This window comes from Fistularia commersonii, chromosome 15, assembly GCF_037954325.1.
Source record: "Fistularia commersonii isolate RoL2024-O1a breed Wild chromosome 15, RoL_Fcom_v1.0, whole genome shotgun sequence".
Lineage (NCBI taxonomy): Eukaryota > Metazoa > Chordata > Actinopteri > Syngnathiformes > Fistulariidae > Fistularia > Fistularia commersonii.
This window is the reverse complement of record NC_141298.1, coordinates 10,740,001-10,793,808: the sequence shown is the minus strand read 5'-3', so window position 1 is coordinate 10,793,808 and position 53,808 is coordinate 10,740,001. Positions and strand designations below refer to the sequence as shown.

Sequence of the window (53,808 nt, the reverse complement as noted above, 5' to 3'; positions counted from 1 at the left end):
CTTCTAATGTGTGCAGCGAGAGATATCCGGTCTGGCTCGGGCTTCAACGAGTGCACGGAAATCCGTCTGAAAAGTGGATTTGCGAAGGGCAGCTGAGAGGTGATCATCAGTGATGGAGGATCTGGATCTGGATTTGTTGAACTTCATCACTGAGAATGACTTTAGCGCCTGCGGTTATCCCTCTGCACAAGATGAGTCGCTGGGCCGTGTCGAGAAAATCGCGGCTCTCATCTGAAGCCAGAGAAAAATATTCAAAGTCGAGCGCTTGGGTTGCAGATTTCCTTCCTCGTCACAGCGCGCCATGAGATGCTCTCCAAAGTGAGCTTTTTCTCTGGTATTTTAGCGCTGAAGACTCCAACGAATGCTCCGGAATAAACCCGCCGACCGAAAACGGTTTAGTTTTACCGGCTTTTGTGGGATAGGGCGTAACTCGACTCGACAGCTGCATTCCATGGCGGGCAAAGCTTTGTAAAAGAGAAAAAAATCCTTGTTGGGTTTTGCAGTTTAGCTAGCAAAGCGCTCTTCATCAGACAAGTTTGTGGAACTTCGCCCGTGTTTGGACACGTAGTGAGGATTCAAAATGTAATCCCTGCACAACACAAACACCCCTTACTTTAACTTCCACAAATAAATATATTGCGCTCCACTCGACATCGACTTTTCTTTTTTCGTTATGAGCTAACTGAGGCCTAACTGGCTAGAAATGCTCGTCTAGGACTGAATTCACATGTGGCAACATTCACTGTCAAAGTACATCTGTTGGGTTAGACTGGAAGGACATTTTATCTTGTTTTCTTTCCATACAGAAATAGAAAGACATGAAAACCAGCAAGAACCTGGAAAGATACTGTTTCCAAACCAACTTCCAGTCATTTAATGAGCTTCCTGTTTCCAAATCAACTTCCTGTTATGTATCAAGCTTCCTGTTTCCGAACTAACTTCCTGTCAGTTAACTAGCTTCCTGTTTCCAAATCGACTTCCCGTCATTTAACAAGCTTCCTGTTTCCAAATCAACTTCCTGTCATTTAACGAGCTTCCTGTTTCCAAATCAACTTCCTGTCATTTAACGAGCTTCCTGTTTCCAAATCAACTTCCTGTTATGTATCAAGCTTCCTGTTTCCGAACTAACTTCCTGTCATTTAACAAGCTTCCTGTTTCCAAATCAACCTACTATCATTTAACAAGCTTCCTGTTTCCAAATCGACTTCCTTTCATTTAACGAGCTTCCTGTTTCCAAATCAACTTCCTGTTATGTATCAAGCTTCCTGTTTCCGAACTAACTTCCTGTCATTTAACAAGGTTCCTATTTCCAGCCCAACTTCCTGTCATTTTACGCATTTTCTGTTTCCAAACCAACTTCCTGTTCTTTAACAAGGTTCTTGTCATTTAACCAACTTCCTGTCTTCAGACCAGCTTCCTGTCTCTGAAGCAGCCTGCTGCCATTTACAACGTTACCTGTCACTTCACGAGCTTCCTGTGGCTTCAGCAGCTTCCTGTCTCCATACCAACTTCCTGTATCTTGATCAACTTCCTGTCCCTGGACCACTGGGATCAAATACAGCAAAAAAACAGGAAGTGACTGTTAAACTACTTCCTGACTGCGGTAACATTCACTGCCATAGATGTGTTGGGTGCGATAGGAGGGAACAGGACATTTTATCTTGTTTTCCTTCCACCCAGAATTAGAAAGACATGAAAATCAGCAACAACCTGGAAGAACGCTGGGGATGGAGGAAGTCAGGCGGTGTGAGAGAAGACAAAGCAGAGGAGAGGGTTAGATGGAGGCAGATGATTGGCTGTAGGTAAGATGGAGGCAGATGATTGGCTGTGGGTTAGACGGAGGCAGATGATTGGCCGTGGGTTAGACAGAGGTATATGACTGGCTACGGGCTAGACGAAGGCAGATGATTGGCTGTGGGTGAGACAAAGGCAGATGATTGGCTGGTGGTTATATCGAGGCAGATGATTGGCTGTAGGTAAGATGGAGGCAGATGATTGGCCGTGGGTTAGACGGAGGCGGATGATTGGCCTTGGGTTAGACAGAGGCAGATGATTGGCCGTGGGTTAGACGGAGGCGGATGATTGGCCTTGGGTTAGACAGAGGCAGATGATTGGCCGCGGGCTAGGCGGCGGCAGACGATTGGCTGTGGGTTAGACGGCGGCGGATGACTGGCTGCGGGCTAGGCAAAGGCAGATGATTGGCTGAGGGTTATATCAAGGCAGATGATTGGCTGAGGGTTAGACGGTGGCAGGTGATTGGCTGCGGGCTAGGCGAAGGCAGATGATTGGCTGTGGGTGAGACAAAGGCAGATGATTGGCTGGTGGTTATATCGAGGCAGATGATTGGCTGGGGGTTAGATAAAGTCAGATTATGGACCGCTGGTTAGACAGAGGAAGATTATTGGCTGCTGGTCAGACAGAAGCAGGTGACTGGCTGTGGGTAGATGGAGAAAGATGATTGGCTGTGGGTTAATTGGATGTAGATTATTGACTGTGGGTTAAACAGGGGCAGGTGACTGGTTACAGGTTAGATAAAGGGAGATGATTGGCTGTGGGTTAAACAGTGGAAGATTATTGGCTGCAGGCAAGACAGAGGCAGATTATCTGCTGTGAGTATGATGAAGGCAGATGATTGGCTGTGGCGACCCCTAAAGGGCGCATCCAAAACTAAAATGGAGAAGAAACAAATAAAGCCAAAGTCAAATTCAAGCCTTTTTCAAGGGGAAACTGTTTCTTCGGTCTTCAGAGTTCACGTCAGGTCTTTTCTCCTTCTGCGTGAAAACAGACCCGATGAGACAAAACACAAAGTGACAGAGGCTGTAGTTCTCACCTCTATCGGCAACACAGAATTTTCAAAAGCTCAAGGACCCCCCCACCCCCCACCCCCCCTTGGATATGCAACATAACTCCCCCGCCCCCTTGGGTTATTCACAAAGCCCCCCCCACCCCCACCCCCACCCGTTTTTTACAGCTGTGGCTGCGCCTGCTAGCAGCCCCCTGGATGGCCATCACACCCGGCCGGCGGTTTTACAGCCGTCGTTCCCTTTTACTTACAATCCTTTACCCTCCCATTTATCTCATTTGCATTGGGGGTTTATGACGTTTGGCAGCGAGTTGCCTCCTCAAGCCTTCAACGCTGCTCATTAAGACCACAGTCCGGGGAGAGGCGGGAGGACGGGAGGCAAATCAACCGGGGTCAACACGTATTCCAAGATCATTTTCCCCAATTTCATGTCATTCCGAAGTCAATCATTTTTTTTACTCATTTTTTTATGGGGGAGGTATTATCTGCTAATTTGCAAATAATTTCTTTCTACTGTTTTTCTCATAAATTAGAATAATTATGGTAATTCCAGTTTATTTCCTTTTTTGGTTTACTTTTGCTTTTGTTTTGTCAAGTCATTTTTAATTCCAACAAAATTAATGGCATCTGAGTTTTCCATTTAGGCTGTTGTTTGACAAAAGGATTTAAAAAGATGATTTATGATTTAAAATGACTTTTTCCTCCCCATCTCATTTATTTCAGTGAGGATGCAAAAGGGTTAACAGCATCCCTGCTGCAAGCCGTCGCCCCCCCTCCACACTCCCTGCGTTGGCCGCTCCTCCGATTAAAACCTCCTCCTCATATGAACACAAAAACTCACATTCTGTGGATAAATAAAGAATAGAAAATAAAAATCTATATGCGGAGAAGAGACGTGCGTTTGCCTCAGTTGGAAACCAGCCACTCCGTGCGCCCTCTACTGGCCAAACAGGTGAACTGCAACTGTCAAAGTGCGTTTGTGTTTGTATTTTAAAAATATTGTCATGTCTGACGTTGCTTCACAAAGCGTTCCGATAAAATAAAACTAAAGAATAAATTGAAAAGAGAGCACCACAAATTCTACTCTATTTTAATCGATTGATAAAACAACAGGATGTGATCACTATTGTGTGATGCATTTGAACATCAAAAAATATTTTTTTTTAGAGTTGGATATAGAAGAAAAATTCTAGTTAATCCAATGAATCACTTGGTTTTAAAGCGGAAGAATTTGCTGATCTATGAGATTAAAAATCCATCTTTCTATATCTTTTTGAGCTAATTTCTTTGACTAAACGAGATAAGACAATTTAGAGGAAATAAAAAGGGGAGGGAAAAAAATTGATTTTAGCCACTGAACTGAAAGCAAAAAAAAAAATCCAAGATTGAATTCACGCCTAATTCTCAAACACTATATTTGTCAGCCGTTTCACCCAAAAAAATGAAGCGTTGGCTGGTTAGCCTTCTTATGCAAATGTCCGGGGGGGATTTAAAACGGTCCCGGCCAACAAATATCGGTTGTAATTTATGTTCATCTGTTTTTGTTAAAAGGCTTCGGAGGACACACTCCTTCGGAGAAGAATGCGGCATGGAGCGGCGATGGGGATCAATGAGGGAGGAGGCCCCGGGAAGAATCATGGCGACTGAATTGGACTTAAGAACACACCGTTTAGGAGACACATTAGTCCGGATGATGAAGATTTCCAGCTCCCATAAATCCTCCTGCAGGGCTCAGAGCCAAGGGGGCGTAAAATGCATTGTATCCAAATTTACAGGATTGAGGAAACAAATTTTCAATCACCTGCTGCTGCCACAATATCTGATGGTGTGTGTGTGTTTGTGTGTAACAAACCAGTTATCATTATATGGTTGTAACTGTGCAATAGTGAATGAGTGAGACAGGTCTTGCTGGCAAACACACACGCACACATTTTCCGAATTTCCAAATAGACAAATGCAAGTTGGCAAGTTGACTTGCTCGTCCAAGAAAGAGTGATAAATAAGAATGATTATAAATCCCTCAGAAAAAGTCCTGAAATAAAACCCATTTGGCGAAATTCTAAGCCAAAAGTCATAAAGTCATAGTCATATACTCAAAAAATTACAGAGGAATAAAGAAGAGGATAATTGGGTGAACTGACCAGGCAAAGAGGCAATAAATATAAGATCAATCATTTCATTGACAATTTCTTTTAGAAATTCTGCTAGAAATGAAAGAGAATTTGAAATGTTATTTTCTAATTAGAATTGTTTTAAATAGAACTTCTTTTAAAATTCAAGAAAAAAAATTCTGTGAAATTTCCCTGAAAACTGCAATAAGGTCAAAAATTACTTTTTAAATTAATGGAAAAAACATGTGGCTAAAATTCTGATTAAATTATTTGAAAATGAATGACATCAAAACTCAGGCAATTTAAAGAAAAAATACAGATTGACATTTTTCGACTTACTGAAAAATTACCAATAAAAAATATTTGGAACATAAACATAATATTGCAACAAATTATAACTAAATTTCCTAAAGTTTGACAAGATGACATTAATTGAGTAAAAAATAAGTGACAGAATGGATAAATAACTTAAAAAAGCTGGAAATTTTTTTCAAATGGAAAACAAACCATTAACCTGAATTTTAATGTAAAGAATGTTCAAATAAATGTGCAAAAATCTGTAAAAGATAGAATTGAATCATCCTAACAAAGAGAAAATTTTCTTTGAAATAACCTGAATTTTAAATAAACCACAAAAATCTCAAAGAACATTTAAAAACAAAAATTTAAAAATCTGAGCGTAGCACCTGAAGGCAGAAACAGACGGACGATCAATGACCCATGGATAAATAATCTGTCAATCATGGAAGACATAATTTAAATGACCTGAAAGTCATTACTTGCCTCTCACAGAGGAGAGGAGATGGAGCAAACGAGTAGAGGAGGAAGAGGAGGACCTCAAGATGGATGAAATATCAGCAAAGAAGAAACCAGGTGAGAAAAATCAGCTGATCTGAAGTTAAACCACTTCCTGTCACTTAATGAACTTCCGGTCACTCAAACAGTTTTCTTTAATTAACAAGGTTCCTGCCACATAAAGAACGTCATGTGTCTTCACAAACTTCTTGTCATTTAAAAAACTTCCTGTTTCCTAACCAACTTCCTGTCTCTTAAACAGGTTTCTGTCATTAATGAGGTTTCCTGTCACTTGACAAACTTCCTGTTGCTTTCAGCAATTTCCTGTCTCTTAATCAGGTTCCTGTTACTTAACGAGCTTCCTCTCACTTAATGGATTCCTGTAATTAAACCAGTTTTCTTTTGCTATTAAGGTTCCAGTCACTGAAATAACTTCCTGTCTTCAAACCAACTTCCTGTCATTTAATGAGCTTCCTGTATCAACACCAACTTCCTGCCATTTAATGAGCTTCCTGTTTCCAAACCAACTTCCTGTATCTTAATCAATTTCCCCTCCCTGGACCAATAGGATCAAACACAGCAATAAAACAGGAAGTGACTGTTGAACTACTTTTTTCTGCCCCTCAACTGTCAATCACATATGAGCTCAGTCTACATGCATGAATGCGCGCGCGCACGCACGCACGCACACGCATACACACACACACACACACACACACACACACACACACACACACACACACAGAGATAGACATTGAAAATGCAGATGCAGACACACAGATAGACATACAGATAACACACAAATGCAGAGGGGCAAACACATGAACTCATTGATGAACTGAGACACACACACACACACACACACACACACACACACACACACAGATATACATTAAAAATGCAGATGCAGACACACAGACATACTGACAGACAGACAGACAAACACTCACAGATAGATATACAGATAACACACAGATGCAGAGACAGACAAACACATGAACTCATTGATGGACTGAGACGCACACACACACACACACACACACACACACACACACACACAGATGAAGACAAAGAAAGCCAACAACAGATAGACAAAGACACACACACACACACACACATACAGATGCAGACAAAGAAACACAGAGATCTAGACAAAGACAGACAGACACGCTGAGAAAGAATACAAGAAAAAAAAAAAGAGTGAAAGACAGAAAAGGCTAAAAAAAATGGAAGAAAGGATGAATAAAATGAAACAGATGATAAAAAACAGGAAGAAAATAAAAAAGATGAAATAAAATGAACGTGGGAGAATAAAGTGGAACTAAATAAAGAGGACAAAAAAGATTACTTCTGTTTTCAGTTTTCCTGCAGCAGTTCATCAGGACCCCACAAACACAGAAACACATGACAGGGTGTTAGTGTGTGAGTGCAAAATAAAATACTCCAAATATCCTCGAATTTCCCTCAAATTAAAAAAAAAAATCCTTGCAATCATTGAAAAATAACTAAAATGTTTAGAATTTTCTCCTCTGCTGAGAACGCAACCCGGGAGTCAACCTGAGCAGTTCGTCAATAAAATGGAAAATACTTCATTCTTTATTTATTATTTTAATTTAAACACTTTCCCCCTTATTTCTAAAACAAAATATTTCTCACAGGGCTTTAATCTTGTTTACTCTTACAATCAATTGATTGCATACGAAATGAATATCCTTGCTTCCTAATGCTTGTTAATGTCATTGATAATCGATTCTATTTAGTCATGTTTGTTTGTTCGGATGTTTTGTCTGTTTATACATTATATGTTCAAAAAATAATAATAATTAAATAGCAGAAGAAAGTCGGATGAGTTTACAGTCACCGTCCGTCCGGAGGCTCAGCAGCGCCCCCTGGCGGCAGAGAGGGGTCCCTGCAAGTGTGCGTGCGCAATTCTGATCATCCGGTGAAAACGCTGAATACACATTTTTTTGGAAATTGAAATAGCACTTTTTTGGTTCAGTAAAAAGACTAAAGAGACGTATGTATAGTTGCATTTTGGCGCTAGAAGTTGGACAAGTGGACGAAACTAAACCTGGAACTGACATAAGTATTTATATAGAAAATGAACTTCTGAAAAGCAAGTGCTGGTGATAAAACCCAAACTGACCTGGAGCATGATGGACCCCTGAACCTTCTGAAGCAACCACTGCTGCCATGGCATTTCTGTAACTCCTTGAAGGTCATTCCAGAGCTCCAGAACCCTCCAGTGTGTTGTTCTCAGGTGTTTCGGGGCCCCAGGCTTGTCTGATGACCCTTTCTTTGTAGAGCATGGACTTTATGGCACCTGAGTGACAGGATGAACGGTTGTACGGCTCTATATGTGTCCCTGTGATTGGCCGGTCCGGGAGGAACCCCGCCTCTCACCCAATCACAGCTGAGATAGGCTCCAGCACCTGACTGCAAATCGGCAATACAGATAATGAATGAATGAATGAATGAATGAAAAATCCATGACAGGGGCAGGGGGGGGAATACCCAGTTGTTCTGTTGCAACAATAAAAAGCACCAAAAATTCGATCCTTATTTAAAAGATGCCTTTAATTCTGCACCGGATCCAAAATCTCCAGGGTGCAAAAGGAACAGTGAATGAGCCCGAGTGGGGGGGGGGGGGCAGGAAGTAAAAACCACTACAACCAAAAGAGCGTCGACCCGAACCAAAGCACATTCTGAATGAAGATAAAAAAAACAACAACAACAATAATAAAACTGTTACCTTTGAAAAGACAGGAGGCGGGCGAAACGAGACGCGGGAAATATTACAGTGAGTTACACTTCCAATATCAACAAACACACACACACACACACACACACGCACGCACACGTATGCAGGCAGACTGACAGATATCCCGTTTACCACAGTGGCAAAATCAATCACTTATAATAAATATCTGTGAGAAGAACCTTTAAAGCTAAAATGGACTCCATTGAGCGGCGGCGGTGCACGCCGGCGGCCAATCACATGACAGCAGTCACATCAGGGCTCTGCTGGGGGGAGAGGCAGCTTCCCCAACGCACACACACACACACACACACACACAGACACATTTTCAGTATTTACAAAAAGGCCGAAAGTCATGGTTTGATCCTGATGTGTTACAAAGATGGCCGCCGGGTGACCCGGATCCCGGCGTCTTTATTGATCCCCAAACTTTTCACGAAAAAAAAAAAAAAAAAAAAAAAAAAAAAAATCAATCGATCAATTAATCAATATGGTAAAGTTAAAAGTATCAAACAGTCAATAAGTGCGGACTTAGCGTCGTCTATAAATCCCCGGACTTTCAAAATGAAACACATACACAAAAGAACAAAAAAAAACCACAAACCAATTCACAAAGTGCATTAAAATACAGGAAAACATCCTAATCTGGGACCTTAGGGTAGAAATAATCTCTCTATTATCAGATTATTGATTCCTGTCTTTCCGAACACCGGCTTCATCGACGGTGTGGTGTTTGCAGATTGGCGCTCCGTTTCGCTTTTGAAGTTAAAAACAGATGAAGGCGAGGTCGGGGGTTCTAATCCCGGCCTGTGCCCCCAGGATCAGGATCAGGGATTATAATCCCACAGTCTGACTATGCTGCAGCTCCGTAGGGGAAAAATAAAAAGAGGAGCTGCGATTGAACAATCTTCGGCTCAAAAGTAGGTTTTTTTTTTTTTTTTTTGCTTTGCTCTGGAGTTCTGACCCCCTCTCTCCAAATCCCAGAACAACTGTTCCCACGGCAACACCAAAATATGAAAATAGCAACATAGACATTCCCATTGTCGTCACGGTCCGATCGCACACTTGCGTTCCTGAAGACAGCATGATGAGGCGGCACATTTACAGCGAGACGACTTCGGCCCCCGGCAAGAATTAAAACCCGCAACAAAATTGGGGGCACAGAAGGAGGCTTAGGTGATTTTCAAGAATTGAGTAGTTGATTTAGGCAATTCTCAGGTATTTATTACTTGACTTAAATATTTTCCTGTATTTACTACTTAATTTAGGTGGTTTTCAGATACTTAATAGTTGATATGGGTGATTTTCCTGTTTACTTGTTGATTTTCAGGTATTTACTTGTTGATTTAGGCTACTTTCCTGCATTTAATTGTGGATTTGGGTCATTTTATCGAATTTACTCATTGATTTAGGTAACTTTCATATATCATCTAGTATATTGAGGTGATTTTCAGGTATTTCCATGTTGATTTTGGCAACTTTAAGGCATTTACTAGATGACTGAGGCCATTTTCAGGTATTTACTTGTTGATTTGAGCAATTTTAAGGCATTTACTTGAGGATTTCCAGGTATCTGCAAGTTGATTTAAGTGATTTATCCCGTGTTAACTTGTTGATTTAGGTGCTTTTATGGTATTTATTTGTTCATTTAGATAATTTTCAGGATAATTTTCAATTTACTAGGGAGTTTAGGTACTTACCAACAATGAGGGACAGTCCCTAGACTGTCCAGAACGGCTCATGGCATTAACATGAAAAGTGGAGGCTAAAATAGCAAAAATAAAAAGTTTTGGGGGGGGGGGTTTCTGACTGACCGGACGTCTGGACTGAAAATCCGTCACATATCCCAGCATCAGCCTGGGAGACAGGGACCGAACTGTGCGTCGGCAGCTGCATCCGAGGAGGAAAGAAACCAAAAGGGAGCCATAAAAAAAAGAAAAAAATTAATAACATAGAATTAAAAAAAACAAACAAATAAACAAACAAACCAGCAGTTATTGGAAAGAAGCATTTAAATTTGTGCAAACGGGTGTTTGAATTCACTGGGTTTCCTGCGGCGTGCTGCCCCGCTGCATGACTGTTATGGCTTCTGCCTCTTATGGCTCCTTTCTTCCCTTTAGCCCTGGGTGAGTCCCGGAGCGTCTCTGCGTACTCGGAAAAAACGTGAAAAATACGCAGCTGGAGTCTCAAACCGCGCCCCGGGGGCCCGCCACCACCCGCGGGAGGGAGATATTTCAAAACAAAGAAAAGCAAAACTGTGACATCTTGGTCAAATGTAATACTGCGTTTGATTTTCATTTAAAGATGGCGGCAGGAGAGGGAGGGGGACGTTTGTATCAGTTTGTTTTTAAAAATATTCACGCTCCTTGTATGCATCGTTTGACCCCACCATCGCAGTGGGGGCGGTCTGAGACCCCTGAGTCGCCCCGCGCCTGCCGGCGGGTCACTTCCCAGCTTTCCTCTTCCCTACCGTGTCGCCCGGCTCGGCGTCGGGCGCCGCCGTCTGCTTGGGCTGCCCTCTGGACGCCGTGGCAGAGGCGGACGAGGAGGTCGAGGAGGAGGAGGACGACGAGGAGGAGCTCCACCGGGTCTCCACGCCCGTGCTGGTCATCTTCAGCTTGCGCCGCTTGGCGAGGGGAGCGTTGTCTACGCTCTTCAGGAAGAAGCCCTCCCTCTTCCCGCGGTTGAAGGCCTGCAGGAGGTTAAAAAGAATTAAATCTGCTCTGCGATTTTCTGGAAAAACGGGGCGCGCACGCGTCCTCACCTTGTATGTGGCGTTCACGTAGGTCCGGACCGTGGGCCCGCTGGACTCCAGGACATCGGGCGTGCACAGGGGGGTGGTGGACATGGAGGCTCCGCCCTGCAGCCAGCCGTTGTCCTTCAGGTCGGACAGCTTGAGGCGGCGCTCCGGGTCCACCGTCAGCAGGCCTGCAAGACCAGTCGGGCATTGGGTGAAGCCGTAAAAGGCGGCGAGACTGTCGTCATGGCGACTCGGAGATACCTTTGACTAGCTCCTTGGCGTCTTCCGACACGCCCTTCCACGCCTCGCCGTCCAACGAGAAGTCGCCCTCCTTTATCTTCTGCATGATCTCGGCGGCGTGCGATGAGGTCATCCCCAACTGGTCGCTCTGAAAGGGCACCTGGCCCGACAGCATGGTGTACTAGAGGAAACGCACCATTAGCGCGTGCGCCTCCCCGAATGTGCGCCTTTTGGAACTTTTTACGTACCAAGATGACCCCGAGGCTCCAGAGGTCGCAGGCCTTGTCGTAGCCGGCGCTTTCAAAGAGTTCGGGCGCGGCATACTGCAGCGTGAAGCACGGCGTCTGCAGCGGGGCGCTGCCGGCAGGGCACAACCGTGCAAACCCAAAGTCTATCACCTTCAGCACCGAATCCTCAGCCTCATCTGCGAACAGTACGTTCTGCGGGGAGAGCAGGAAAAACAATTTTACACCTTGAGGAAGGAGAGGAACAACATGATGCGGTCCAATACAGCAGTGGAACATCCCGAGGTAAACAAACCTTCCTGCCTGGGAGCTCCAACCTCACCATCCCTCCTCTGTTCACCTCCAAACCAACTCTGTGTGACTTTATCTCCAGAACCTCTAATATGTCCTGGACTCGTCCCTGATCCTCTCCTTCCTCCTCAATCCCAAGGAGAACCTCCACATCTCCGCCTTTGCCTTCTGCCTCCTCCTCTGTGTTTCCAAACCAGAGAACAGCTCACCTGTTTGCACACATCTCCACCTCTTCTCCACCTTCCCCATCGCTCTGGATTGTCGACCCAAAGCACTTCAAGTCATCCAATGTCTTAATTTCGTCTTCTCCATTCCCTGTTCCTCTCGGGTTCCTCTCAATCGCAAACATTTTTCTACATTGCTGCTGCAGACCTTCATTCCTCTCTTTGCTTGAGCATACCGCCACCTCTCTAGATGTTCCTACATCGCTGTAGCAAAACAAGAGGGGGCTAAGAGCAGATCCCTGATGCACTCCCAACTCTACCTTCAACTGCTCGATCAGACAGCTCTCTTGAGAATTATCTTTTGGAGAGGAAAAAACAGCTGTGACCTTTGACCCCCTCCTCCCTTTGATGTCACCTGGTCCAACCTTGTGCTTCCTGAGTGAAACCTTCAGGATGGAGAAGCGTCTCCTAATCAGACCCGACCACAGGCAGCGGAGACTCGCTTTCTCTCTCACTATAATTAATTCACACGCCGTTTTCATCAATGGGGTTTTCAAATTTAAATTTGAAATTGTTGCCAAACAAACAAGCAAAATTTATGAATTGTATTTTTTTTGTGGGGGGGGGGGGGGACAAAACCCATTCTAATGGTAATCAAGGGGGTCATTTAGAATCGCCCAACACCCTTTAAGAAAACACAACACAAAACAAAACAGTAAACTACATTTTTGGCACTATAAGGCGCACTTAAGATCCTTAAATTTTCTCAAAAATCAGCTGTGCACCTTATAATCTGGTGCACCCTGTGTATGAATTCTTGTGCTGACTGACCTCCAACCAATTTTATGCGGTACACTGCGCTCAAAAATCTGTCAAAGTGTTTTAGTGCGACTTGGGGCGCTTGATTGATTGTCGGACCGTTCCCACCTGCCACAGGGATGTTGTATTAAAGTTGGTCCTTGGTTGATTATGGGTTGCAACATCAGACAATGTTAGATGAATAATAATGTAGTGCTGGAATACAACGTTGTTCCAACCTCACACTAACTTCAAGTGTCCGCTATCGCTTGCAACCATAAACCAATCAGAGAATAGTATGTAGTACGCCTACCTCCGCCACTTTTTGTAATAGCGGTACTTACTGTGCTGAAACATAATATTACTGTACATTTGTGTGTATCAGGACGCCCAAAAATGGCGCCTGTTAAGAGATTTCAAACTCAAGGCTATCAGCCACTCAGTAGATCATGGGAATAGAGCAGTCGTGAAAGAATTCAACATCAATAAAACAATGGTACGGAAGTGGAGGAAGCAAAATACGGTAGCTGAGGATAAGGAGGTCGGCGCCCACCTCTGGCTTGAGGTCCCTGTGCACGACGCCAGCCTCGTGCATAAAGCTGACCGCCGACACCAGGCTCTGCAGCAGCTGACTGGCCTCCGCTTCGCCGAACAGCCTCTTCCTCTTGATGCGTTCCAGCAGCTCTCCACCTTGCAAAAGCTCCATCACCAGGTACGTGTGGTACTGAGAGGGACGAGGGGGGGGGGCGTCATTTCACGCACGGTTTCCCGTCAGAGACCGCCGCTGGGATTTCTCCGTACCTGATCGGTGTAGACCTCGTGGAGCTTGACGATGTTCGGGTGCGACTCGCACTGCCTCAGAGCGGCGATCTCCCTCTGTGTGTTCACCTCCATCCTGACAGGGGTTACAGAGGAGGCGATGACCGTGTGTCGAGGCACTCTGTGTGTTTTACCGTGCAGACAATCCATAACCATCACACTGTGCTTAAAGGAGAAGGTCGCCCTCCAACTGATGGCTGGTAGAATGCAGATTTGAGGGGACATTCAGTGTATCGCATACATTATTGTGCTACAACAGGCTAGTACTCGGCTAGTAGAAGCTAATATGAACGCATTCATGCTAACAGCATTCAGGTTACTGTAATTTCCAGACTAAAATTTGCTACTTTTTCCACACACTTTGAACATTGTGGCTTAAACAATGTTGCGGCTAATTTATGGCTTTTTTTTTTTGGGCCAAGAAAACATTTAGCCTTGTCACATCGGACCCATCAAATTACCGTGAAATTCTGAGGCCATTATCGACACGATGAAGACGACTATAATGTTTTTTGTGCGCGGGAGGAAGATGAAGATAGCGATCATCTGGAGTAGGACAAAGCGGGGATGGATAATGGATGGGTGGACTTTTCCTTGTGCTATTTATTATTAATCTTTTTCATCAGCCGTGTTACAGGCGCTGTTCGGAAAAAGCGTTTCCAGTACGTATTTGTGGACGTTACTGGTATATATTTTAAAAGTAAAAAAAAAAATGTTTCTGTGTAAATATCTCATGTTACAAGGTGGACACCTGCAGCTTATAGACAAGTGCGGCCTATAAATGTACACAAATATTTATTTAGTTATCTTAAGCCGGTGCGGCTTATATTCAGGTGTGCTCAACAGTCCGGAAAATACGGTAACTGCTAATGTGTTTAAATAAATGAGCTAACACTTAGCTGCTTCTTCTCCTTTACCTTGAGGCTTCTCCTTTTAAGGGGTCGCCACAGCGAATCAACCTCCTCTATCCAACCCTCTTCTCTCACACCAGCTAACATCATGTCCTCTTTCACTCCATCCATAAATTATCACTCTTGTCTTCCTCTAGACTTCCTGCTTGGCAGTTCCAGTCCCAGCATCCTTCTACCAATATATTCACCATCTCTCCTCTCTAAGTGACCGAACCATCTCATTGTGACTTAATCTCCACAAGATCTAACATGTGCTGTCCCTCTGATGGACTTATTCCTGATCCTCTCCATCCTCGTCACTCCCGAAGAGAATCTCAACATCTTCTTCTCTGTGATCTCCAGCTCTGCTTCCTAATCTCACCACTGTGTTGTACAGTCCTTTCAATGCTAATGCTAAGCTAACATGGACTAACAGCTGATGATAAACAGCATTGTGTGCATCATTAGCAAGGGTAAACAAGGCTCTCACCCGGACATGCAAAGGCTAACAGGTGCTGAAAATGATGCTAACGCACTTCTTAGCTAAGATTGAAGCTATGGTGGCAGATATCTGATTAAAATCCAGGCTAAAGGTAGAAAAGGCTTATTCCCTGGCAGGTAAACCCGCGATTTCTTCTCGGAGTCTTCACAGCGGAACTACCAAAGGGAGTGTTTTAATCCCCTGTGGCAACGCCGATTTCTTAACAGTCACTTTCACTACAAGCTTTACTTTCTTTTTAACTTTTTTTATTGGTTTATTTTTTGTAAAACGTAGCAGGAACTCCTTTGGATGAAAAAGTGATTTAATGAGGATGATCGCGTTGGACAGCCGCCCCGCGGGCTGTTTGCCGACGCCATCGGAAGTGTCGGATTCACGCTTTTGATGAATGAAAAATCAAAGATGAAACAAAAAGGAAAAAGCTCTCATCTTGACTTTTTTGCATGGTGTCATTGGCCATCAGGGCAGTCCTAAGCTGCGGGATTTATTGACGGTAAATAGTCTCCCCCCCCCAGATGTGTACTGAAACACTATTTTATTGTTGAAATGAAAAGTCTTTTTCTGTTTTTTTTTTTTTAAAAATCGAACCTCCCCTACGTCTCATTCTGGATTATCTTGGATTCAAGTACAATCCTTTAAACCTGTCCTTGAGTCGTTTCACCCTGGTCTGATTTATTTTCCTTGAAAAAAAAAAACTCTGTGTCTGTATTGCAGGGGGAGCGGAGTAATGGCGTCTGGTGGGGCGGCCCTTCGCTGCCAGGGAGAAGATCCTCGCTCGAGCGGCGTGTGAGCTCGCTCCAGTAATACCCTTGGTGCCCGTGTTTCCGGTGTTTTCGCTTTAAATAAAAAAAGCTTAGTCCAGGGATTTCTTTTTATCTGCCCCCAAAAGTATTACAAACAATAATCGCCTCTCAGAGCGGCGGAAGTTAAGAAAGGGCCATCGTGGGAGCACATTAAGTTTTATCACGACCTCTCCCCCCGCGCCCGTAAAGATAATGGTATATCCTTCGACGTCTTCTTGCACTTGAACTGTACTTTCCACTTCACTACCCTTCGGTAGCATTTGAAAGTACAATTTCTCATTCGAAATCCTTGGAGGAAAAGGAGGGGAATTAACTCGGAAAACGTAAAAATTGGTGTTAAGGAGAGACATTCCCAATAGTGATGCCGATGTCCGCTTTCCCAAATCCATTTCTGTTTGAGCCAATCTCCAGATAAGCTCTTGTCACAGTTGTTTCCAAAAAAGGAAAGCAGAAGATCTAACACATATGTGTAAAACTCAAGAACTGTGGACCAAATGTGGCCCGCCACGTCACTTTATGTGGCATGCAAGAACGTCTTAAAAGGTCTGATTGTCTTACAAAAAATGAGCCAATAAATGGTCAAACACTTGCATTGACCATAAACTACATACATGATACTGAATTGCAGTAAGTTGCTTTGGATAAAAGCGTCTACCAAATGATTGTTATGTAATGTAATGATGGTATTCTGCCATTACATTGCAGTGTATCTACATCATTGCCATTTACAACTGGAAGTGAGAAATACAAATGATCCCTAAATGTCCAGTTGATGCAGATGGAAGGCTGTCTCAAGAAAGATGGGAAGGCGAATACATATTTGTGCTTCAAGGAGAAAAAACTATTTCTTTTGTGTTATGAGGCAGTGCTGGTTGTCAAAGAGTACAATCTACATCAGCATTTGACACCAAACGCGGAGCTAAGTATGCCAAAGTTAGCCTTCCAGAAAACGACAAATTGTCCAAGAATTAACAGCCAAACCACGATGACAGCAGGATGTGTTCATGAGAGCCGCATCCAAAAACACTGCAGCAGTGAAAGCTAGCTTTGTAATAGAGCACATCTAAACGTCCAATTGTTGGTGTGATGCCTCCAGTCTGAGTGTGGTTGTAGTTTACTTTCTAGTTCGTTTCCAGCTAGCATCTCCTGCTAGCCACCGGCAGGCTCATCTATGCTAATAATAAGCATATCCGGACGTATCCCATGTAATCTTGTGTTTTTCCTGTGCTAGCTCGTGGATGCATCGCCAAGCGCAGCTTTGTTATGCACGGCATGCCCGAGTGCAACCAGCAAAAGGAACGGAGAAGACGAAATAGCGTCGGTATGACCAGGGAGAAGAATTCTCCCTCTACTGCTCTTTCTTAGAACGCATTGTTTGTTATTGTCGGAAACGGAACTCAGAGGTGTGCTCTGCACTGACCCTCCAGTGGATGCAAAGCAGGCATGGGAAGTATGCTGGTAGTCACGTTTGGAGACATTGGACAGGGATGTGGCCAACTTTTTTGCAGAAGAAGAAAGACCAACAGGCATTGGTTCTTGCATTTAACTCTCTTAGGAGGACTCTAAAATACTGTTGATTTTCGCAATGTATTGTATTATCGTTCTACAGCCGTGAGCTGGAGACGAGCTGGGCATCGTCAACGCCCGGGCCAAAGTAGTAACGTCTTTACTGATGGCGGAACTTATTGGGAGTGCTTTCTGAAAAAGGCGGATTTAAAGGGAGCGTATAAAAACAGTTACACAAGAGGCGGAAAATCAAATATGTCACATGAAAAGGAATAGAACTGAGGATCGGGGAAAGATCAAATCAGATAAAGTCGGGGGAGGCGGTGGGATAAAAGAGCGTTTTAAGCTGCTGACTCGGCTTGACCCACACACACACATACACACACACACACGCACACACACACACACCCGCGGGGCCTTCCAGAGCCTCGGAGCTTCAATTCTTGAAAAAAAAAAAAAAAAAAGCTCCCTCGGTGTAGATGGTAGATGTGAGTCTGGACCAGATAACAGGATGCTGCCCGAGGGGCTGTGGGAGCGAGCAGGTTGTCTGGGGACAGTCGTCTGACTGCAGGAGCTCCAACTCACCAGAGGTTTGCAAAACCCCATCACTCCGCAGCAGGGTTAGGCAAGTCATTCATTCATTCATTATCTATACTGCGTGACTGTGGGAGACCCCACGCGCAAACGACGACAACCTTGAGTCTCTGCTCGGAAATGCAAATCACTACTCTGTAAAGACTCATTCCGGAAGCTGCAAGAACACAGAGCTAGATATTTTTGGAATATTCCTGCATATTCTCTTATTTTCCTGCAGGAAGCAGTTGCCCAAGGCTAGAACACACCATGTTACATTGCATCAATGGAGCTGGCTGCTGCTCAAAGACAGCACAACCTCAAACAGGAAGTGGTCTTTCTCGTAAAAAAAACCTCAACTGGCCTCTTTCCACTGCACCAAACTCATGGGGTTCCAATCCCACCAGGAGTGCTTCAGACACAGACTTGCTGATCTGATCATTTTTTTCCCCCATTACACGTTATTGTGGTTATTTCTCTCATTTCCTGCAGTGCTGTGTATTTGTCCCCTCCGTGAGGGTTACTCTGACCTGGACTCTGTCATGGGTCTATGACCGAGCTACTGTTATGGGTTTTGTCTTGAAAATCAAGTGGGTGCTTGTGGTTCCCTGTGCATATCAATAGGGCCATGACGACGCGTTGACAGCTAATATAGTAGTAATTGGGTCATTAGCGACGTCATTGTGTGTGTTCCACATGCTAAACGATACCGATGCTTACTGAAATAGCCCAGAGTACTTTTCTCAAATCTTTGATTTGATAGTGACCCGGGAGCGGAAGGCTGACAAAAAAAAAAAAAAAAACAGAGCAAAGCTTAGGCATTTTTTGCACGAGAGACAACAGAAATGTTTAATTTAACCACCGGTCGCAACACTTGAGTATTTAGACCTTTTTTTGACAAACACCGCAGACATTGATACAAAAGAATGCACTTTGGTAAAGGGGATATAAAAGTATCCTATTGCTACTTGCAATAGTTGAATATTTCATCAACAAACTGTTGTGAAAAGAAAATGTATTTCATTGCTTAATAAATATAAATATTAATAAGAGTTTTTTCGGGGAGTGTTCATAATCTGACTAGTTGTCACAGTAGTCGACTGGCTTCCTTTGCCGATTTGAAGCTGAGCCTCACAAAACACAAAAACAAAAAAAACAAGGCCGTTCCAAGGATGATGCGTAAGCGAGACTCACCTGCGGCTGACAACCTTGACTGCGTAGTCCAGGCCGCTCTGCTTGTGTCTGCATTTCCTGCAGACGGAGAAGCTGCCCTCGCCCAGGGGCGGCCCCTGCAGGCATAGCTCATAGTGCAGGAAAAACTGGGATTCCTGAATGGAGGGGAGCGGAGGGGCGAGTTGTTGTACTTTGTTTCAACGCAATGAACTAAATATGGCATTGTCTGCACAAAGTATTTCATAGGAGCTTATATCTAAAGTTGTATTTCTTTAATACTGCATTGCTCTTAATGGACTGGATTGCTAAAAAAAAAAAAAACGCTTAAATAGTAGAGCCTGGATATTTCCTGGGTCGCAATTAGGTGCATTGTTTAACCCACGGGAGCAGCGAGGTGTGAAGTGTCCGTACCGCTAGCATGGCGCTGCGCTGGACGGACGCCGAGGCGGGCCGGTCGGCGCGGACTTGGGATGCCACAAAGTCTCCCATGACGGCGTTCTTGTTGAAGAGGATGGAGGGGGCCACGAAAGAGTAGCCCTGAAACGACGAGAGGAGTTGCTGGGAACCCGGAAGGAGCGAGAATGTAGAAAAAGGGGAATGGGGCGCACCTGGAAGAGGCGGTCCGTGCTGGGCGGGGTGCTCGCCGGCGAGTACACGGGGTCCATCCCAGTGAACTCCTCGGCAAAGTTCCCCACGTCCAGCTCGCTTTTCAGCTCTGGCTTAAAGGGGCTCTGCACCTTCTTCTCTGCCAGGTCTTCCCAGCTCAGGCCCTGGAGTGGAGGAGGTATCGGAGATATGAGCCCTAAACAAGGTGGCGGTTTGAGGAAAGGCTGTCAGCGTGGGAGCGCCACCTTGAAGAATGCGTGGGCCTTGATGTCCTGGGCCCCCCGCGGCCCCGAGCCCAGCCGTCGGTGGGGGTCCTTCACCAGCAGCCTCTTCAGCAGGTCCTGGGCGGTGGGGCCGATCATAGAGGGGAAGGGCGGGTCGCAACGCAGGATGCGTCTGAGGAGGAGACATCGGCCGCTTGTCAGGAAAAACACCCATCACCGTTCCACAAAACCTGGGAGATCCACCACAGAGGACTCACTTGGACACCTCGCTCTGGGAGTTCCTCTCCCCCTCCAGGGTGAAAGGAGAAGCTCCTGTCAGCAGCTCGAACATCAGGATGCCGAGGCTCCACCAGTCCACTGACTGGGAGAGACAGAGAAAGAACCATGAGGCCCTCGACTCATGGAAGTACTGGATCGTTCGTTCGCTCTTTATCTATTTAAGCCGCAGCGTGATCTGTGGAGACATCCAGCCATGCACCTTCCCTGCTTAAAATTTAGAGTCTTCAATTAACTTTTTGGGGGGCCTTTTTGAGACAGAGAACGTGGGGGAGAACCTGGAGAACCCACAGAGAAGGAACACCACACGAGAACTGGGAAGTTCCTGGTTCCACATGAGAACCAGGAAGTACGTGGTTCTCATGAGGAGAACGTCTTCAATGGACCCACTGACTGATTTTGAACTGTGGAGGATGGAGAGAGAACCCACTGCCAAAGTACCCTTGGGGCTCTGAAACCCTCCAGCTGCTCCCGGTTGTCTGGTCAGCGCCTAGCTCGATGTTGGTGGTCCTCGAAGTGATATGCGACCGTCTCCCGCAGTTTTGTGTAACATCGTTGTGGTCCTGCTGGCGACGACCTTACCTTCCCATGGCCCGTTTTCCCCCTGATGATCTCGGGCGCCATGTACTCGATGGTACCGCAGAAGGAATACGTCCTCTCCTTCTGCGATGAAGGACCCAAAGAAAAGGGGGGAGACACACAGAGAGAGAGAGAGAGAAAGAGAGAAAGAGACGACAGGTATTTAAACAACGACGACAATACGTCCCCAGGGTCTCCACCGAGTCCACATTACCTCCTCTTGCAGAAACTCCTTGCTCAGGCCAAAGTCTGTCAGCACCACGTGGCCGTCGCTGTCCAGAAGGATGTTTTCCAACTTGATGTCTCGGTACACAATCCCGAGCTGGATGATAGAGACAGACACTCACAGTGTTATCCTTATCATAACATTTGTTAATTCCTTCATCGTCAACACTTCCTATCCTGCTCGTAGGGTGGGGAGCGGTCAGCCGACGCTGGAGATAAGAGGCGGGGCTTAACCTGGACAGGTCACCTGTCAATCACAGGCCTCACACCCAGGAGCAACGCTGACCTTGTGCAGATGCTCCAGAGCCAGGATTATTTCTCCAATGTAGATCCGGACCGCCTCCTCGGGGAAGTGATCGCGCTGGTTCAGGTGGGTGAACATCTCGCCGCCGCTCACGTAATCTGCGTGAACACACCATCACACATTAATTAAGACGTGCGATGCGACAGACCAGCGCTTGGTTGAGCGGCCGCTCACCCAGGATGAGATGCAGCTTGCTCTGCGTCTGGAAGGCGTAGTGGAGCGTGACCAGGAAGGGTGACTGGCGGATGTGTTCCAGCACCTGCCTCTCCGTGCGGGTGTGCTCTGTGGTCTTGGCCTTCTGGACAATGGCGGCTTTCTTCAGCACCTAAAAGGAAAAGAAGTCCAGGCCATAACGTCACCTACGATCTCATACGGAGACTTATAGTAATACTGCAGTGTACTGCTAAGTGTGTGTGTGTGTGTGTGTGTGTGTGTGTGTGTGAGACCCTCACTCCACACAATGAGATGGAAACATGAGCCGCTTTCAGACCAAAAAGCTCTAAGATCTGTCCCGTGCAAATCTGGTTCTAGGAAGTAGCCTCTGCCACAGGAAGCTTTTTAGTTTTGCATTCCCACGGGCAGTGAGAGACCCCGGCAGGCGTCGTTGTGACGTGCACCTTCACACTCAAGAGCAAACCACTGAAGAAAATAGCATAGACAACATGGAGGTGGAAGCTGCCGCAGCATTCGTGAAGTAATAACCATTTTTATCTTCTCCCTGCGCTGCCTACCCCTGTGAAGATCCCTGTTTGCCGTTAGCTAACTCCGGACTTATTTTTAGACAAAATATTGATGTTCCTCTGCGAACCCCTCTGAGGCCCAGCAGGCCAGAAGAGCTTGGACCTCTTTGTCGCTCCATTTTCCCACTGCTTCTGTCCATGCAACATAAAACAGCCGACCAGTAACCAGGATAGTTTTTAAAAAAATGGGACTCCGCAGTCCATGCGAAGTATATGGTGATACTGTAGGTGTGGCTAATGAGCTCCAGCCATTAGCAAACACCTATGAGTTCCTATGGAACCGTAAAAAGGATTCTATACCAAAGATGAAATGTACGACCTGTAGTATCTGTGTGTGTGTGTGTGTGTGTGTGTGTGTGTGTGTGTGTGTGTGTGTGTGTGTGTGTGTGTGTGTGTGCGTTTTTGAGAACCTTCAAATAAAAGCAGCAGACTTACCTTCATCGCGTAGAGCTGGCCTGAGTCGTGGCCACTGATCTTCCTCACCAGGAACACTTTGCCATACGCTGCGCACACGCACACACACACACACACACACACACACACACACACAGAAACAAAAATTCACGTTTTCATGTCACGTTATTCTTTCCTGAATTTTTTTTTCGTGTTGGAAAAAGTCATTTCGGTTGTTTTTCTCTGTTTCGCAGGTCAAAGAAGCCCCGCATCGGCATTCAGTGAGAGAATCCCCCATTATACATTCACATAACAGATCTGCTGTGTTGATGTTCTGCAACTTTCTACATCTGGACGTGAATATAAAGCAGTGTTTTCTGCGACGCATAGGTCCTCAGGGACAGCTTCTCCCTAAAGCCGATGAATATCAATTATAAACACAGTCTGCCGTCTGCGGGTTTCTCTAAGCCAGCCGGTCGTTATTAGCCACACTGTTTAAGAATCCAGTCCAAATATCCGCCCCATGCCGTCGGTTGGCGCCCAGCCGTGTTTGGTGCCAACTCACCTCCAGTTCCCAGGACCTTGAGCAGCTCAAAGTTCTCCATGCCGACTCTCTCGGTGTGCCCTGTGAGGTTCGCTGGTGACAAACAGGAGGGGAAACAACAGGTCAAAACGAAGGACAGGATTGAGGACCTCTGAGGACAAGCGATGGAGAAGAGTCGGCGGGGTTAGCCAAACAATTTATATTCATATCATACAGCTGGAGTAACCTGCCTTCAGAGGAAAAGGCTATCATAATTGGATTTGTTTTGATTTTTGCGGGGCTCAATCTGTATGCCAAACTTCAACATCAGCAGGCGTAAAGGTCAGATGGACAAACCGAAGACGTGTCCCGATATCTTCAACAAGCTGCAGCATTCGCGTAACCAAGAGCTTATTATCAATGGATTACATATATATGAGAAATCTTCCGCTTTGTAAAAGAGCAGGTCCATGGTTTCCACACTCTCCACCTGAAGCCGCGCCTCCTTGTAGACACAATACCAGCCACATTTTATTAGTATTATGTAACACAGAATGCCAAAGAGAAGGTGGAGATTCAGGGCTCCATATTGCCTGTCAAAGTAAATCATTCAAAAGGTTGTGTTTCTTGTACTTAAATATTGCAGCCTCCCCCCCTGAGTTGTGTTTGAGGGCCTGTCGTCTGCTCCGTCCACTGCCAGGGAAAAAGTCCCTCTCAAACAGGAAGAAGCCTCATGCAGAAGTGGGCTCTGTGTGGGCGGCGATCTGATCTGTGCACAGACTCACTATTTGGCAGCTGTTACTATTATTGTAACACAGCCCCGTGCACTCCTCTGCTGAGCCCCTTCCGTGGACACCCCCCCACGGATGGAAGCTGGAGCCTGTCAAGTTGCTGTGAGAACGGCGTGGCCTGATTCGAGAACCAGCATAACTATAAATGAGAACTAGAAATTGAGAATGTGGTGAGCTCTACCGCAGCTGCTGGTGAATTTGTGTGTGTGTTTCATGCACGTGCTGCCGCCTCCTCTAAACACTTTTACTGCAGTGAAACCCAACCGCAGATTTAGCCTCCTACCCACATCACAGATTTGGTGAAAATGTCAGATATTAGTGGTTAGCAGCGCTTCCACCTCACAGCGAGAAGGTCCTTGGTTGGATTCCCACAGGGGAGGTGTGTCTGTGGGGGGGCCTCCATGTTCTCCCCCGTGCCTGCGTGAGGTTCCTTCAGGATCCTCCCACAGCCCAAACACAGGAAGCACTCTTTGTTCACACATTATGAGGTGACAAACATCCATTCAATCTCTTATTCACACATCTGGACAATTTAGGGTCTCCAATGAACCTTCTGCATGTGTTTGCACTGTGGGAGGAACATGGAGGAAATCCACAAAACTAAGGGGTAGAATTAGGGGCCTTCACACAGAAAGGCTCCCCTGTGGGAATTGAACCGCTGACTTTCTTGCAGTGAGGCAGCGGTGCAGCCCAAAGAGCATCGTAAAGTTACCAAAAGCATTAAAACTGACCCTTTTGTGTGGCAACAGCAGCGAGGAAACGAATGATAATCAGGACATTTCCTTCGAATTTAAGTTATCTATAAGAAAGTGCCCTCCTGTGGACAAGACGTCACACGGGAATGATCAGAAACTCCTCCCGGGCATCAAATGTGCGTGTTGATAAAAGGATGTAGCATGCAGGGAAACTCACTGCACATCATGCTACCATTCAATCTCAACAGAAGGTTGAGTTTGAGTTTCCACATTTGAGGTCCTGATGTGTGAATAATGTATGGAGGGCAGTTTGTGTGTGTGTGTGTGTGTGTGTATGTATGTGTGTTTTGGTTGTGCAGGCTGAAATCCACTCACCGTTGGTGATCTGGTGTTTCACCGTGCAACCTCTCTCGTCGGTCTTCGCGTCCGAGTCATCGCCGCTGCTGCTGCCGCCGCTGCTGTCGGGGGCGTCCCCCGGCATAACTCGGCGAGGGGTGGATGCGAGTGTCCGAGACGAACCGAGAGTACAGATACTCGTTTGACAGTGTTTCTGTGTGTGTAAATCTTACTGCAGCTGCATGCTGGACAGTCCGGGGACGGAAACCAGCGGACAGATGTGCTCTCCAGACAATACTACGCTAATCCCCGCGACTGACATCCTGCTGTTTCCGTTCATTTTTCTCGCCCGTTTGGACCAAATTATAATGGGAAAAATCCGACAGGAGGCAGCAAATGATACCGCCGGATATTTACTTGAATTAGTTTGTTTATTTATTAACCGCCGCCGAGTCAGATGACTACCTAACTTTAATGCAGCTAGCGTTAGCATGAACTGCTAAACAGTTGTGTGTGTTCTTCCTAAACTGGCGCTGCACCGGTAATAGACGTTCTGGGTTAGCTTCGTAGACGAAAGGGAGGCAACATTAGAAAACCACCGAACTACAGCCCAAAGTTACTAATTAACTGGTCTGAATGTTGCGATATTTAGACGCGGTACCTGACAAGGCGTAGTGGTAGTGGGTGAGGTGACAAGCTAGCAACTAGCTAGCGATTGTTGTGGCTAGTCAAAGTTTGTGACGCTAGCTAGCAAGTTAGCGATTCGTAAATGGCGTTCGTGGTTGAAGTGCGTCGAAAACGGGAACGCCGTGCGGCTCGTCACCTCCTGCCTCCCCGCCAGAGGCAATGTCATCACCCCGGTGAGTTAGAGGCGACGCCAGTCCATCACTCGGGTGTACCGCCAGCTGCTGGCTAGGCTAACCGCTAGCCAACCAGGATGCTCTCGAGACAACCTGGGCGACGGTCGGGTCACGTGGGTAGAAGGAGTGGGCGGGGCCACGCTGCTCCTCAATCTCGGCGTCGTGATTTTCAAAATAACGGGAATTATTTATTCCACTTCCCCAAGAAGTAGAATATAATTTCAACATTTAAATAATGATCTAAGATATAAAAAACATTTAAAAAAGGAAACTTCAGTGACGCTGAATGTTGTATGTTATTAACCTGCAGTCGGTGTACCTAGTAAATTGCCAAGTGAGTTTTCACTAACATCTAAGTATACTTACTTTACAGATGTAGTTTAATACTGCTCTGTGTATACACCTTAAAACTGTGAGATATGTAACATTTGGCTTGGATATCAAAAATAACTCAGCCATAAAATATGGGTCAACACAAACAATCTTGAAATTAAAAAGAAGCCACCAGCAACTTTTAAAAATACATTCAGATATTGTGTATTCCACAGTAAAACTTTTCCATGACACGCCTTGAGACAGTTACATCCGTGGCATCCGTGGTTACATCCTCCATTTTGATTACAATGGGACACTTCTTAACAGTTACAAAGAAAAAAAACATAAAAAGGTCCACTCCCCTCCCATGTGGTGAGTCCAAGTGAAAAGCTAAAATAATATAGAAATAGAAACAGGTGGGGTGTTAAAAAAAAAAAAGAAAAAGTAATTGCTGTTTTTTTCTTTAATAGCATATCTGAGTCTCTTGAAGACCTCTGAGGTAACCAAAGCCACCAAGGGGCTTATGGGACGGGGGGAAATAAACAGCGACTGTGTCCATCGCCAGAATTTTCAAGCAAGAGATTCTGTTGAATCGGCCCCGGCAGGGGTGAATCAGCCATCTGGAGGTGATGGAGGGGCTGGCAGTTCGGGTCAGGTCTCCAACACCAGCAGACAAATGTATGACGCATGGTAACATCTGAGAAAAAGGTGAATCCACCATTCAGTACCTTTAAAGTCATTGAAGCCAATATTCTAAGGTTTCATGAAAACATCTCCACACTTAACAGTGCTACTTTTAGGCTGACTGTTTTTTTTCCAATCAAACCTTAGTTTGCCGAGGATTTCTGATTAGAAAAACGGCAAGTTTTTGGGGGATAATCCCTGATTGGAAATGTGGCTGACGGATGGATTCCGGGTGGGTTGTGCAAAAGGAGCCACCGCAGTCAAGTTTTCTCTTTTATTGTCAAAGGTTGTGTTTCAGAGAGTGACCAGGCGCTCTTCTGCAGGTGTTTGAATGCAATTTAAATTCACACCTAAGCCTTACATCGTCGACTACGGGAGAAATTAGATATTGCCGCCCCCGTTGTCGAGCGCCGCAACGAAAAACCCCAATCTCGGCATTCTTGGTTGGCAGAACCCCCCTGGTGCTTCCGAGGTGAGATGCATTTTTATGTACAACGTCAAAGTGAAACAGATATATATTAAAAAAAATAATAAAATAAAATAAAATAAAAAAAAAAACAAACAAAAAAAAACACAAGACGATGGACAGTATAATTTCGACCTCTGAGGGGAAAAAAATTTTTGAATGTGTCACTGTGTCTCAGGAGTTTTCTTCAAACGTCAGGCTCCTCTGTGTTTTTGTGTTCATCATCAACGAATGGCTATCAGTCCAACGTCAATGAGTTTCTGGATCTTCTGCGCGATGACTGGGTTCTTTAGGTGACTACAGGTCAGAGAGAGGGATGTTAGGAAAATAATTTCCTGAGGCAAGGCGGCAAAGGCAAAAAAAAAAAAAAAAAGCCGTGAGACATACTCGCTGAGCGCCTGGGGGTCCTTCTGCATTTGCTCCAGGATCATGCGCATGGCTGGGTCGGACATGATCTGTTGCACCTCGGGGTCAGCCATGGCCCGCTTCTTTACCTCCTCGGGGCTGTCATTCCTCATGGCCTGGCTGACCATGCAGCGTTGCATGCCCTCTGAGGCTTCCTGGGTGAGTAGACAAGATGAGGGGGAGAGGGGAGGAGGCACTCAGTGCATGCATCCATCTAGCCACCTAAGCCATGCAAAGGCTAACAACACACACCAAGTACACTGAACTCTGAGACTTTAAATGGCAACTGTCAGTTTTCTATCTAATTAAAAATTATTTTGGATAAATGTCGAGCCTAATGAGCTCAGTTCCCTTCATCTTTGTGATTCAAAGGACGGCAGCTCAGCATATGTTGTTCTTTTCACTCACTGGCTCAGAGATGCACCTCATGCACTTAAAAACGACACAAAAAAAACTCCAAAAAAGACTTTGTTAGAAGGGTCAACAAAAGAAAAACAGAGGCACTGTCAAATCGACTAATTCTAGAACAGTGGCGACTTTTCTAGGGGTGCACCCTTGAGGCCAGCGGCTTCCTGTGGGTCACACCGGTCGCACTTTTTCAGACAAATTGTGAGCCGCAAAAACACACACAAAAACCTAATATCCGTGGAAGGTGGCGCTCTTAATCCAGATATGTAAATAGATATATACATAGATAGGTAGATGGATGGTGGTACATTCACACAGAAATAGCAAAATTAGTAAAATTAGTAAAGTCAACAGTGGTCTTAGACCACTGTTGACTTTACACAGACCCAGTCTGTGTATATATCGATATATACAGACTGGGATGGTTCCACACATATTTACAAGAAAAAAAAAATGTACTCACTAGAATTTTTAAACAAAATATTAAGGTCCCGAAACCCTTCTTAGTCACTGATATTTGTGTACAGTACCTTTGAGGATGAGTCCAGCTCCAGGGCCTTCTGATACGCATCCATGGCTTTGGAGAACTCTTTCAGGGCCTCCAGAGCAGCTCCTTTACGAGTGTAGCCTTTGACTGAATGTCAATTCGAAAGGGAGAAATTAATGTTTATAATCTGAGCTTCAAGGCATGTGTGTGTGTGTTCAGGGAACTTGAATGTGGAGTCCGAGGCGGTGCGGTGACTCACTAAAGGTGGGCTCCAGTCTGATGCATTCCTCACAGTCCTGCAGCAGAGGAGAGATTGGTGCCATCAAACCCAGTGGTTTAATAATAACGGGCCAAAAAATACAAACACAAGATCAGACATAATTTATCCACTGATGACATCCAATCTAAGGTTCCTCTCGTAAACATCTGCCTATTTCTCATCGACGTTCTGATGACATTCAAGTCATATACAGAGTTTGGCTCAAAAATATCACTTAAATCCTGCGTATTTCCAGGATTGTTTAAGCTCCCTCTTTCTTTCAACATAAACTACTTGCTGATTTTGGGGTCACGTTCTCCATGCTGTGGCGCACCTTGAGGGCCAGCTGGAACTCCAGCAGTTTCGTGTAGCACGCCGCCCTGTTGCTGAAGAGCTTGGCGTCATGCGGGTTCCTCTTGATGGCCTCGGTGTAATGTTTCATGGCTAATGGGTAGTCACCTGTGTTGGGAGAGAGGACGGGGTGCTTTCACGATTCATCTATCAAAACACCAAATCAGGCAATGTGATCCATGGTGAGGGAAACGCACCCTTCTGGAAGGCATCGTTGCCCTTGTTCTTCTCCTCCAGGGCAAGGTCGGGGTTGATGTAGGCCAGTTTCTCCTGCTCTTTCAGGATCTTCTCTGCCTGAAGAGCACGCAGTGTCAGGGCACAGAGGGACGGGGCAAGGACAGCAGGACTACCCAGGATTGGAGGTGTCGGAGGGGTGGGGGTTTACCTGCTGACACTTTTTCAGGACATCTGGGGTGCGGTGCTCAGTCAGGCTCTTGTTGAAGAACTGAATCGCCTCTTTGTATTGCTCCTGCTTGAAGTACGAGTTGCCGATCCTGGCCAGAGCCCTGTGGGATGGAGGAGGGAAGGAGGGGGGTCATGTCAGTCATGGAAAGGGGGGTGCTCACTCCAAGGGAGCGCATGCAAACCCTTGTCATCTCAATCAGCTGTTTATTTACTTCATTTACTGCCAGCAGGTCAACTGACTTATGTTAGCTTGAACTGTTAAACAGTTCTGTGCGCTAACCCTGGTAAAAAGACATCCTGGGTTAGCCTCGCAGAAGAGAGCAAATAAAATTAGGAAATCACTCAATTGAAGCTCAGGACTTACTGTTACTAGTCCAAATGTTGCTATATTAGATTCCTCAAAGTCTGCCGTGCTTGCTAGGAGTTAACAATAATGTTTGAATGGTGTTCGCGGTTGGAGCGTGATAAAAATGCAAACGGCGAGCATTCCATCACCTTCTCCCTCCCGCCAGAGGCAAAATCATCACCCTACCAGGTTAGAGGTAACACCAGTCCATCTCGCAGGTATTTTGCTACTGACTAGGCTAACAGCTAGCCAATCAAGATACTCAATCCAGCCTGCTTGTTGTGAGCGGAGCCACGTTACTCCAATCTTGATGCCCTGGTGTCGCAATTCTTCAAACATTAGACTATTGATGTCACTTTCCCCTGACCCAGACACAGGGTTATAATTTTAGCGCTTACAGCATAATCGAAAAACGACGTGCTCTGGCACATGGTGAGGTTAAGTATTGGCAGTGATCGTTTACACACCATGGGAACAACAAACAGGAAGTGGGATCAACCACGACAGGAAACCCATGTGTTTTCATGAATGGAACCTCAGCAGAGAAACAATAAGCAATCAAGAGTTCACTCATGACTGCAGCTCATTGGACTTAATCAATGCCTCTCCTTTCGACAGCGTTCCTTTGCTTCACTAAGGTGTTTTTTTTTTTTTTAAATAAAAGGAGGCAGAACTCACTTGGCGATCTGTCTGTAGTCTTCTCGGTTCTCCCTGCCAACGTCAATGGCCTTGTCGCAGTATTCTCTGCACTTTTCAAACTCTCCTTTCTCGAAATAAACAGCTGCAGAGGAAAGACAAAACAGGAAAATGTGAAGCACAAACGGGAAAGCATTGAGCGATTCTGCAGACATTCGGGGAATTGTGTACCTGCTTGGTTGGAGATGTAGCTCATGTTGGTGGGGTCGTGTTTGATGGCCTCCTCGTAATGCTTCAGCGCCTTCTCAAAGTCCTTGTTCCTGTACGCGGAGTTGCCCAGCTCCTTCTCCTTCATAGCCTGTGGGAAAACGGGATATGCTGGAGCTGCAGTGGGCAGATGGAGGCGCCTATCATCGCAGAGGGAGGCTGGTTTGCTCACCTTTCTCTTGTTTTCAGGGAGGTCTTCCTCTTTGGGAGGAGGTGGCTGGGTCTCTTTGGGTTTGGGGGGTGGTGGAGGGGTGGACTCCTCCTCCTCCTCCATCTCGGAGAGGTTGAGTCCCAGCAGCACAGAGAGGGTGGTCATCACTCTGGGGTCCTGAAGCTTCCTGCCGAACAAACCAACCGGCACGGTTCACAAAACATGGCGGGTGTAAAGCACAATGGATTTCTTATAATGCACCTACGTTCCGAGGTCCGACGGCTTGTTCCTGAGCTGCTCAAGCAACTCCCTGTAGCTGGGGTCGGAAAGAAGCTCGCGGGTTCGGGGATCATTCTCAAGCTTCTGATATAGGTTGGGCATGGCAAAGGGGTTCATCCTGCTTTTCTCTGGCAAGGGAGAGCATTGATCACTGTTAGCATTCAGCTCTGCAGGGCCAGAACAGAGGGACCAAACTCCTGCATCCAAGTCCTAACTAACTCAACGCTGAAAAAAAAACGAAAGGCTTCTGTTCCAGTACGGGTTACCTGCGAGCCGGGCCTCGATGTTCTGGAGACCCTCCTTCAGTTGCTGGTTGCTTGGCTCTTGCCGGATGCCCTCCTGGTACGTAGCTCTGGCGTCCTCCAGTCGGCCGAGAAATTCCAGTGCCGCCGCTTTGCGAGAGTAGCCCTGGGCAGTCAGAGCAAGAAAACTCATCAACGATATCCTGAGAAGACAAGCAGGCGGCTGAGGACAACTACAGTAATACCTTCACTCACCAGTTTGATTGCTTCCATGGAGCGCATAACCCAATATGCTTGTACATGAAATTACATTTCCCCACTGAAATGAATTAAAAGGCTATCAATCTGTTTCAAATGACGGTTTCGTGATTTTAAATGAGAAAATGTGCTTTATAAATAACAAATAATGTCCTGAAAAAGATAATACAAAATAGAGTAAATACAGAAATATAAAGAAATCTGCTCTGTGAGCTGCCACCTTACTGTGGCGGAGGGGTTTGAGTGTCCTGGTCACCCAAGGCAAACAGGTCCCAGGTGAGGGACCAGACAAAATGTGGTTCAGAAGACTCATGAAGAAGACAAACATTGAATCTAGCTTTCCCGTGCCCGGACAGGAGTAACCAGGTACCCGGGTCCCCCCCCCGGAGCCACGCCGGGGGTGGGCCTCGATGGCGAGTGCCTGGTGGCCGGGCCTTCACCCATGGGGCTCGGCCGGGCACAGCCCAAAGGATCAACATGGGTCTCTATTCCCCTCGGCTCACCAAACCATAGGAAGGGCCGAGGAGGTCGGGTGCATTGTGAGCTGGGCGGTAGCCGGAGCGGGGGACCTTAGCGGTCCGATTCTCGGCTGCAGAAGCCAGCTCTTGGGACGTGGAATGTCACCTCTGGCGGGGAAGGAGCCCGAGCTGGTGCACGAGGCTGAGAGATTTCGACTAGACACAGTCAGACTCACCTCGACGCACAGGCTGGGGTCTGGAACTGGGCCTCTCGAGAGGGGCTGAACCCTTTTTTTTACTCTGGAGTTGCCCCCAGTGAGAGGCGCCGTAGCAGGTGTGGGGATAACGATCGTCCCCGGGCTCGGGACCTGCACGTTGGGGTTCAACCCCCGCTGTGTACCCTGGGAGCGGGGCGCAGCTGCCCTCAACCCTAGATGTTGTAGATTGGTGGCAGGAATACTTCTGAAACTTCCTCAACCCGATGAAACGCCTTCCAACGAGGAAGCAGAGCCAAGGGACTCTTGAGTGGACACATTTATTTCCGGGGCCGAAGTTGCTAAAGCAGTCCAAAAGCTCTTCGGTAGCGGGGCCCTGGGGGTGGATGAGGTCCGCCCTGGGTTCTTCAAAGCTCTGAATGCTGTAGGGCTGTCCTATCTGACAGGCCTCTGGCTGACCATGGTGCTCAACCAGGAACAGGTGGAATGCCCACTCCAGGTCGGGTAGTGGTATCTCATGAGTGAGGGAAAGATGGAGCGGGAGATCGACAGGTGATCGGTGTGGCATCTGCAGTCATGCAGACTCTGAGGAACTGAGCCAAAAGGTGAAGCTCAATTAACTGGTCTATATACGTTCCCAACCTCACCTTTGATCACGAGCTGAGTAGTGACTGAAAGAACGAGATTGCGGATACAAGCGGCAAAAATGAGTTTGCTCTGCAGGGTGGCCACTCTCCCTTAGAGAATGGGGTGAGAAGTTCTGTTATCCGGGAGCAGTTCAGAGTAGAGCCACTGCTCCTCTGCATAGAAAGGGGTCAGATGAAGTGGCTCGGGCATCCAGTCAGGATGCCTCCTGGATGCCTGCTGGGGGAGGTATTCCGGACATGTCCATCTGGGAGGAGACCACAAGGAAGACCCAGGACACGCTCCAGAGACGATGTCTCCAGGCTGGCCTGAGAACGCCTTGGGGTCCCCCCAGAGAAGCTGGACCATGTGGCGGGGGAGAGGAAGGTCTGGGACTCACTGCTCCGACTGCTGCCACCGTGACCCAACTCTGGATAAGCGGGGGGAAGATGGAGGGATGGATAAAGAAATCAACTGGCTTTATCCAGTGTATTCACCTTGAAGATCGGACAAAGATGCCATTGTGAGCAGAAGTTGGATGGGTGAGTTTTTCCATTTGGTGCTCTATCACTTACCTTACTTGCTACACACAATGCTACAAGGTGTCACTAAATGTAAGGTGCATTCTTTGTTCCACTTTTTTTAAATTTCAATTAGTGACTGAGTGAAGCCGCTCCACTTTTTAAAAAGAAGATCAAGCCACTCCTGAACAGCCTTGACTGACTCTGTAGCCTTGTGCATTGACGTTCCCACCGTCTACTGCACCAAATTCCCGAAAACGTCTCGTGCCTTCTCACAGTTAACGTCACAGTATTTCACCAACAACTTCTCCATCTTTTCATGGACGAATCCACAACACACACACACACACCTCACTTAAGTTCTTCCATGATTTTCTCTGGGCTACCTGGAAGCGGACTGCGTGTTCTATTGTTTTTAAACGCCACTTCACAGACAGCAACAACCATGGCAGTGTCAAACACTCATCCTGCTGATCCTAACTTAGATCTGGGCTTTCTCAAAAAGCAAAAATAAAAAACCACTGAGCACTGGCTCCTCTCTCTGAAAGCATAGCATTCTTCAGCTTACTTTCAACATTATGCAATGACTTTAACACACCTACAGGGGCGATAGAGAGCTCCCTGACTGCAATCAAAGGGTTTGCCATTCGGCAGGATGAGTCGTGGCCTCACCTTGCCCCAGTCAGGCTTGATCTTGATGGTCTGACAGGCATCCTGCAGGGCGCTCTCGTAGTTGCCCTTCTTGGCGTGGGCAGCCGAGCGGTTACTGTATAAGACGTGGTTGGACGGGTCCAGGGCCAGCGCCTCCGTGTAGCAGCGGACGGCCTCATCGATGTTCCCCGCGCTCAGCGCTTTGTTGCCCTGGTCTTTTAATGCTGAGACCTGTGAGGGCAAAGGGAAAGGTTTTCGGTGGAGATCAGAGTAGACAAAATACACCAGCGCAGCTGCACCAGACACGAGGAAAGAAGGAATAACAAAAGGCCAATCAGCTGTTTGTGACAGACAGGTGGTGCAAACGGCGGTAAAGCCTTCTCTGATGATTAACTTCTATCCAGATTCATGGTATGGTCTAGGAATCATTCAATGTTTTCTTTTTGAGAAAGCTCATAGTTAGCATTAGCATAGCCCTTCGTTGTGCTATCATCGGCTGTCTGCTGAGGATATCCCATAACACACCTCTCCTTCCCTCAACTCTTCTTTTGCTGCCTGCACTCTCTCTTCATCGGTGCACGATAGTAATCTTATATCTTCTCTCATTGCACAGGTCTCCATAGGGCGTGGCTTGATATACTGCAGTGTCTAACCAGGCGTTCACCACTGCTATTTCTTCAATGTATACTCAAGCTATTATTGTATAATTTCAGCTACCAGCATGTAATATCAGCCCTACTGTTATTACTCATAGACCATTACTGCCTGTCCCTCCCATTAGTGCTTGCTCATGGTGGAACATTGGGTTTCTGTAGATCATCTAAAAGAGTGTGATCCAGACCTGGTCTACATAGAAAGCATAAGACAACTGTCAGCCTTGGTCAAAGCGCTGACTGGAGCTTAAGCTTTCAAATAGCATCTGCTTCCAGTTAACACGCTAAGCAATCTCATTTAGGTGCAAACAACAACCACTGAGGGCGTTGACATTTTAATTTAAGAAATAAAACAAATACTAATTAGTAACTTTGTTTATTTAGAGAAAATGGCAGGTACTGGAGAGTGAGGAAGTCATTGGTCCGAGGCAGAGATGGTTCGCGAGCAAAGCTGACTTTGTTTGCATCGGTTTTTGGTGCATTAAGAAATCAGACAAAATCGATATTGATCCTTATAGACTTCACGCAAACATTGACACTGCATAAGGAGATTTTCCCAGTGGAGCAGATAACTAAAAGCCTTAGAAACATCTATCACCCTTATCATACTTGGATCTTCCTTATTATTATGAATTTCTATTGACGGGCATTGTTTTGCCACCTGAGGTTAAAATGACGTTATCTGTTTCTCTTCTCCAATCCACTTTTTTAGTCGACCACATCACAACCCTGCATTCTTGATAGCAGATCTATTTTCAATCAAAGAACAAAATTCACATGCACAAATCCCAAGTTATCCTGCAACAAAATTGACCTTGGGGGTCACAGACAGATGCTGCAAAATATAAAAAATAGCAAACATCTGTTACAATTTACCCGCATGAATTATCCTACACGACTTCCAGCATTTATATGCTTTCACAGGATGGAATTGGAATAGCCCGGGGGATTTCAAAATAAAAGGCGGCGTCACGCTATGCTTTACGCCATCAGTGACGTCAAGTCCTTGACTCGTTTCGGCACGGATCGATATATCGATTATTAGACCGGTGGACGTTAACACACATCTATGTTTACCAGCATGTGCACGTTGCTAACATGTCCACCTGCGAGCAGTTACCTTTTGTTCCTCCATTTCTGGTCCAATGAAGTGACCTTGCAACGGCTATTATCAACAGTTGGGGGTTGTTACAACAGCAGAAGGGACGAAAGGTGGCGGATTATGCGGTGTCTGACGACAAAATAAGGCCGAAGCCAGGAAGTTACGAGTAAATCTATCCCCGCTTTATACGTTTGTGTAGCGGCTGCCGCAACGAGTCCTGCGCGACTTCCGGGTCAGCAGTTTGAGAATAGGGGCTGCAGTAACGGAGGCGCTGAACAGCCCGCGTCTGGATTACGCGGTGACTTGTTTTCACCTCCAACGGCTGGGTTTCACCCCCGGCTGACTCCGGGGGGCCTCGGATGTTAGCTTCTCATCCCCCTGAACGCCGGAAGGAGGAAAGGGGGCTGATCTCTACTAGCTTGACATCCCTTGGCTAGGTTGACTCCACCTCCAGCACTGGACTCGCTGCTAACGTTAGCTGACAGCGGATACAAGAGGCTTGAGAACACCAATCTTATTTTAGCCAAATCCGGCTAACATAGTCCAATTCTGGATTATTTTACATATTTCGTTAAATAATTATCTGATGCTGAGTAGCATCGCCGAGCCCCGTCCGACGTGTAATGGGCTGACAAAACTAGCTAACTTACCTTGCTGATATTTGCAAACTCTAAAATAAAAAGGCAACTAATTTACACAAACCTCTAGGTAACACCGCGGGGATATCTAGGTGACTGAGGGCCAATCTTAAAGTGCCCCTTGTGAGAGTAGATGTCTGAGGAGGGGATTTGCAGAAGACTCACTTTCTCCATGGTGAAGCATGAGGTTCCTTCCAGAAACTACTGCGGACTAGCGCCTCCCCGCGCCGTGCACTGCCCGCGGGTTGCCAGTGTGGCCGGCGAAACATCCGCAAAGTGGCTACCCTCGCTATAGGTTTCATTCATTAAGTTAGCTGTGTCTGCAGTACGAGGGCCAGAGTTTAACTTTCAATCTAATCATAATAAATAAATCCTGAGACGTTTGACGAGAACGTCGACGGATTAGAGTGAAAAATCGTGTGATTTAAGGTGGGCCGTTTACGTCAGCTTTTAACCTGCACTCCACGGTGAAATCAGTGCAATTACCGCTTTTTATTCCTCCAACCCTTTGTGTTAAATATAAAAAGTGTCTGAGTACTGTCCAGCGATCCATTGAGACCACAAGGGAGTAATTTTTTACTGTGATATTTCGTCATGGCGGCTCAGACCCCCAAGGAGTGACATTTCCATGACAGGGGCATAGGGCTCTAGCGTTAGCTTAAATGCTAATACTGGCTAACAAGCAAACATTAGCCACAGCGACAGCACAAATGCATAATGTTAAAAACGGACCCGACCATGATAGCACAATAGGGACACCCATTAGTCGATTTTTAATGGTCACCGTTGTTCAGATATCTGAGAGTTCGGTGGCAATGCGGAAACCGGTCAGTCGCCGGCGGTCAGGCACGTTGCTAACAGCTTTGCTAGCAACCGCTCAAGCTAGCTGCCGTAGTCCATCGATGTTAGCAAAACTGATGTGTCGGAGAAAAAGGCAAATCGCTCAAACCTCTAATACACTCCTGAAAACATTTAACACACCATATGCGTGAGTGTAGATTTTAGTGGGTATATATATAAAAGAAAAGACAGGCAGAAGACTCACTTTCTCCATGGTGAAGCATGGGTTTCCTTCCAGAAACTACTGCGGAGTGGCGCCTCCCCCCTGAACACTCCGCCGGGTTGCCAGCGCGGCTCGTCAACAATCCGCAAATCGGCCTCCGGTTCAAGGTCCCGGGGAACAGCTGGACAGGACATTGTGGGGAAATAAAAACAAAATAAAACAAAAAATAGATTACAGACTTTAAAGTCAGAGGCGAGGGAATTAAAGTCAGAGACAAAGTCAGATTAAAGTGAGACTCATGACTTAAAGCTGCCCCTCCTCCACCCACATGTGATTATTTGCCGTGGCATGTTCCGTTTTCCCCTCATTCTTGAAGAGAATTACAGCTCTTTTCAAGTGGTAATTATTTTTACAATGAGTCGTATTTATTATTCCTATTTTTAAGTTTAATCCAAATCAGTAACATTTAGTAAAGATACTTTACTGATCCCAAAGAAAATTAAAGGTGTCCAGCAGCCTGCACACAAGTAATACACATTGCACAGATCAAACATGTTGCACACATCTGCATATATACGAATAGTCTCTTAGCAGGAAAAAAAAACTTTTATTTTCAAGGGCTTTTTGAGAATTACAAGAAGTTATTGTGGTATTTTTTTTCCCTTTTGAATATGACAATATTTTCACAGTCTTTGCTTTTCCTCCGTAAATAACACACACACACATATATATACTTTTTTTTTGGTCTTGCGATTTCCCGTTTTCTGCCTGTCTGTCTGTCTGTTTATACTCATTTATATTTCTTTTTTTTGACATTATAACTGTTACGCTGCTGTGACAAAGGAATTTCCCTTATGGTAATCAATAAAGTTTCACACACACACACACACACACACACACAAACACATATTACATATATATTACATATATATCACATACATACATACTGCCAAATGGAGAGGCACGGACATGGAAATCCATTCTTCGAAACTTGCTGCACACTGTTCTTGAGCTAATCTGAAGGACACATGGAGTTTGGAGGTCTGTAGCGATTGACTGCAGAAAGTTGGCGACCTCGTTGGACTGTGCGCCTCATCATCCACTGACCCCGCTCCCTCAGTTTACATGGACTACTACTTTGTGGCTGAGTTGCTGTTGTTCCCAAACCCTTCCAACGTCTTATAACCCAGCTGACAGTTGACTGTGAAATATATAGGAGTGGGGAAATTTCACAACTGGATTTGGTGTGGGAAAGCTATCACAGTTCCACGCTAGAATTCACTGAGTTCCTGGGCGCGACCCATTCTTTCACAAATGTTTGTAAAAACAGTCTGCATGCCTAAGTGTCTGATTTTATACACCTGTGGTCATGGAAGTGATTGGAACACCTGATTCAGATTATTTGGACGGGTGAGCGAATACTTTTGGCCATATAGTGTATATTCTCTGAACACTGCTCAAGTGCCACCGATCTGCTCCATCAGAGGCCTGCTAAGGCTGCTGAGGTCATCAAGGCTGCCACCTGGGGTCCAGCAGCAGCAAAGTTCTGAAGACACACCAAAATTCCATTCTTGAGCTAAAAACACAGATGTGACACACACATGCATTATACTGGAAACGTGTTATCCTTTACAAAATGTGCCTTTTTATTTCTAAACGGGACTCGTTACATTGAAATGAGAGTAAACACACGCTTCCCCTATATTTGACTGTTCTGTGTTTCTGGAGTTCTTCCTCTCCCATGTCCTTAAATCTGCCTTTCTACTGGATGTGTATTTAATGAGAGGAATAGCTTTTTATGCAATAAAAGAAAATAAATTAAAAATAAGGTTGGTTTCCTGTTGTAAGCATTTGAGTGAGCGTTGGAGCGCCATCTAGTGGCAAAAGTCTGAATAACACCATCCGCAGTTCTAGGAAAATGATCAAATGCATTGATTATTGGTAGAAAAATATTTTTGCTTTATCTCTCACTTTTTCCCTCATTACAACTGATTTTCCTTTATTTTCTACATGATTTGCAGAGGGAAAGTTCTGTCGTGGAAATCTGTTAATTTAACACAATCTGTAAATCTGTTTCGGCTAAAAATGTAAAAAATAAAAAACAAAAAACAATGGGGTTGCCATTATATTATATTATCTGTGATTATACATACATAAATGGGGATTTGAGTCAGAGGCTTAGTCATGAACGAGTTAATCCTTTAAAAAGTAGAGGGCTTTTGTGATTTCTGTGGTTCCATCCCTGAATGTAAAATAACGGGGATCAACACTGAACAGCTTCAGCACAATACTGTCGCCTCGATAAACACCCAGCACGAAACCCCGATGAACTGTCGGAGCTTTTTTCTTCGAACATAAGTGGTGCTGCAGCTAATTTTCCAAACAAATGGCTGTTTGTGTGTTTGTGGACTCCGAACACCAGACGAGAGGGCGTCAAAAAGAAGCGATGGAGAACGGCGGGAGAGTGAATTAAGGAGCTGAGGTGGATTGTTTTGTTTCTTGCTGAAAAAAAGGTGTAATTAAGTCATTAATGTGAAGACAGTAGTGGTGCTGTTGCCATGGTGTTGCAGCCAGAAGAAACAAGAGACAGAGGAGCTGTGTTTGTCCCTCAGATGTGGAGGCCAAGATCAGCATCTTGCTCCAACTAAGGGGTGTTTGACCTCATCCTCATTTAAAAAAAAACAAAAAAAAAAACATCTTTTCAGTTTCCCCCATAGGGAGGTGAGTCATAGTCAGGTTCTTTAAAAAAAGAAACATCACAGATGGGGCTTCTGTCTTCACCGGAGCAAAGATCTCAAGGCTGAGAGAAATGAGGATTGTATATAAGTTTTTGGAGAAAATCTTTCAGTTTTTACAATTCACCCCCCCACACACTCATGCTTATCATATTTCAACCATCTTATTTGACTCACCACCGAGCTCTCATCATAATTTTTTCTGATTAATATTTTATAATGTCCATTATCTTGAAGGAGGAGTTTTTTAGGAACGTTTTGGAGGTGAAAAGAATGTCAGATAGACTAATGCGTCTGAAATTGGAAATTGAAGGTATGATGCTCACTGTTGTTAGTGGTTATACCCCGCAGGTAGGATGTGAGTTTGAGGAGAAGGAGAAGTTCTGGAATGAGCGAGATGAAGTGATGCAGAATATAATGAGAGAGTGGTAATTGGAGCATACTTCAATGGGCATGTTGGTGAAGGCAATGGAGGGAATAAAGAAGTGATGGACAAATTTGGTATACAGAATAGGAATGCAGAGGGACAAATGGTGGTAGATTTTGCAAAAAGGATGGAAATGGCTGTAGTGAACACTTTTTTCCAGAAGAGACAGGAACATAGGGTAACTTAGTTAAAGAGCTAGTGTTATCAGGGAGACAGGTAGGAGAGTACTTGGTGTGTCATCTGGGAGGAAAGTAGATAAGGAGACTTGGTGGTGGTATGAGAAAGTGCAGGAGTATATACAGAGAAAGCGGTTAGCAAAGAACAAGTTGGATACTGAGAGGACTGAAGAGAACAGACAGGAGTACAGGGAAATACAACGTAAGGTAAAGATAGAGGTAGAAAAGGAAAAACAAAGGGCGTACGATGATCTGTACGCTCAGTTGGACAGTAAGGAGGGAGAGAATGATCTATACAGGTTGGCGAAACAGAGATATAATGATGGAAATGATGTCCAACAGGTCCAGGTGATTAAGGACAGAGAGGGAAATGTATTGACAGATGCTAGAAGAGTGATGGGAAGATGGAAAGAGTACTTTGAAGAGCTGATGAATGTAGAAAATGAAAGAGAGGCAAGGGTAGAAGAGGTGACTATTGTAGACCACCAAGTAGCACAGATTAGCAAAAGTGATGTGAGGAAGGCATTGAAGAGGATGGAGAGTGGAAAGGCAGTGGGTCCTGATGATATACCTGTAGAAGTGTGGAAGTGTCTAGGAGATGCAGTGGTTGAGTTTCTGAATAGATTATTCAACAGGATCTTAGAGAGTGAGAAGATGCCTGAAGAATGGAGACAAAGCGTGATGGTGCCCATTTTTAAGGATAAGGGGGTTGTGCAGAATTGTAGCAACTACAGATGGATAAAGTTGATGAGCCACACAATGACGTTAGTAGAGTTAGTTAGAGTAGTGGAAAGTAGACTTAGAGCAGAGGTCAGCATTTGTGAACAGCAGTATGGCTTCATGCCTAGAAAGAGTCGATGTAGTATTTGCTTTGAGAATGCTAATAGAGAAGTACAGCGAAGGTCAGGGGGAGCTGCATTGGTGTTTCTATAAACCTAGAAAAAGTGTATGACAGTGTGCCAAAAGAGGAGCTCTGGTATTGTACGAGGAAGTCTGGAGTGACAGAGAAGTATGTTAGACTGGTGCAGGACATGTATGCTAGCTGTTAGTGGTGAGGTGTGCTGTAGGGGTAACAGAGAAGATCAAGAAGTTGGAGTATTTCAGATACTTGGTGTCAGCAGTCCAGAGCAATGGAGAGTGTGGAAAAGAGGTAAAGAAACAGGTTTAAGCAGGTTGGAAAAGGTGGAGAAAAGTGTTGAGGGTATTATGAGATAGAGGACTATCAGCCAGAATGAAAGGAAAGGTATACAAGACAGTGGTGAGACCAGCGATGCTGTATGGAGTAAAAACAGTTACAATAATGAAAAGACAGGAGGCAGAGCTAGACGTTGCAGAGATGTTGATGCTGAAGTTCTCTTTGGGAGTGACCAGGATGGATAGGATCAGGAATGAGTCTATCAGTGGGACAGCTCATGTTAGATGTTTTGGAGAGAAGGACAGAGAAGCCAGACTGAGATTGTTTGGTCATGTACAGAGGAGGGAGAGGGAATATACTGGTAGATGGATGCTGGAATTGGAGCTGCCAGGCCGGAGGTCTCGAGGGAGACCAAGGAGAAGATTTATGGATGTAGCGAGAGAAGATATGAAGGTAGTTGGTGTGAGAGAGGAGGATACAGAGAATAGGATTAGATAGAGAAGGTTGATTTACTGTGGCAGGCGACACCTGAAGGTAAAAGCCAAAAGGTGAGGAAGATTTTATAATGTCAATGATATGAAAGCGATCAATATTCCAGAAATTCACAACCCTCTTTTATACACACTGACATAGCTAAAAAAATTGTATGATTTCCCCTTTTCGTCTATGCATATTTTTTGAGTAAATAAACAAAGTGTTTTTGTAATTAGTGTAAAGACAACACATTTGTTCAAGGCGAATAAATATTTGAAGAGTTTTCTCAAATTGAAACATAAGTAAAAGGTTGTAAATACACGTGGATATTTTTGAAGATACTCTACCTATACCCCGTAAGGCAAAAGAGACGCACTTTAAAATTATGAATAGCATCTACCCATCTGAAGAATTGTTAAGGTTTCGCTTTAATAATGATGATAAAATTTGTACATTTTGTGAAGACAAATTTAAAACCACAGACCATATATTTTTTCCCATGCGTACACCGTTTTTGGACTAAAACTCAAAAATTGATCAAATTTCTATCATCACCAATATCTCTCTCAAGAAATGACGAAACATTTGCTTTGGAACTGTTATTTAAGGTTTGGCCAACCTCTTCAGAATTCTGCCAAAACAGAATGCAAAAGTGTCCTCCTAATTTTACCTTCTTTAAAAACGATTTTGAATTCTATAAAAAATCTTTAAAACATATGGAAAAATACCCCAAAATATACAGATTTATGAATGATATTCCCTTAGATCCATTAAGCTAAATACACATTGTATCAAACTTGCCATTTCTTCTCTTACAGTTAATCGATTGCATACAAATTAAGTATCTTAATGTTTGCTCATGTCAGTTAAATGTTTTTGATGTACGATTGAATTCAGCCATGGTTGTTTGTTTATATGTTTTGTTTGAATATACTTTATAAGTTCAACAAAAGTTGAAAAACATTTTTTTGAAGATACTTTTATGTCGAACATCCAAGTTTATATAACGCCGTATTGAAGTAACGTTCAGGGGTATCACGTAACAACGATGCCCTATGAAAACGGTGACGCCATAAATCACGAAATCGCGTAAAAAAAATCCCGCGAACCGCTCTTTACTCTTTGTTTTGCTCCCTGTCCACGACCAAATCACAAACAAATTTTGCGAGTCAACAGAAAAAAAAAGTGAATCTATTTTCAAGCGTAATATGTATATTACCTTCTCCGTTTTTACAACTGTATATTGAAGGCAGCACGGGCTCCGGCTTTAAGGGATTGACTTTTGGCGCCAGTCGCTTTCCAGGGTCCTGAACCGAGCAACGTAAGTCTGTGTAGGTTCTTGTAATTTAAGAGAGAAATGTTTCATTTGAAAACTTCAATTAACCTTGAAACGTTTTAGTATGTATTATAAAAAACAGTTAAAACCGTACATACCTTTTGCAGTCGTATGTCCTCGTTAGCCTCCGCCACCTAGCTACAAAACATAGCCGTAAAGTTAGCTAAAATTTAGCAAACGAAGCTAACTGAACCTGGCAAAAAAAAAAAAAAAAAAAAAAATTCAAGTGATTTTCTTTTACTTTGAAACTTCCCCCCGCCCTTTTCAATATGGTAGACAAGCAGCACTTACCATAATATCAGGCATTTCTGTCCATGTTCAAGTTAGAGTTGGGACTTATTTTAATTTATTCATGAATTTTCCACAGCTAACGCCGTACAGTGGTTGAAAAACAATGAAGAGAAATGAAAACCAGCCAGCAGGACAAACAACAGGTCTGTAAGAGAGCCAGGCGTAATGCATTCATTTACACATTGTAATTTTTAAAAATGCTGATATTATTATGATTAATGAGGCAGGACTCGGGATTTAAGCAGTCAATGATTTACACTGGACTTTCCAGTGATGTGAAATGAAAGTGCTGAATCAAAGTGCCATTTAATATATGATTTTCAGGAGGAAACACTGCACATAAAGTCCCAACCCATATGAGAGAGATAAAAGCATGCATATGATATCATAAACATGCTATTCAGATTACAAACCAACCAGTCGTCAACGCAACAACAAGGTCCTTGGTTAATTTCCAACAGGGCGCCTTTCTGTGTTGAATCTCCATGTTCCACCCCCTGTCTGCATGGGTTCCCTCTGAGTTCTCGGGTGTCCTTCCACAGTCCAAACACATGCAAGGAGGTCACTGGAGAGCCTAAATTGTTCAGCTGTGTGAATGAGAGGGTGAATGATTGCATGCCCCCCCATGACCCTTAGCCTAGGGTAAGTGGAATAGACAATGAATGACTGACTGATTTTGAAAATATGAATAAAACCGATGAAAAACAGTTTCCTCTTTACTTTCTCTACCAAAGTTGACAGGAAGTTGCAACTGGGGATTTAAATCCCAAAGTGAAATAAGTCGAGGAGATGCACCTATTGTTGTTTTCACAGATGACAGTTGATTGCTGTTTCACCACCAGTTGATCATACGTTGCTTAGAGGGAAAAAAATTATCCCGGAGGTAGCATAATAGCTGCACAAATGGCATTGATCCAACATTCTTTTCAAACTTTAGTTTGTTTTGTTTTTTTTGAATTCAAAAATTGTCTACAATCAAGTAACACTGAAACTGAATAATATTACCATTCCCTTCAAAAACAGCGTTTATCTAAAATAACCGGATATTCTCCTGATATCACCATCAGGCTGTTTTTCTGTGCCGCTCTTCAACCAGAAGAAAAGAATCCGAGTTCCCTGCACATCCACCCCCACCGAGAACCAATTCTTTTCCCTTGGGGAACTCACAGTGAGCACAAGCACGGCCTTGCCTTGCCAAACAGCAGGTGAAGAACTCAGTCCAGATTGTTTTGCAGTGATATTTTGATCATTCCATGTCTGTAAATCCTAAGAAAGAATGCAAGAGTGTGTTGAAGAGTGTTCTTTCCAGAGGTCTATCTGTGAGGGTTTGATGTTTCCTCAGGTACCTGTGGTTCGTACCAGGCCCCCGCAGCTTCTCCTGGTGCTCAGTGTCCTCAGTGGAGCAGTGGTGGGGGTCCCTCACAAACCAGCCAGCACCAGCAATACGGTGGAAATCGTCCCGCTCTTGCAACAAGTCCCTACCCGTTGTTACCACATCCGTACAAAGCTGGAAACACCAGGTAAGGGTTGTTCAGCCATTTTGGATATCATTACACCTGGCACTGCTTCAGTGCTGCAGAGGCAGAGCAGGGTCTGTTAAATTATTTATCTAAATTGAATAAAAATTGTGATTTACCTCCTAGACAAATAAGAATAATATGGCTTTCCACTGGGATCATTGTTTAAAACAAGTATTAATTAATTGGTTTCAGCTGCACTGCACCGCAACTCAAAAATCCTCTGCAGCAACAGGCCTCCAGCTTTGCCCTTCCTCACCGACATCTGGCTCCCTGCAGCGCTGAAACCAAACCGCCGTCCTCTGAATGCCCCGCTCCAATGAGCCGACCCCTGTCCTTCAAGCCACCGGGTCTCCCCCGTCAGTGTAACCAGCAGGTCAGGCTCCCACTGGCCCCTGTCCCTCTGCCCGGCCGGCCCTCCACTGCACCCACACAGCTGCAAAAAAACTGGCAGTTGACAAACAGCTTCAAGACGCAGAATTCAAATGTTGTGGAAAAACACAGCGCAAGTCAACCCCAGCAGAGTGTGCAGCGTCTTTCAACTCCGGTAAAAAAAAGGAAAACATTATTAATAAACTTGACATTTGGTTTTTGATGGTATTTTTAGAAAGTAATCAGTGCTGCTGGTGTTTCTCTCCTGCCTCCACCAGGAAACGTCCCCGATGGCGCCGGGCGGCGAAACCTCCCTCCGTATCCTGACTGCCGTTATTAACGGGATGCGACACTGGAGCCAGTTTAAGGATAAAGTCCCCATCTTGTTTGAGATATTTGGTCAGCCGTGTGACGACTCCGCCTGTTTTGGTGTTCTGTAAATGTCAGCCTCACAGCCTGTCGCCCCCTTCACTCCCTTGCCAGGCACCCTGGACTCGGCCGTCACGCTCGGCCGCCATGGAGCCAAGAGCTTCCTCCTGAGAGATGGACAGCATGCGGTGCAGTGTGAGTTCTATGAAAATGTGAGTGTCAGGGAGAAATTTAAATTCACAGAACACACAAGTAGACCAAACACTGCGATTTATTTTAATCACCGGAGCTACAGGAACATACCGCTTCTTGTCCCGGGCCCCCGCAGGAGCAGGGGCTGCCCCGTCTGATTCGGGGCCAGGCTCACCGCTGCCTCGGCAACTACGACCCCTGCCGCGGCGTGCTGGTGTGCGTGTCGGTACGTGCTAGTCAGCCGTGGGAGCTGCGGGGTGCCGGCGAGGCAGTCAAGGCCTGTGACGCCGAGATGAGGAGGCTGGTGAGGATATTCAGTGAGGTCTGAATCGACGTGCCGTGTCGCGAGGGTTGAGTCACCAACCTCTTATTCTTCCCAGAAAGTCGATTTAAAACATGTTCAGTGTTTTTTGTTTTTTTTTGTAAAACAGACAGAAAAAAAAGTTAATACTCTGTTGAGAACGTACATGTGAAGGATTCAGTTCAGAGAATGGAAGGAAAGCCACTCTTGTCTTTACGATGCATGACATTTGTTTTTATTAAAAAGAAGAGCGAGAAAGAAAATCCACAGAACATCAACCGTTAGTTAAGAGGTTAGCGATAAGGGGGTGGGGGCAAACACCATGAGGTAATCTCTCAAAATATATCTTTGAAAAACGGGCAGTTAGGACTCAGCATGAGCTCAAGTATGGTTAGTTTTCTTTAAAGTCACAGGGGGAAAAAAGAAAAGAAAGGAAGGAGAAATCAAAAGCAACGATTCTACTCTACCAACGGACACGTTCACCAGTGCTGAGACTTTACACAGGATGGGGAGGGAAGGGCGGGGTGGGGGCTGGCGGGGGGTCAGTCCGTCCGAAGTTCGAGGTCCAATGCCTCTCCTCCTCCAACCTTCCAAACTCGAGCCCGACTCTCCATTTCGGGGAAGCGTTTTAAACCCCCATTAGCAGAATCCCGACATGTTAGAACACTAATACACATGAACACTCAGTAGATTAGAAATAATGGCGGAGGTTAGGGGTGAAGGAAGTGGGGCGACCAAGAAAGAAAAGCCTCTCTGTTTCCTCCAGGGATTAATACCCCAATGCTCGGTCTTCCTGCTTTCTGCAAATGATAATAATTAAAAAATACATCACCAAACAAGAATCCACCGTTTAGGTTTTTTTTGTCGTCATTGTTGTTTTCGGCAGAAAAGAGTCGATAAACCTGATAATCGTAGGAAAGCGCTCGTCTGGATGACGTTCCAAGGCACAAGTCGGTCACGTCACGCCAACATCTGGATCCGAATGAAGGTCACCCTCTCATGCAGTCCGGACCCGAGCCCCCCGTCCGTCGATCGCTATCACTTATTTTTATGTTAAAAGACAGAAAGAATGAATTGCTTTGTTTTTAAAGAGTCATATGACACAAATAATTCTCGGGTTTGGAGGGTGGAGGGGTCAGCACAACGTGAACTTGTCTTTTGAAAGCGCTGCTCATCGTTTAGACGGACTTCCTGTTTCCCGAAAAGGTCCGAGAGGAGTTCTCACGTGCAATTTTCTGACCCCTAATCCAGATTATATGCACAGTCTGAGTCTGGCAGGGCAAGCTGTCTCAAGGTGCGGGTCCTGGCGGGGGCGCGGCACGGCGTGGCGGTAATCCCTCCGTCTAATCCAGCCTCCTCTTGGAATGTTTCTCCGGTCGACTTGTCGGACATGGGGTGAGGGGGGTTTAGGTTAGTTATTCTGGAGTCATGCGTGGGGGGTGAAACATAAATCCCGACAGTTAGAAGGATTAAATGAGTCGTTAAAATTATAGTTCTAATAATTACATAAAAGGTCGAGGGAAGACAGTTTGTCCGAGAGGCCTCTCCGTCTTTGTTTTTGAAAACCCAGTCTGGCTCTGACACGTGCGGTCTGCCATGGCGGGGATTGGGGGGCACCAAACATGGCCTCCATCAACTATAAGAGCGTTGGCAGGGGGGTGGGGGACAGCTGCTCCTTGGGGGCGTACTTGGCGAAGAAGGGCAAGAAGACGGTGAGCATCACCCCGACGATGGCCAGCATGTAGCCCCAGCCTATCTTGCACTCGCCGGCGTAGTAGATGTCCGAGTCGCCGCAGAAGGAGCGCACCAGCGACGAGTTGAGGCCGAAAGGGTAGACCAGCAGACCGGCGGCCATGATGAAAACTGCGGCAGGAAAAGAGGCAGACAAGACAAGGGTGAGTGACAGCGGTCGGTTAACATTGCCACAAAAATGTGAACAAATGTTTTCCCATATTTACGGTGTGGTGTTAGTGTGTAAGCGAGCAGCCTGTTTCAGAATTACTCAAGCTCAGAGTACAGGCCATCCTGACACTGCAGTGGTGGTTGCGTCCACTAGGGGGCAGTAGATGTTTGGACAGTGATCAGTGACTTGTAGTTTCAGAGCCTCCATTTGCATTGAGATTACTGACCATGTCTCACCCAATCAAAATACATCTTTAATTAGAGTGGCAGCAGCAGCCAAGGTGTTACTGGCCAGCTATCCCTTCCTTAAATCCTTTTGCCTCCTTCCTCACATCCCCCTCCTTCCATCCATCCATCCCTTCCATCCGGTTGTCTTCTTCCTCCCATTCCTCTCCTCCCATCTTCAACCAATTCGCTACCTTCCTACCATCCATTCCCCTCCATCCTCCCACTGTCCGAAGCCCTTTTTTCCAAGTGAGAGTGCAAAGCGTCTTCCAGAACCTGGTAACAGCGAGCCTACTTTTACTGCTCACTTCTGCAAATTGAACGACCCCTCTCTCTCTCACAGATACACACCAGCCCACCACGTTGCCAAGCGCTAAACGGCGCTACAAGCTATCATAGCCTCTCTTAGTCATTCCAGTGCCAGCTGGATTTCCATTACACTGGTGTCACAGTTGTTTTAGCTGTGGAGAGCTTAGGGGGTGGGGGGGTGGAGGGGAGTGTCTGCTGCGAAAAGCTTGAACTTTCTACCCAGAGAGAGAGAGAGAGAAGAAAGAGAGCGGGGGCTCTTCATGAAACACAACAAACATATTATCGCGCTGCATCCATTCCAAGAGATGTATCCGTGCATTACGGGGGCAGCGGCGGGGAAACTGCACCCTGGGGGGGTTGCAGGGTGGGGAGGTGGGGGGGGGTCAGCGGAGGAGCAGCAAATCCAGACTGAGTGAAAGAACTGTAGCCAGGCGGAGGAGAAGGAGGTGGTGGAGAGGAGGGGTTGATGTTCTTGTTGGCCAACGGAGGGGTTCAGGAGTGACGGGGAAAGAAAATACGAGGCTGGGAGTGGAGGGAGGGAAGCTGCAGATGGTTGTTTTGGATTGTACAGAGGGATCCTGGAGGGCAGAGCTGGACGGACAACCTTTGACATGGACGAATGGGACCCTACATGGATGTGGAGTACCTGTCCATCAAACCATATGCAAGCTCCTTAGAAAATAACTTATATGATAATTAACAGCTGATACCCTTCTAACTTTTATGTTTTCTATATATTTAATGTAAGCGCTACTTCTCCATATTAGAAAAAATAAAGCTGAAAGGCCCGATATGTAGAGAAGGGAAAATGGTGACTTCCCGGATGTGGCTTAGCTTTGCATAAATATTTCACATGCCAACTGTACACATTATTTACATGCCGGGGCAGCCACAGGAAACACACACACACACACACACACACACATATGCTGACACACACACACATACACACACGGACCAGGAAATTAATAATTCAGAAGTTGTTAGTGCGTAAAGGGATTCAAGCCGACCAGCCGTCATAAATGTACATTATCTATTAAAGGCGTCATTCTCTATTTAAAAGATGACCGAGGTGGCGCTGCCTGCTCGGGCAGAGGGAGAAAACACCATTGGCGTGCTTTGTGTTTGATTGTTCTTTTCTGTTTCTGATCTTCCTGTGACTGAATTTGTACGCCGCCAACATGGAGGCCGCCGCCGCACAGGGAGGAGGGAGAGAGGCCAGGCGGTGTGATGTTACGTAACAAAGGTAGGGAATGACTCATCTACGAATCTTTACCCCCCCCCCCCTTTGTTATGTAAAATACTGGAGAATAGCGATTTTTTTTAATCCATCCCATAATATCATGGGTTGTTGTACATGTAGATATGAGCCCCTCCTTCATCACACACACACACACACACACACACACACAAACACACAGACAAACACGCGCATGCACACACACACACACACACACTTCATTGTCAGTCCTCCAGAGCTTCCTGCTCCCACAGTAATGCCTCCCTGGAAACTCGGAGGAGTGTGTGTGTGTGTATGTGTGTGTGTGTGTGTGTGTGTGTGTGTGTGTGTGTGCGTGTGTGTGTGTGTGTGTGTGTGCGTGCGCGTGTGTGCGTGCGTGTGTGTGTGTGTGTATGTATGTGCACGAGGGTGTTGCCATCGATAAGGAAGCGGCCAAGTTTTTAAAATAAAAGCTTGAAGATGAGCGGCTCAGTTGAGGCCTGGGGGCTGTGTCACTTTGCGAAGCTAAAGAGGAAGTTGGCAGCGGCCAACTTAATCTCGCCACCTCCAACCCTGCACTAAGTTCAATGTGTCTGTGTGTTTATGTGTGTTTAAACCCCTTTTTCCTTGCTTGCTAATGCCATGGCATCTCTTTTTCTACCAGGACGTCTTTGTGTTTCAGGTTGTTTTTTTTTTATTTGGCCTCATGTGACCCTGAGTGCATTTCCATAGAAACGCACAGAGGCCCCGCCCCCGACGCTGCATCCGAGTTGCAAAACGCTTGGCGATCCGTCTTTCCCCCATGTTTATTATTTATTAAGAACACGTATCCTCGACCTCCCTGTGCTGCAGGGACAGAATTAAGGAAGGATGAGCAGCTGGAACGGAGGCGATGCAGAAACACACACACAAACTATCATTCTATTATTGTATCAGCATTGCGCCAGGACACTGATCCAAACAACCTGGATTTTCTTTCAAGTCTGGTTAAAGCCTTGTGCGGTCCGTGGCCTCGCCCCCTCCTACCGCCATCAGCTTTCGGCCAATCATAGAGAGAGAGAGAGCGTGAAGACGAGTGTCTGAAACAGGAAGTTGTCGTGACGGTCTGGACATGAGAGGGCGAACAATCCCTTTCTCGTTTCAGGATGGTGGCCTGTTCTGTTGCTGATGGGTGTTTTCTGAAGCTGTTGGGAGTCTCTGGTTGGGTTCTCCATGTTCTCCTGCCAAGGGTCTTTCCACATTCTTCTGCTTGGATTCGCTTGGGTCTGCTAGGGTAACCTACCAGGATTCTCTTCATGTTCTCCTGTCTGGGTTCACAAGAGTGGGTTCTCCACACGTAATGCTGCACAGGGTCTCTCCATGTTCTCCAGCCTGGGTTCGTCCGCCACCACCGCCAGAAGTCAGACCCCTGCACGCCGCCGCCAAGGATAATACTTTTATACGTTTGCCTTTTCTTCATGTGCGAAGACCGAAATTGAATAAAGCAGACGCCAGCTCTTACTGGCTAAATGAAGTAAATTAACCTTGAGTGAGGAAATGGAAAGCCAGGTTGCACGGCTGCGATAGAGAGGGGAGGAGATTGGATCAGGTTCACGGAGCGGGGAGGCATGTGCCGCCGCCATCGCAGGCGCTTCTCTTCAACACAGAAACTCCAACGTTTTGACAAAGACCCTCTGGTTGGGCTTCTGGGGAATCTGGGGTTTCAGTCTGGGTTCTTCAGCTTCTTCCATCTTCCTCCAAAAGTCCAAAGACGGCCATCGGGTTGATTCAAATCTCCAAATTGGCTGTAGGTGTGAATGAATGGGTGGATGTCTTGGCAAGTGGACCTGTAATTGACAGCATCCCGCCCGGATTAAACCCCGCCTCTGGCCCGGACGTGCGCTGGGATTGGCTTCGACTTGGCCTGGGGAAAAGGACAAATTGCAAAGAGGCTGGCTATTTATCTTCAAGCTGGGCTGAAAGAAGGAAGTGGAACATCTGGTTGGGGCTGCGGGCAAATCCCATTTGCTTCTCAAATTAGATTTGTCTTCTGTCCGCGAGCGATCGAAACCGAGGACTTTGTCAGCGAGCCGTCTGCGTCAGGTTGCTGTGGTAACGACATAGGACACAGTAGCGATGCACCATCAAGTCCCCTTGAACAAACCAGGTGTCTGCAGTGTCCCCCTACTGCTGCAACTAAGGGGGTATTTGGGAAGCAGAGTATTTTCTAAGGGGGTACTTGGAGAACTGAGTATTTTCTGAGGCCCTATTTGGAGGAGCTGAGGATTTTCTGAGGCACTACATGGAGAGTTGAGTATTTTCTGAGGTGGTACTTGGGTAGCCTAGTATTTTTTGTGGAAGACCTTGGAAAGCAGAGTATTTTCTAAGGAACATCTTGGAGAGCCACGTATATTCTGAGGCTCTGCTTAAAAAAATTAGTACTTTCTGGGGTGGTACTTGGGGAGCAGAGTATTTTCTGAGATGGTACTAGATGAACAGAAAATTTTCTGAGGGCCTTCATGGAGAGCCAAGTATTTTCTGAGGCACTACTTGAAGGACCGAGTATTTTCAGAGAAGGTATTTGGGTGTGAAAGGTTGGCTGAGGGAATGCAGTGCAGAACTTTAAGATAAATAAATGAAGAGGTCCTTGTTTTTCCAAGCTCTGCTTTTGCATCAGGACCTTGAAGGCATCACGGTGCAGATGAAGGACACCGCCGCAGCGTTTGATGTTTTCCACGCTTGGAAGTCACTTCGTGATTCAGTCACCCTGGAAACCACAGTTTTACCCCTGAACTCTCATCTACAGTGACACAAAGAACAACATAAGCCTGGACGAACATGCTGGCCTGCTGAAAACCTGGCCGCCAACGGACGCCGGCTCAATAAATCCTGGAGCTCACCTCTGCTTTGCCTGCGCAGTGACATGAAACACGAGGGGAAAAAAACAGGAGGAAATATGGCTTGATTAAAAATGTGAGCCTGAAGCCATACAACACACCCGCCATCTTCTCACCCCCTCGGCCCTTTTTAGTTTGTTTATTTTTTCTCCTGCATAACTAGCATAGGTGACTGGTTTCAGTGTCACTGACCGCACAGGTAGGCGTAACCAGGAAATGGGGGGATGGGTGGCGATGGACACACACGCACAACCCCCCCCCCCCCCCACACACACACGCTTTCTGTATACACTGCCTTGCACAAATACTTGATAATGCAGTTTGTGCTAGCGATGCTACTTAAAGAGTACTTAAAAGAAGACATATGA

General features: G+C 45.8%; 4 protein-coding genes across 6 annotated transcripts in view; 1 reads left to right on the top strand and 3 right to left on the bottom strand.

Moving 5' to 3' along the window:
* Positions 1-8,267: 8,267 nt before the first annotated feature.
* On the bottom strand, positions 8,268-25,852 carry rps6ka4 (ribosomal protein S6 kinase A4). The gene is made up of 18 exons (XM_086160566.1): positions 24,940-25,852; positions 23,121-23,192; positions 22,598-22,665; positions 21,597-21,747; positions 21,405-21,520; positions 21,108-21,215; positions 20,897-20,977; positions 20,296-20,399; positions 20,060-20,210; positions 19,817-19,978; positions 19,620-19,745; positions 19,230-19,363; positions 13,747-13,840; positions 13,499-13,669; positions 11,696-11,887; positions 11,469-11,628; positions 11,232-11,395; positions 8,268-11,159 (listed from the first exon to the last, which is right to left on the bottom strand). Exons 1-18 carry the CDS (start codon positions 25,043-25,045, stop codon positions 10,911-10,913), a joined length of 2,409 nt encoding a protein of 802 aa, XP_086016692.1. The 5' UTR covers positions 25,046-25,852; the 3' UTR covers positions 8,268-10,910.
* Positions 25,853-26,281: 429 nt separating this feature from the next.
* On the bottom strand, positions 26,282-37,746 carry stip1 (stress-induced phosphoprotein 1). 3 transcript variants are annotated; one of them, XM_086160354.1, is made up of 14 exons: positions 37,627-37,746; positions 34,210-34,419; positions 31,486-31,627; positions 31,206-31,347; positions 30,962-31,127; positions 30,754-30,880; positions 30,565-30,667; positions 29,521-29,641; positions 29,333-29,429; positions 29,119-29,243; positions 28,785-28,821; positions 28,569-28,672; positions 27,613-27,785; positions 26,282-27,522 (listed from the first exon to the last, which is right to left on the bottom strand). In XM_086160354.1, the coding sequence occupies exons 1-14, from the start codon at positions 37,633-37,635 to the stop codon at positions 27,450-27,452; spliced, it is 1,629 nt and encodes a 542-aa protein (XP_086016480.1). In that variant the 5' UTR covers positions 37,636-37,746; the 3' UTR covers positions 26,282-27,449. The 3 variants fall into 3 exon arrangements, with proteins under 3 accessions (XP_086016480.1, XP_086016479.1, XP_086016478.1); XM_086160353.1 differs by lacking the exon at positions 37,627-37,746 and adding an exon at positions 36,747-36,803; XM_086160352.1 differs by lacking the exon at positions 37,627-37,746 and adding an exon at positions 35,962-36,086.
* Positions 37,747-46,391: 8,645 nt separating this feature from the next.
* On the top strand, positions 46,392-47,101 carry spata22 (spermatogenesis associated 22). Its single transcript, XM_086160818.1, has 3 exons — positions 46,392-46,446; positions 46,531-46,628; positions 46,745-47,101. Exons 1-3 carry the CDS (start codon positions 46,392-46,394, stop codon positions 46,934-46,936), a joined length of 345 nt encoding a protein of 114 aa, XP_086016944.1. The 3' UTR covers positions 46,937-47,101.
* Positions 47,102-47,119: 18 nt separating this feature from the next.
* Positions 47,120-53,808, bottom strand: part of lhfpl7 (LHFPL tetraspan subfamily member 7) — a 57,335-nt gene continuing 50,646 nt past the window's right edge. The window contains exon 3 of the mRNA XM_086160816.1: positions 47,120-48,772. Coding sequence (XP_086016942.1) covers positions 48,546-48,772 — 227 coding nt within the window. The 3' untranslated portion in view covers positions 47,120-48,545. The remainder of the gene's footprint in view (positions 48,773-53,808) is intronic.

Excerpts from the sequence above, each read along its gene's own strand:
- spata22 (XM_086160818.1), top strand. The coding sequence starts at position 46,392 with ATGCGACACTGGAGCCAGTTTAAGGATAAAGTCCCCATCTTGTTTGAG. Across the intron at positions 46,447-46,530 it reads CATCTTGTTTGAGATATTTG|GCACCCTGGACTCGGCCGTC; the intron begins GTCAGCCGTGTG and ends CTCCCTTGCCAG. Across the intron at positions 46,629-46,744 it reads AGTGTGAGTTCTATGAAAAT|GAGCAGGGGCTGCCCCGTCT; the intron begins GTGAGTGTCAGG and ends GGGCCCCCGCAG.
- stip1 (XM_086160352.1), bottom strand. Across the intron at positions 30,881-30,961 it reads TCCCTGAAAACAAGAGAAAG|GCTATGAAGGAGAAGGAGCT; the intron begins GTGAGCAAACCA and ends GTTTTCCCACAG. Across the intron at positions 27,786-28,568 it reads AGCTGGACTCATCCTCAAAG|GAAGCCTCAGAGGGCATGCA; the intron begins GTACTGTACACA and ends CTACTCACCCAG.
- rps6ka4 (XM_086160566.1), bottom strand. The coding sequence starts at position 25,045 with ATGCCGGGGGACGCCCCCGACAGCAGCGGCGGCAGCAGCAGCGGCGAT. Across the intron at positions 20,978-21,107 it reads AGGAGTTTCTGCAAGAGGAG|AAGGAGAGGACGTATTCCTT; the intron begins GTAATGTGGACT and ends CCTTCATCGCAG. Across the intron at positions 11,396-11,468 it reads CGCCAAGGAGCTAGTCAAAG|GCCTGCTGACGGTGGACCCG; the intron begins GTATCTCCGAGT and ends CTGGTCTTGCAG.